This window comes from Schistocerca cancellata, unplaced genomic scaffold (genome assembly GCF_023864275.1).
Source record: "Schistocerca cancellata isolate TAMUIC-IGC-003103 unplaced genomic scaffold, iqSchCanc2.1 HiC_scaffold_812, whole genome shotgun sequence".
NCBI lineage: Eukaryota > Metazoa > Arthropoda > Insecta > Orthoptera > Acrididae > Schistocerca > Schistocerca cancellata.
The window spans coordinates 27,137-92,181 of record NW_026046823.1 but is presented as its reverse complement, the minus strand read 5'-3'; the positions used below and the strand labels follow the sequence as shown (position 1 = coordinate 92,181).

General features: G+C 55.3%; 9 protein-coding genes across 9 annotated transcripts; 8 read left to right on the top strand and 1 right to left on the bottom strand.

The window, feature by feature from the left end:
• The first annotated feature begins 17,991 nt into the window (after positions 1-17,991).
• Positions 17,992-18,528, top strand: LOC126143504 (collagen alpha-1(I) chain-like). The gene has a single exon (XM_049915421.1). The coding sequence runs from the start codon at positions 17,992-17,994 to the stop codon at positions 18,526-18,528; it is 537 nt and encodes a 178-aa protein (XP_049771378.1).
• Positions 18,529-24,231: 5,703 nt separating this feature from the next.
• LOC126143503 (trophinin-like) lies at positions 24,232-25,854 on the top strand. The gene has a single exon (XM_049915420.1). It carries the CDS (start codon positions 24,232-24,234, stop codon positions 25,852-25,854), a length of 1,623 nt encoding a protein of 540 aa, XP_049771377.1.
• Positions 25,855-26,389: 535 nt separating this feature from the next.
• LOC126143502 (trophinin-like) lies at positions 26,390-27,814 on the top strand. The gene has a single exon (XM_049915419.1). The coding sequence runs from the start codon at positions 26,390-26,392 to the stop codon at positions 27,812-27,814; it is 1,425 nt and encodes a 474-aa protein (XP_049771376.1).
• Positions 27,815-30,504: 2,690 nt separating this feature from the next.
• Positions 30,505-31,320, top strand: LOC126143500 (uncharacterized). Its single transcript, XM_049915418.1, has one exon. It carries the CDS (start codon positions 30,505-30,507, stop codon positions 31,318-31,320), a length of 816 nt encoding a protein of 271 aa, XP_049771375.1.
• On the top strand, positions 31,317-32,687 carry LOC126143499 (trophinin-like). The gene has a single exon (XM_049915417.1). The coding sequence runs from the start codon at positions 31,317-31,319 to the stop codon at positions 32,685-32,687; it is 1,371 nt and encodes a 456-aa protein (XP_049771374.1).
• Positions 32,688-32,992: 305 nt separating this feature from the next.
• On the top strand, positions 32,993-33,613 carry LOC126143498 (uncharacterized). The gene has a single exon (XM_049915416.1). The coding sequence runs from the start codon at positions 32,993-32,995 to the stop codon at positions 33,611-33,613; it is 621 nt and encodes a 206-aa protein (XP_049771373.1).
• A 21,184-nt stretch (positions 33,614-54,797) lies between these two features.
• LOC126143497 (uncharacterized) lies at positions 54,798-55,628 on the top strand. Its single transcript, XM_049915415.1, has one exon. The coding sequence runs from the start codon at positions 54,798-54,800 to the stop codon at positions 55,626-55,628; it is 831 nt and encodes a 276-aa protein (XP_049771372.1).
• A 6,829-nt stretch (positions 55,629-62,457) lies between these two features.
• Positions 62,458-63,018, top strand: LOC126143496 (uncharacterized). Its single transcript, XM_049915414.1, has one exon. It carries the CDS (start codon positions 62,458-62,460, stop codon positions 63,016-63,018), a length of 561 nt encoding a protein of 186 aa, XP_049771371.1.
• Positions 63,019-63,966: 948 nt separating this feature from the next.
• Positions 63,967-64,611, bottom strand: LOC126143495 (uncharacterized). Its single transcript, XM_049915413.1, has one exon. The coding sequence runs from the start codon at positions 64,609-64,611 to the stop codon at positions 63,967-63,969; it is 645 nt and encodes a 214-aa protein (XP_049771370.1).
• Positions 64,612-65,045: the final 434 nt, after the last annotated feature.

Genomic DNA, 65,045 nt, shown 5'->3' with positions numbered 1-65,045 from the left:
CCGTGTGGCGACGTAAAAAAATACTTGTTTCCACAGTGGAATGAAAGGAGAGGAGCGGAAAGTGTTTAATTTGTAACTACATAAGGCGAAGACGTAGCTTTTGCGCGAGTTTGTGTAATCCGTGTTTCGTTTCGGTTTGTATTTACGTCTTTGAGTGCGTTTTTGCCTGGGACAGTGAGGTCGTATCTAGTTGAAATTGATATCACGTACTGAGAACGGTAGTCGCCTGGTGGTGTCAAAGTTTTAAAATTGTAAGTGAAGGCACCGAGGAGTTACGGACGTTTATGCAGCGTGTTTTGAAACTCGAAGAGCAGAGACGCGCCGCTCCGCCTGGCCCAGTAAGCGTAGTTTGATTTGATATAGGACCGTGTGGCGACGTAAAAAAATACTTGTTTCCACAGTGGAATGAAAGGAGAGGAGCGGAAAGTGTTTAATTTGTAACTACATAAGGCGAAGACGTAGCTTTTGCGCGAGTTTGTGTAATCCGTGTTTCGTTTCGGTTTGTATTTACGTCTTTGAGTGCGTTTTTGCCTGGGACAGTGAGGTCGTATCTAGTTGAAATTGATATCACGTACTGAGAACGGTAGTCGCCTGGTGGTGTCAAAGTTTTAAAATTGTAAGTGAAGGCACCGAGGAGTTACGGACGTTTATGCAGCGTGTTTTGAAACTCGAAGAGCAGAGACGCGCCGCTCCGCCTGGCCCAGTAAGCGTAGTTTGATTTGATATAGGACCGTGTGGCGACGTAAAAAAATACTTGTTTCCACAGTGGAATGAAAGGAGAGGAGCGGAAAGTGTTTAATTTGTAACTACATAAGGCGAAGACGTAGCTTTTGCGCGAGTTTGTGTAATCCGTGTTTCGTTTCGGTTTGTATTTACGTCTTTGAGTGCGTTTTTGCCTGGGACAGTGAGGTCGTATCTAGTTGAAATTGATATCACGTACTGAGAACGGTAGTCGCCTGGTGGTGTCAAAGTTTTAAAATTGTAAGTGAAGGCACCGAGGAGTTACGGACGTTTATGCAGCGTGTTTTGAAACTCGAAGAGCAGAGACGCGCCGCTCCGCCTGGCCCAGTAAGCGTAGTTTGATTTGATATAGGACCGTGTGGCGACGTAAAAAAATACTTGTTTCCACAGTGGAATGAAAGGAGAGGAGCGGAAAGTGTTTAATTTGTAACTACATAAGGCGAAGACGTAGCTTTTGCGCGAGTTTGTGTAATCCGTGTTTCGTTTCGGTTTGTATTTACGTCTTTGAGTGCGTTTTTGCCTGGGACAGTGAGGTCGTATCTAGTTGAAATTGATATCACGTACTGAGAACGGTAGTCGCCTGGTGGTGTCAAAGTTTTAAAATTGTAAGTGAAGGCACCGAGGAGTTACGGACGTTTATGCAGCGTGTTTTGAAACTCGAAGAGCAGAGACGCGCCGCTCCGCCTGGCCCAGTAAGCGTAGTTTGATTTGATATAGGACCGTGTGGCGACGTAAAAAAATACTTGTTTCCACAGTGGAATGAAAGGAGAGGAGCGGAAAGTGTTTAATTTGTAACTACATAAGGCGAAGACGTAGCTTTTGCGCGAGTTTGTGTAATCCGTGTTTCGTTTCGGTTTGTATTTACGTCTTTGAGTGCGTTTTTGCCTGGGACAGTGAGGTCGTATCTAGTTGAAATTGATATCACGTACTGAGAACGGTAGTCGCCTGGTGGTGTCAAAGTTTTAAAATTGTAAGTGAAGGCACCGAGGAGTTACGGACGTTTATGCAGCGTGTTTTGAAACTCGAAGAGCAGAGACGCGCCGCTCCGCCTGGCCCAGTAAGCGTAGTTTGATTTGATATAGGACCGTGTGGCGACGTAAAAAAATACTTGTTTCCACAGTGGAATGAAAGGAGAGGAGCGGAAAGTGTTTAATTTGTAACTACATAAGGCGAAGACGTAGCTTTTGCGCGAGTTTGTGTAATCCGTGTTTCGTTTCGGTTTGTATTTACGTCTTTGAGTGCGTTTTTGCCTGGGACAGTGAGGTCGTATCTAGTTGAAATTGATATCACGTACTGAGAACGGTAGTCGCCTGGTGGTGTCAAAGTTTTAAAATTGTAAGTGAAGGCACCGAGGAGTTACGGACGTTTATGCAGCGTGTTTTGAAACTCGAAGAGCAGAGACGCGCCGCTCCGCCTGGCCCAGTAAGCGTAGTTTGATTTGATATAGGACCGTGTGGCGACGTAAAAAAATACTTGTTTCCACAGTGGAATGAAAGGAGAGGAGCGGAAAGTGTTTAATTTGTAACTACATAAGGCGAAGACGTAGCTTTTGCGCGAGTTTGTGTAATCCGTGTTTCGTTTCGGTTTGTATTTACGTCTTTGAGTGCGTTTTTGCCTGGGACAGTGAGGTCGTATCTAGTTGAAATTGATATCACGTACTGAGAACGGTAGTCGCCTGGTGGTGTCAAAGTTTTAAAATTGTAAGTGAAGGCACCGAGGAGTTACGGACGTTTATGCAGCGTGTTTTGAAACTCGAAGAGCAGAGACGCGCCGCTCCGCCTGGCCCAGTAAGCGTAGTTTGATTTGATATAGGACCGTGTGGCGACGTAAAAAAATACTTGTTTCCACAGTGGAATGAAAGGAGAGGAGCGGAAAGTGTTTAATTTGTAACTACATAAGGCGAAGACGTAGCTTTTGCGCGAGTTTGTGTAATCCGTGTTTCGTTTCGGTTTGTATTTACGTCTTTGAGTGCGTTTTTGCCTGGGACAGTGAGGTCGTATCTAGTTGAAATTGATATCACGTACTGAGAACGGTAGTCGCCTGGTGGTGTCAAAGTTTTAAAATTGTAAGTGAAGGCACCGAGGAGTTACGGACGTTTATGCAGCGTGTTTTGAAACTCGAAGAGCAGAGACGCGCCGCTCCGCCTGGCCCAGTAAGCGTAGTTTGATTTGATATAGGACCGTGTGGCGACGTAAAAAAATACTTGTTTCCACAGTGGAATGAAAGGAGAGGAGCGGAAAGTGTTTAATTTGTAACTACATAAGGCGAAGACGTAGCTTTTGCGCGAGTTTGTGTAATCCGTGTTTCGTTTCGGTTTGTATTTACGTCTTTGAGTGCGTTTTTGCCTGGGACAGTGAGGTCGTATCTAGTTGAAATTGATATCACGTACTGAGAACGGTAGTCGCCTGGTGGTGTCAAAGTTTTAAAATTGTAAGTGAAGGCACCGAGGAGTTACGGACGTTTATGCAGCGTGTTTTGAAACTCGAAGAGCAGAGACGCGCCGCTCCGCCTGGCCCAGTAAGCGTAGTTTGATTTGATATAGGACCGTGTGGCGACGTAAAAAAATACTTGTTTCCACAGTGGAATGAAAGGAGAGGAGCGGAAAGTGTTTAATTTGTAACTACATAAGGCGAAGACGTAGCTTTTGCGCGAGTTTGTGTAATCCGTGTTTCGTTTCGGTTTGTATTTACGTCTTTGAGTGCGTTTTTGCCTGGGACAGTGAGGTCGTATCTAGTTGAAATTGATATCACGTACTGAGAACGGTAGTCGCCTGGTGGTGTCAAAGTTTTAAAATTGTAAGTGAAGGCACCGAGGAGTTACGGACGTTTATGCAGCGTGTTTTGAAACTCGAAGAGCAGAGACGCGCCGCTCCGCCTGGCCCAGTAAGCGTAGTTTGATTTGATATAGGACCGTGTGGCGACGTAAAAAAATACTTGTTTCCACAGTGGAATGAAAGGAGAGGAGCGGAAAGTGTTTAATTTGTAACTACATAAGGCGAAGACGTAGCTTTTGCGCGAGTTTGTGTAATCCGTGTTTCGTTTCGGTTTGTATTTACGTCTTTGAGTGCGTTTTTGCCTGGGACAGTGAGGTCGTATCTAGTTGAAATTGATATCACGTACTGAGAACGGTAGTCGCCTGGTGGTGTCAAAGTTTTAAAATTGTAAGTGAAGGCACCGAGGAGTTACGGACGTTTATGCAGCGTGTTTTGAAACTCGAAGAGCAGAGACGCGCCGCTCCGCCTGGCCCAGTAAGCGTAGTTTGATTTGATATAGGACCGTGTGGCGACGTAAAAAAATACTTGTTTCCACAGTGGAATGAAAGGAGAGGAGCGGAAAGTGTTTAATTTGTAACTACATAAGGCGAAGACGTAGCTTTTGCGCGAGTTTGTGTAATCCGTGTTTCGTTTCGGTTTGTATTTACGTCTTTGAGTGCGTTTTTGCCTGGGACAGTGAGGTCGTATCTAGTTGAAATTGATATCACGTACTGAGAACGGTAGTCGCCTGGTGGTGTCAAAGTTTTAAAATTGTAAGTGAAGGCACCGAGGAGTTACGGACGTTTATGCAGCGTGTTTTGAAACTCGAAGAGCAGAGACGCGCCGCTCCGCCTGGCCCAGTAAGCGTAGTTTGATTTGATATAGGACCGTGTGGCGACGTAAAAAAATACTTGTTTCCACAGTGGAATGAAAGGAGAGGAGCGGAAAGTGTTTAATTTGTAACTACATAAGGCGAAGACGTAGCTTTTGCGCGAGTTTGTGTAATCCGTGTTTCGTTTCGGTTTGTATTTACGTCTTTGAGTGCGTTTTTGCCTGGGACAGTGAGGTCGTATCTAGTTGAAATTGATATCACGTACTGAGAACGGTAGTCGCCTGGTGGTGTCAAAGTTTTAAAATTGTAAGTGAAGGCACCGAGGAGTTACGGACGTTTATGCAGCGTGTTTTGAAACTCGAAGAGCAGAGACGCGCCGCTCCGCCTGGCCCAGTAAGCGTAGTTTGATTTGATATAGGACCGTGTGGCGACGTAAAAAAATACTTGTTTCCACAGTGGAATGAAAGGAGAGGAGCGGAAAGTGTTTAATTTGTAACTACATAAGGCGAAGACGTAGCTTTTGCGCGAGTTTGTGTAATCCGTGTTTCGTTTCGGTTTGTATTTACGTCTTTGAGTGCGTTTTTGCCTGGGACAGTGAGGTCGTATCTAGTTGAAATTGATATCACGTACTGAGAACGGTAGTCGCCTGGTGGTGTCAAAGTTTTAAAATTGTAAGTGAAGGCACCGAGGAGTTACGGACGTTTATGCAGCGTGTTTTGAAACTCGAAGAGCAGAGACGCGCCGCTCCGCCTGGCCCAGTAAGCGTAGTTTGATTTGATATAGGACCGTGTGGCGACGTAAAAAAATACTTGTTTCCACAGTGGAATGAAAGGAGAGGAGCGGAAAGTGTTTAATTTGTAACTACATAAGGCGAAGACGTAGCTTTTGCGCGAGTTTGTGTAATCCGTGTTTCGTTTCGGTTTGTATTTACGTCTTTGAGTGCGTTTTTGCCTGGGACAGTGAGGTCGTATCTAGTTGAAATTGATATCACGTACTGAGAACGGTAGTCGCCTGGTGGTGTCAAAGTTTTAAAATTGTAAGTGAAGGCACCGAGGAGTTACGGACGTTTATGCAGCGTGTTTTGAAACTCGAAGAGCAGAGACGCGCCGCTCCGCCTGGCCCAGTAAGCGTAGTTTGATTTGATATAGGACCGTGTGGCGACGTAAAAAAATACTTGTTTCCACAGTGGAATGAAAGGAGAGGAGCGGAAAGTGTTTAATTTGTAACTACATAAGGCGAAGACGTAGCTTTTGCGCGAGTTTGTGTAATCCGTGTTTCGTTTCGGTTTGTATTTACGTCTTTGAGTGCGTTTTTGCCTGGGACAGTGAGGTCGTATCTAGTTGAAATTGATATCACGTACTGAGAACGGTAGTCGCCTGGTGGTGTCAAAGTTTTAAAATTGTAAGTGAAGGCACCGAGGAGTTACGGACGTTTATGCAGCGTGTTTTGAAACTCGAAGAGCAGAGACGCGCCGCTCCGCCTGGCCCAGTAAGCGTAGTTTGATTTGATATAGGACCGTGTGGCGACGTAAAAAAATACTTGTTTCCACAGTGGAATGAAAGGAGAGGAGCGGAAAGTGTTTAATTTGTAACTACATAAGGCGAAGACGTAGCTTTTGCGCGAGTTTGTGTAATCCGTGTTTCGTTTCGGTTTGTATTTACGTCTTTGAGTGCGTTTTTGCCTGGGACAGTGAGGTCGTATCTAGTTGAAATTGATATCACGTACTGAGAACGGTAGTCGCCTGGTGGTGTCAAAGTTTTAAAATTGTAAGTGAAGGCACCGAGGAGTTACGGACGTTTATGCAGCGTGTTTTGAAACTCGAAGAGCAGAGACGCGCCGCTCCGCCTGGCCCAGTAAGCGTAGTTTGATTTGATATAGGACCGTGTGGCGACGTAAAAAAATACTTGTTTCCACAGTGGAATGAAAGGAGAGGAGCGGAAAGTGTTTAATTTGTAACTACATAAGGCGAAGACGTAGCTTTTGCGCGAGTTTGTGTAATCCGTGTTTCGTTTCGGTTTGTATTTACGTCTTTGAGTGCGTTTTTGCCTGGGACAGTGAGGTCGTATCTAGTTGAAATTGATATCACGTACTGAGAACGGTAGTCGCCTGGTGGTGTCAAAGTTTTAAAATTGTAAGTGAAGGCACCGAGGAGTTACGGACGTTTATGCAGCGTGTTTTGAAACTCGAAGAGCAGAGACGCGCCGCTCCGCCTGGCCCAGTAAGCGTAGTTTGATTTGATATAGGACCGTGTGGCGACGTAAAAAAATACTTGTTTCCACAGTGGAATGAAAGGAGAGGAGCGGAAAGTGTTTAATTTGTAACTACATAAGGCGAAGACGTAGCTTTTGCGCGAGTTTGTGTAATCCGTGTTTCGTTTCGGTTTGTATTTACGTCTTTGAGTGCGTTTTTGCCTGGGACAGTGAGGTCGTATCTAGTTGAAATTGATATCACGTACTGAGAACGGTAGTCGCCTGGTGGTGTCAAAGTTTTAAAATTGTAAGTGAAGGCACCGAGGAGTTACGGACGTTTATGCAGCGTGTTTTGAAACTCGAAGAGCAGAGACGCGCCGCTCCGCCTGGCCCAGTAAGCGTAGTTTGATTTGATATAGGACCGTGTGGCGACGTAAAAAAATACTTGTTTCCACAGTGGAATGAAAGGAGAGGAGCGGAAAGTGTTTAATTTGTAACTACATAAGGCGAAGACGTAGCTTTTGCGCGAGTTTGTGTAATCCGTGTTTCGTTTCGGTTTGTATTTACGTCTTTGAGTGCGTTTTTGCCTGGGACAGTGAGGTCGTATCTAGTTGAAATTGATATCACGTACTGAGAACGGTAGTCGCCTGGTGGTGTCAAAGTTTTAAAATTGTAAGTGAAGGCACCGAGGAGTTACGGACGTTTATGCAGCGTGTTTTGAAACTCGAAGAGCAGAGACGCGCCGCTCCGCCTGGCCCAGTAAGCGTAGTTTGATTTGATATAGGACCGTGTGGCGACGTAAAAAAATACTTGTTTCCACAGTGGAATGAAAGGAGAGGAGCGGAAAGTGTTTAATTTGTAACTACATAAGGCGAAGACGTAGCTTTTGCGCGAGTTTGTGTAATCCGTGTTTCGTTTCGGTTTGTATTTACGTCTTTGAGTGCGTTTTTGCCTGGGACAGTGAGGTCGTATCTAGTTGAAATTGATATCACGTACTGAGAACGGTAGTCGCCTGGTGGTGTCAAAGTTTTAAAATTGTAAGTGAAGGCACCGAGGAGTTACGGACGTTTATGCAGCGTGTTTTGAAACTCGAAGAGCAGAGACGCGCCGCTCCGCCTGGCCCAGTAAGCGTAGTTTGATTTGATATAGGACCGTGTGGCGACGTAAAAAAATACTTGTTTCCACAGTGGAATGAAAGGAGAGGAGCGGAAAGTGTTTAATTTGTAACTACATAAGGCGAAGACGTAGCTTTTGCGCGAGTTTGTGTAATCCGTGTTTCGTTTCGGTTTGTATTTACGTCTTTGAGTGCGTTTTTGCCTGGGACAGTGAGGTCGTATCTAGTTGAAATTGATATCACGTACTGAGAACGGTAGTCGCCTGGTGGTGTCAAAGTTTTAAAATTGTAAGTGAAGGCACCGAGGAGTTACGGACGTTTATGCAGCGTGTTTTGAAACTCGAAGAGCAGAGACGCGCCGCTCCGCCTGGCCCAGTAAGCGTAGTTTGATTTGATATAGGACCGTGTGGCGACGTAAAAAAATACTTGTTTCCACAGTGGAATGAAAGGAGAGGAGCGGAAAGTGTTTAATTTGTAACTACATAAGGCGAAGACGTAGCTTTTGCGCGAGTTTGTGTAATCCGTGTTTCGTTTCGGTTTGTATTTACGTCTTTGAGTGCGTTTTTGCCTGGGACAGTGAGGTCGTATCTAGTTGAAATTGATATCACGTACTGAGAACGGTAGTCGCCTGGTGGTGTCAAAGTTTTAAAATTGTAAGTGAAGGCACCGAGGAGTTACGGACGTTTATGCAGCGTGTTTTGAAACTCGAAGAGCAGAGACGCGCCGCTCCGCCTGGCCCAGTAAGCGTAGTTTGATTTGATATAGGACCGTGTGGCGACGTAAAAAAATACTTGTTTCCACAGTGGAATGAAAGGAGAGGAGCGGAAAGTGTTTAATTTGTAACTACATAAGGCGAAGACGTAGCTTTTGCGCGAGTTTGTGTAATCCGTGTTTCGTTTCGGTTTGTATTTACGTCTTTGAGTGCGTTTTTGCCTGGGACAGTGAGGTCGTATCTAGTTGAAATTGATATCACGTACTGAGAACGGTAGTCGCCTGGTGGTGTCAAAGTTTTAAAATTGTAAGTGAAGGCACCGAGGAGTTACGGACGTTTATGCAGCGTGTTTTGAAACTCGAAGAGCAGAGACGCGCCGCTCCGCCTGGCCCAGTAAGCGTAGTTTGATTTGATATAGGACCGTGTGGCGACGTAAAAAAATACTTGTTTCCACAGTGGAATGAAAGGAGAGGAGCGGAAAGTGTTTAATTTGTAACTACATAAGGCGAAGACGTAGCTTTTGCGCGAGTTTGTGTAATCCGTGTTTCGTTTCGGTTTGTATTTACGTCTTTGAGTGCGTTTTTGCCTGGGACAGTGAGGTCGTATCTAGTTGAAATTGATATCACGTACTGAGAACGGTAGTCGCCTGGTGGTGTCAAAGTTTTAAAATTGTAAGTGAAGGCACCGAGGAGTTACGGACGTTTATGCAGCGTGTTTTGAAACTCGAAGAGCAGAGACGCGCCGCTCCGCCTGGCCCAGTAAGCGTAGTTTGATTTGATATAGGACCGTGTGGCGACGTAAAAAAATACTTGTTTCCACAGTGGAATGAAAGGAGAGGAGCGGAAAGTGTTTAATTTGTAACTACATAAGGCGAAGACGTAGCTTTTGCGCGAGTTTGTGTAATCCGTGTTTCGTTTCGGTTTGTATTTACGTCTTTGAGTGCGTTTTTGCCTGGGACAGTGAGGTCGTATCTAGTTGAAATTGATATCACGTACTGAGAACGGTAGTCGCCTGGTGGTGTCAAAGTTTTAAAATTGTAAGTGAAGGCACCGAGGAGTTACGGACGTTTATGCAGCGTGTTTTGAAACTCGAAGAGCAGAGACGCGCCGCTCCGCCTGGCCCAGTAAGCGTAGTTTGATTTGATATAGGACCGTGTGGCGACGTAAAAAAATACTTGTTTCCACAGTGGAATGAAAGGAGAGGAGCGGAAAGTGTTTAATTTGTAACTACATAAGGCGAAGACGTAGCTTTTGCGCGAGTTTGTGTAATCCGTGTTTCGTTTCGGTTTGTATTTACGTCTTTGAGTGCGTTTTTGCCTGGGACAGTGAGGTCGTATCTAGTTGAAATTGATATCACGTACTGAGAACGGTAGTCGCCTGGTGGTGTCAAAGTTTTAAAATTGTAAGTGAAGGCACCGAGGAGTTACGGACGTTTATGCAGCGTGTTTTGAAACTCGAAGAGCAGAGACGCGCCGCTCCGCCTGGCCCAGTAAGCGTAGTTTGATTTGATATAGGACCGTGTGGCGACGTAAAAAAATACTTGTTTCCACAGTGGAATGAAAGGAGAGGAGCGGAAAGTGTTTAATTTGTAACTACATAAGGCGAAGACGTAGCTTTTGCGCGAGTTTGTGTAATCCGTGTTTCGTTTCGGTTTGTATTTACGTCTTTGAGTGCGTTTTTGCCTGGGACAGTGAGGTCGTATCTAGTTGAAATTGATATCACGTACTGAGAACGGTAGTCGCCTGGTGGTGTCAAAGTTTTAAAATTGTAAGTGAAGGCACCGAGGAGTTACGGACGTTTATGCAGCGTGTTTTGAAACTCGAAGAGCAGAGACGCGCCGCTCCGCCTGGCCCAGTAAGCGTAGTTTGATTTGATATAGGACCGTGTGGCGACGTAAAAAAATACTTGTTTCCACAGTGGAATGAAAGGAGAGGAGCGGAAAGTGTTTAATTTGTAACTACATAAGGCGAAGACGTAGCTTTTGCGCGAGTTTGTGTAATCCGTGTTTCGTTTCGGTTTGTATTTACGTCTTTGAGTGCGTTTTTGCCTGGGACAGTGAGGTCGTATCTAGTTGAAATTGATATCACGTACTGAGAACGGTAGTCGCCTGGTGGTGTCAAAGTTTTAAAATTGTAAGTGAAGGCACCGAGGAGTTACGGACGTTTATGCAGCGTGTTTTGAAACTCGAAGAGCAGAGACGCGCCGCTCCGCCTGGCCCAGTAAGCGTAGTTTGATTTGATATAGGACCGTGTGGCGACGTAAAAAAATACTTGTTTCCACAGTGGAATGAAAGGAGAGGAGCGGAAAGTGTTTAATTTGTAACTACATAAGGCGAAGACGTAGCTTTTGCGCGAGTTTGTGTAATCCGTGTTTCGTTTCGGTTTGTATTTACGTCTTTGAGTGCGTTTTTGCCTGGGACAGTGAGGTCGTATCTAGTTGAAATTGATATCACGTAGTCGCCTGGTGGTGTCAAAGTTTTAAAATTGTAAGTGAAGGCACCGAGGAGTTACGGACGTTTATGCAGCGTGTTTTGAAACTCGAAGAGCAGAGACGCGCCGCTCCGCCTGGCCCAGTAAGCGTAGTTTGATTTGATATAGGACCGTGTGGCGACGTAAAAAAATACTTGTTTCCACAGTGGAATGAAAGGAGAGGAGCGGAAAGTGTTTAATTTTTAAGATTAAAGATTTTGACGTGTCGTTTGAAGCGTTGACGCAGTAGATATTCCGCGCGCCGCTTAGTGTACGCGGGCCTCTCGCTGTCACTTGTTCGGAGTGGTCGCCTTATAACGGGACGTTGACCAAGCGGAGCGCAGCGGAGTCGCATATCTAGTTGAAATTGATATCACGTACTGAGAACGGTAGTCGCCTGGTGGTGTCAAAGTTTTAAAATTGTAAGTGAAGGCACCGAGGAGTTACGGACGTTTATGCAGCGTGTTTTGAAACTCGAAGAGCAGAGACGCGCCGCTCCGCCTGGCCCAGTAAGCGTAGTTTGATTTGATATAGGACCGTGTGGCGACGTAAAAAAATACTTGTTTCCACAGTGGAATGAAAGGAGAGGAGCGGAAAGTGTTTAATTTGTAACTACATAAGGCGAAGACGTAGCTTTTGCGCGAGTTTGTGTAATCCGTGTTTCGTTTCGGTTTGTATTTACGTCTTTGAGTGCGTTTTTGCCTGGGACAGTGAGGTCGTATCTAGTTGAAATTGATATCACGTACTGAGAACGGTAGTCGCCTGGTGGTGTCAAAGTTTTAAAATTGTAAGTGAAGGCACCGAGGAGTTACGGACGTTTATGCAGCGTGTTTTGAAACTCGAAGAGCAGAGACGCGCCGCTCCGCCTGGCCCAGTAAGCGTAGTTTGATTTGATATAGGACCGTGTGGCGACGTAAAAAAATACTTGTTTCCACAGTGGAATGAAAGGAGAGGAGCGGAAAGTGTTTAATTTTTAAGATTAAAGATTTTGACGTGTCGTTTGAAGCGTTGACGCAGTAGATATTCCGCGCGCCGCTTAGTGTACGCGGGCCTCTCGCTGTCACTTGTTCGGAGTGGTCGCCTTATAACGGGACGTTGACCAAGCGGAGCGCAGCGGAGTCGCATTGCAAAGTCGCTTGCTAAGTCGGGCAGCTGGGAGGGGGACACAATGCGTGCAAGTTGGGAAGCAAGTAAGGAAGCAGTTCGTGCGCTGCCAAGCCATCACACACACCAGCTATCAAGCAGCAATTAACATAGTCGCCGTTAATTGTATTACCAGGCGTGACACACCCGCCTCTGATTGCGTGCATTACAGCGGATTTTTTTCCCCTGGATTTCCTTCTGGACACCCCTTCACTGCTGTAACACAGCACTGCTTGTGGTTTAATTATTATGATGTAATACTCCAATTATTTTAATGCAGCCCAATGGCGACGATTTGTGTGTGTGTGTGTGTGTGTGTGTGTGTGTGTGTGTGTGTGTGTTCTGTAAATTTCTGTTTTGCTTTCTCAGTCGGGAAGCTGGGGTTGCAACAATATTACATTGCAGCCTGCTAACTCAGGAAGTGCAGCCTGAAAGCCAATAGCTGAACATGGATTTTCGCCATGTCGATATGAAAGTGCTGAGTCTGAACAGTCAAAATTTTATGTCGCCTCCGGGCGACTATGAGAGGCTATGTTCATCCCTGGAATAGCACCACGGGATATCGGCCGCGAGCTGCGAATTCCGACGAATGACGGGCCGCATTTTGTACCCCTTAACCCCCTCCCCCACCACACCCCCTATCGGAATACTGGACCGCGCTCTCCGACGCATTCCGTCCTTGGAGTACATTGTGACGGCTGCCCTGTGTCCCACGCTCTTCACACTTTCCTTTTTTTTATTGTTACGGTCTATAGAAATCCCTCCGCGTTTTCGGCAGGCACTTCATCTTTAACACTACGTTATGTGCATGGGCGGCACAAGTGGCAGCGTTCATTTATGCGGCATTAGGCATGTCTAGCAGTTCTGATAAGTCTGTCTCTCATCTACTGTATTACAGTGGATATCTTGCCTTCGATTCTCGTCTGACAACTTGTTAATTGGCGCCACACAGCACAGCTTATGGTACTGATTATTGTAATGCTCCAGTCGTCAGGAATTTCGATGCACCTGTTTCATCTGTACATTCCTGTTGTTGTCTTGACAGACAGCATGACTGATATTAGACACCACACCGACGAGTATCTTTTATTCTAGCCACCATGTGGCTCGACTACCATTCTACACTTTGGTTTCCCCACTTTATTATTCAGTAGCGCCTACTGTAGTGGAAGTTCTTCCTTCTTGCCTCACCTCAGACTTAGTGCTTGTTTTCACCTTTTGAGTCTCCACTTCACTGCCTGTGCAAGGTTTTCGTGTGTTCTTAATTGTAGTAAACATACCATCTACACACTATGTATATATATATTGATATATATTTATATATAATTTTCTCTATCCTCCTCCATTCACTTTACACTTATATTACCTGTTACTTTCGATCCTTCCTTATTTCTCTCCATCGTTTCCTCTTTGCCCAATACATCCTCCCTCTTCTCACCATGGCTTCCTTCTCCTCCTCTCATCCTTCCCCATATTACTATCCTCTTCAACTCTCTCAAATATACTTTCCTCATACACTCCCTCCCTCCCTTCTTTCTACATACTGCTTTTTCTCCTCCCCATCTCTTTTTTTCTGCATTACAGCATGCAAAGCAGTCTATTCAAGTTCTCTGGTTAATACACACATCTCCGCTGCAAAAGCATCTGTTACTGAACTTGCAAGAGATACCTTGCATGGAGGAGTGACTGCTTACGCAAAACTTACTCTGCACATTTGGGATACTGTACATGCAAGAGTTGCAGCACACACTATTCATGTTCTATTAGCGAAAACTGCTGAAAGTGAAATTCTTCCTATTCATATCAGTATATCTGTACATGCAAGTGTCACTGTATGCAGAAAGGTTGCTGCAAATGAAACAGTTACTGAATGTACAATAGTTATGGCATTACAAGGTTAATCACAAGGTCTACTACCCTTGCAAGTTGTGCTGTACTCTCAAGTTGTGCTGTCCTCTTGAGCTGTCTTCTCTAGTTGGGCTATCCTCTCAAGTTGAGCTGTCCTCTCCAGTTGAGCTGTCCTCTCCAGTTGAGCAGTCCTCTCAAGTTGAGCTGTCCTCTCAAGTTGAGCTGTCCTCGCAAACTGTGCTCTCCTCGAAAGCTGTGCTGTCCTCGCAAGCTGTGCTGTCCTCACAAGCTATGATGTCCTCGCAAGCTGTGCTGTCCTCGCAAGCTGTGCTGTCCTCACAACCTGTGCTGTCCTTACAAGCCGTGCTGTCCTCGCAAGCCGTGCCGTCCTCGCAAGCTGTACTGTCCTCGCAAGAAATGCTGTCCTCACAAGCTGTGCTGTCCTCGCAAGCTTTGCTATCCTCGCAAGTTGTGCTGTCCTCTCAAGTAGTGCTGTCCTCTCAAGTTGAGCTGTCCTCTCAAGTTGAGCTATTTTCTCAAGCTGTGCTGTCCTCCCAAGTTGTGCTGTCCTCGCAAGTTGTGCTGTCCTCTCAAGTTGAGCTGTCCTCTCAAGTTGAGCTGTCCTCTCAAGTTGTGTTGTCCTCTCAAGTTGAGCTGTCCTCTCAAGTTGAGCTGTCCTCGCAAGCTGTGCTGTCCTCGCAAGCTGTGCTGTCCTCGCAAGCCGTGCTGTCCTCGCAAGCTGTGCTGTCCTCGCAAGCCGTGCTGTCCTTGCAAGCAGTGCTGTCATCGCAAGCTGTGCTGTACTCGCAAGCCGTGCTGTCCTCGCAAGCTGTGCTGTCCTCACAAGCCGTGCTGTCCTCACAAGCTTTGCTGTCCTCGCAAGCTGTGCTGTCCTCGCAAGTTGTGCTGTCCTCGCAAGCTGTGCTGTCCTCACAAGCTGTGCTGTCCTCGCAAGCTGTGCTGTCATCACAAGCTGTGCTGTCATCGCAAGCTGTGCTGTCATCGCAAGCTGTGCTGTCCTCGCAAGCTGTGCTGTCCTCACAAGCTGTGCTGTCCTCGCAAGCAGTGCTGTCATCGCAAACTGTGCTGTCATCACAAGCTGTGCTGTCATCACAAGCTGTGCTGTCATCGCAAACTGCGCTGTCCTCGCAAGCTGTGCTGTCCTAGCAAGATGTGCTGTCCTTGCAATGTGTGCTGTGCTGTCCTCAAAAAGTATGCTGTGTTCACAAGGTCACATACACTAACTATGTGTTCTGTCATTGTGCGGATTTTAAAAGCATCTGTTACTGAACTTGCAAGAGATACCTTGCATGGGGAAGTGACTGCTTATGCAAAACTTACTATACTGTCCTCAAAAAGTATGCTGCTGCACAAGGTGTGTTGTCCTCGAAAGATGTCCTTTCCTTGCAGGCTGTATTGTCCTCGCAAGCTGTGCTGTCCTCGCAAGCTGTGCTGTCCTCGCAAGCAGTGCTGTCCTCGCAAGCCATACTGTCCTCGCAAGCCGTGCTGTCCTCACAAGCTTTGCTGTCCTCGCAAGCTGTGCTGTCCTCTCAAGTTGAGCTGTCCTCTCAAGTTGTGTTGTCCTCTCAAGTTGAGCTGTCCTCTCAAGTTGAGCTGTCCTCGCAAGCTCTGCTGTCCTCATAAGCTGTGCTGTCCTCGCAAGCCGTGCTGTCCTCGCAAGCTGTGCTGTCCTCGCAAGCTGTGCTGTCCTTGCAAGCAGTGCTGTCATCGCAAGCTGTGCTGTACTCGCAAGCCGTGCTGTCCTCGCAAGCCGTGCTGTCCTCACAAGCCGTGCTGTCCTCACAAGCTTTGCTGTCCTCGCAAGCTGTGCTGTCCTCACAAGTTGTGCTGTCCTCGCAAGCTGTGCTGTCCTCACAAGCTGTGCTCTCCTCGCAAGCTGTGCTGTCATCACAAGCTGTGCTGTCATCGCAAGCTGTGCTGTCATCGCAAGCTGTGCTGTCCTCGCAAGCTGTGCTGTCCTCGCAAGCTGTGCTGTCATCACAAGCTGTGCTGTCATCGCAAACTGTGCTGTCCTCGCAAGCTGTGCTGTCCTAGCAAGATGTGCTGTCCTTGCAATGTGTGCTGTGCTGTCCTCAAAAAGTATGCTGTGTTCACAAGGTCACATACGCTAACTATGTGTTCTGTCATTGTGCAGATTGCAAAAGCATCTGTTACTGAACTTGCAAGAGATACCTTGCATGGGGAAGTGACTGCTTACGCAAAACTTACTATACTGTCCTCAAAAAGTATGCTGCTGCACAAGGTGTGTTGTCCTCGAAAGATGTCCTTTCCTTGCAGGCTGTGCTGTCCTCGCAAGCTGTGCTGTCCTCGCAAGCTGTGCTGTCCTCGCAAGCAGTGCTGTCCTCGCAAGCCGTACTGTCCTCGCAAGCCGTGCTGTCCTCACAAGCTTTGCTGTCCTCGCAAGCTGTGCTGTCCTCTCAAGTTGAGCTGTCCTCTCAAGTTGTGTTGTCCTCTCAAGTTGAGCTGTCCTCTCAAGTTGACCTGTCCTCGCAAGCTGTGCTGTCCTCGCAAGCTGTGCTGTCCTCGCAAGCCGTGCTGTCCTTGCAAGCTGTGCTGTCCTCGCAAGCTGTGCTGTCATCACAAGCTGTGCTGTCCTCGCAAGTTGTTCTGTCCTCGCAAGCTGTGCTGTCCTCACAAGGTGTGCTGTCCTCGCAAGCTGTGCTGTCATCACAAGCTGTGCTGTCATCGCAAGCTGTGCTGTCATCGCAAGCTGTGCTGTCATCGCAAGCTGTGCTGTCCTCGCAAGCTGTGCTGTCCTCGAAAGCTGTGCTGTTCTCGAAAGCTGTGCTGTCCTCGAAGGCTGTGCTGTCCTCGCAAGCCGTGCTGTCCTCGCAAGCCGTGCTGTCCTCGCAAGCCGTGCTGTCCTCGCAAGCCGTGCTGTCCTCACAAGCTTTGCTGTCCTCGCAAGCTGTGCTGTCCTCTCAAGTTGTGCTGTCCTCTCAAGTTGTGCTGTCCTCTCAAGTTGAGCTGTCCTCTCGTTGAGCTGTCCTCTCGAGCTGTCCTCTCAAGTTGAGCTGTCCTCTCAAGTTGAGCTGTCGTCTCAAGTTGAGCTGTCAACTTGAGCTCTCCTCTCAAGTTGAGCTGCCCTCTCAAGTTGAGCTGTCCTCTCAAGTTGAGCTGTCCTCTCAAGTTGCGCTGTCCTCTCAAGTTGAGCTGTCCTCACGAGCTGTGCTGTCCTTGCAAGCTGTGCTGTCCTTGCAAGCTGTGCTGTCCTTGCAAGCTGTGCTGTCATCGCAAGCTGTGCTGTCATCGCAAACTGTGCTGTCCTCGCAAGCTGTGCTGTCCTAGCAAGATGTGCTGTCCTTGCAATGTGTGCTGTGCTGTCCTCAAAAAGTATGCTGTGTTCACAAAGTCACATACACTAACTATGTGTTCTGTCATTGTGCGGATTGCAAAAGCATCTGTTACTGAACTTGCAAGAGATACCTTGCATGGGGAAGTGACTGCTTACGCAAAACTTACTATACTGTCCTCAAAAAGTATGCTGCTGCACAAGGTGTGTTGTCCTCGAAAGATGTCCTTTCCTTGCAGGCTGTTTTGTCCTTGCAAGGGGAGTGGATTCTGTGCAAGGTGCGCGGTGCGCTGTCCTCACTGGTTGTGCTAGTCGTGAAAATTATTGTCCCCCACATGGTGAGCTGTATTGCCAACATGTGCTAACCTCATAATGAGTGCAGCAATCAGAAGGCATGCAGTCATTGGAACACATAATTTTTCAGAAAATATGCCTTCTTCATATATTGTACTATCCCCACACAGTGTACTAACATTACAAGGCGTTCTCTCCTCTTGGGGTGTGCCTCCCTTATAAAATGTCCTCTCATTCCAACATGTGCTCTCCCTTTAAGATGTGCAGACTGCCTAAAGTGAGCTGACCTCTGCATATCTGCCATCTTCTTAATGCTTGATGTACTCAGCAGGTGTGCAATTTTATTGGTGTCTTGTGTTCTGAAGGTGTCTTTGCAGGGCGAACTGTCTTCGCATGGCATGCTAACTTCACAGGTGTGCTGTCTTCACTAGGTGTGCAGTGCTTGCAAGGTGTGATGTCCCTGCATGGTGTGCAATTCTCACATGGTGTGCCATTCTCACATGGTGTGCCATCCTCACATGGTGTGCCATCCTCGAATGGTGTGCCAACCTCGAATGGTGTGCCAACCTCACATGGTGTGCCATCCATGCTTGGTGTGCCATCCTTGCAAGGTGTGCCATCCCCACAAGATGTGCCTTCCTCACAAAGGGTGCCATCCTCACAAGGTGTGCTGGCCTCGCAAGGTGTGCTGTCCTCGCAAGGTGTGCCGTCCTCGCAAGGTGTGCCGTCCTCGCAAGGTGTGCCAACCTTGCAAGGTGTGCTGTCCTCACAAGGTGTGCTGTCCTCACAAGGTGTGCTGTCCTCACAAGGTGTGCTGTCCTCACAAGGTGTGCTGTCCTCACAAGGTGTCCTGTCCTCGCAAGGTGTGCCATCCTCGCAAGCAGTGCTGTCCTCTCAGGGAGTGCCATCCTTGCAAGGAGTGCCAACATTGCTAGCTGTGCTGTACTCACATACAATGCATGACAAGCCCCCCTTGCAGAGCAAGCTAAGCTCACATTGTGTGGTTCTACCATCCCAAGATGTTCTGACCTCACATAATGCGCTGTCCTCAGTAGGGATGCTGCCCTCAAATAAAGTGGTGCCCACACTTCACGTTCTGTCCTTCAATAGAGTCACTTCCTAATAATATGTGCCATCTAAGATCAGTGTAGCCTCTCACAATCTGTACTGTCTTTCGAATGTGTGTTGCCCCTGGTAGATGTGCTTTCCTTTCATGGTGAGCTGTGAGCTGCGCTGACAAGAGCGACTGATATCAGAACGTATGCTCCTCTACCTGTAGCAACATGTCTCTTTCTTAAATTATCTTAATCACAACCTGGGATTATTACATTAAAAGAGCTATCCCACAAGGTGTACTGACTACACGTCATGATGCTTGGACATGGTTTGCAGTCCTTACGTCCACAAAGATCTTCTCACTTATTAGGAGTGACGAAATCAGACTACGCAGTATTAACAGTGTGTGAAGACTTCGCAAGGTGTGCAGCCTTTTTAAGGAGTGCGGCCTTTTTAAGGAGTGCAGCCCTTGCAAAGGGTGAGACTTTCAATGACTGGAGCCTTCACAATAAGTGCAGACTCCACATGGAGTGAGTGCAGCCTCCACATGGAGTGCAGTCTCTGCATGGATTGCACCCTGCACTGGGAGTACACCTTCCACAGGGAGTGAAGCCTCCACACGGAGTACACCCTTCGCACAGAGTGCAGTCTTTGCATGCAGTGCAGCCTTCGCATGGAAGGCAGCCTACACATGGAGTGCAGCCTTCGCATGGAGTGCTGCCTTCGCAAGGAGTGCAGCCTTCGCATGGAGTGCAGCCTTCGCATGATAGTGCAGCCTACGCATGGAGTGCAGCCTTCGCAAGGAGTGCTGCCTTCGCATGGAGTGCTGAATTCGCACGGAGTGCTGCCTTCGCACGGAGTGCTGCCTTTGCATGGAGTGCTGCCTTCCCAAGGAGTGCTGCCGTCGCAAGGAGTGCTGCCTTCACAAGGAGTGCTGCCTTCGTAAGGAGTGCTGCCTTCGCAAGGAGAGCCGCCTTCGCAAGGAGTGCTGCCATCGCAAGGAGTGCTGCCATCGCAAGGAGTGCTGCCTTCGCAAGGAGTGCTGCCTTCGCAAGGAGTGCTGCCTTCGCAAGGAGTGCTGCCTTCGCAAGGAGTGCTGCCTTCGCAAGGTGTGCTGCCTTCGCAAGGAGTGCTGCCTTCGCAAGGAACGCTGCCTTTGCAAGGAGTGCTGCCTTTGCAAGGAGTGCTGCCTTCGCACGGAAAGCATCCTTCGCAAGGAGTGCTGCCTTTGCACGGAGTGCTGCCTTCGCACGGAGTGCAGCCTTCGCACGTATGCTGACTTTGCATGGAGTGCTGCCTTTCTACAGATTGCTGCCTTCGCAAGGAGTGCTGCCTTTGCATGGAGTGCTGCCTAAGCAAGGAGAGCTGTCTTCGCACAGAGTGCGCCTTCTCTCGAAGTGCTGCCTTCACAGGCAGTGCTGCCTTCGCAAGGAGTGCTGCCTCCGCAAGGAGTGCTGCCTTCGCAAGGAGTGCTGCCTTCACACAGAGTGCTGCCTTCGCACGGAGTGCTGGTTCACACAGAGTGCAGCCTTCGCATGGAGTGCTGCCTTCGCAGGGAGTGCTGCCTTCGCAAGGAGTGCTGCCTTTGCATGGAGTGCAGCCGTCACACGTAGTGCTGCCTTCGTACTGAGGCCTGCGTTTGCACTGAGTGCTGCTTTCGCACGGAGTGCTGCCTTTGCATGGAGTGCAGCCTTCGCACATAGTGCTGCCTTCACACGGAGTGCTTCCTTTGACACAGTGCTGCCATCGCAAGGAGGGCTGCCTTCGCAAAGAGTGCTGCCTTCGCAAGGAGTGCTGCCTTTGCACAGAGTGCTGCCTTTGCAGGGAGTGCTGCCTTTGCACAGAGTGCTGCCTCCGCAAGGACTGCTGCCTCCGCAAGGACTGCTGCCTTTGCATGGACTGTTGCCTTTGCATGGACTGTTGCCTTTGCAAGGAGTGCTGCCTTCGCAAGGAGTAATGCCTTCGCTAGGAGTGCTGCCTTCGCAAGGAGTGCTGCCTTCGCAAGGAGTGCTGCCTTCGCTCGGAGTGCTGCCTTCGCAGGGAGTGCTGCCTACGCAGGGGGTGCTGCCTTCGCAAGGAGAGCTGCCTTCGCAAGGAGTGCTGCCTTCGCAAGGAGTGCTGCCTTCCAAGGAGTCCTGCCTTCGCTAGAAGTGCTGCCTTCGCACGGAGGGCTGCCTTCGCAAGGTGTGCTCCCTTCGCAGGGAGTGCTGCCTTCGCAAGGGGTAATGCCTTCGCAAGTACTGATGCCTTCGCAGCGAATACTGCCTTTGCAACGAGTGCTGCGTTCCAATGAGTGCTGCCTTCGCAAGGAGTGCTGCCTTCACATGGAGTGCAGCCTTCGCATGGAGTGCTGCTTTTGCTCAGAGTGCTGCCTTCGCAAAGAGTGCAGCCTTCGCAAGGAGTGCTGCCTTCGCAAGGAGTGCTGCCTTCGCAGGGAGTACTGCCTTTGCAACGAGTGCTGCCTTCCAATGAGTGCTGCCTTCGCTAGGAGTGCTGCCTTCGCTAGGAGTGCTGCCTTCGCAGGGAGTGCTGCCTTCGCAGGGAGTGCTGCCTACGCAGGGAGTGCTGCCATCGCTAGGAGTGCTGCCTTCGCAAGGAGTGCTGCCTTCGCAAGGAGTGCTGCCTTCGCAAGGAGTGCTGCCTTCGCTAGGAGTGCTGCCTTCGCAAGGAGTGCTGCCTTCACAAGGAGTGCTGCCTTCGCACGGAGTGCAGCCTTCGCACGTAGTGCTGCCTTCCCACAGAGTGCTGCCTTTGCACAGAGATCTGCATTCGCAGGGTGTGGTGCCTTCGCAAGAAGTGCTGCCTTCGCAAGGTGTGCTGCCATCGCTAGGAGTGCTGCCTTCAAAAGGAGTGCTGCCTTCGCAAGGAGTGCTGCCTTCGCAAGGTGTGCTGCCATCGCTAGGAGTGCTGCCTTCGCAAGGTGTGCTGCCATCGCTAGGAGTGCTGCCTTCGCAAGGAGGGCTGACTTCGCAGGGAGAGCTGCCTTTGCAGGGAGTGATGCCTTCGCAAGGAGTAGTGCATTCGCAAGGAGTGCTGCCTTCGCAGGGAGTGCTGCATCTGCAAGGAATGCTGCCTTCGCAAGGAGTGCTGCCTTCGCAAGGAGTGCTGCCTTCGCAAGGAGTGCTGCCTTTGCAAGGAGCGCTGCCATCGCAAGGAGTGCTGCCTTCGCTAGGAGTGCTGCCTTCGCAAGGAGGGCTGCCTTCGCAAGGAGGGCTGCCTTCGCAAAGAGGGCTGCCTTCGCAGGGAGTGCTGCCTTCGCAAGGGGTAATGCCTTCGCAAGTAGTTCTGCTTTCGCAGGGAGTACTGCCTTTGCAAGGAGTGCTGCCTTCCAAGGAGTGCTGCCTTCGCAAGGAGTGCTCCCTTGGCAAAGAGTGCTGCCTTCGCAAGGAGTGCTGCCTTCGCAATGAGGGCTGCCTTCGCTAGGAGTGCTGCCTTCGCTAGGAGTGCTGCCTTCGCAAGGAGTGCTGCCTTCGCAAGGAGTGCTGCCTTCGCAAGGAGTGCTGCCTTTGCACAGAGTGCAGCCTTCGCACATAGTGCTGCCTTCACACGGAGTGCTTCCTTTGACAGAGTGTTGCCTTCGCAAGGAGTGCTGCCTTCGCAAGGAGTGCTGCCTTCGCAAGGAGTGCTGCCTTCGCAAGGAGTGTTGCCTTCGCAAGGAGTGCAGCCTTTGCAAGGAGTGCAGCCTTTGCAAGGAGTGCAGCCTTTGCAAGGAGTGCAGCCTTCGCAAGGTGTGCAGCCTTCGCAAGGAGTGCTGCCTTCGCAAGGAGTGCTGCCTTCCCAAGGAGTGCTGCCTTAGGACGGAGTGCTGCCTTCGCTTGGAGTGCTGAATTCGTACGGAGTGCAGCCTTCGCAAGGAGTGCAGCCTTCGCAAGGAGTGCTGCCTTCGCAAGGAGTGCTGCCTTCGCAAGGAGTGCTGCTTTCGCACAGAGTGCAGCCTTCGCACATAGTGCTGACTTCACACAGAGTGCTTCCTTTGACAGAGTGCTGCCTTCGCAAGGAGGGTTGCCTTCGCAGGGAGTGCTGCCTACGCAGGGAGTGCTGCCTTCGCAAGGAGTGCTGCCTTTGTAAGGAGTGCTGCCTTCGCAAGGACTGCTGCCTTCGCAAGGAGTGCTGCCTTCGCACGGAGTGCAGCCTTCGCACATAGTGCTGCCTTCACACGGAGTGGTTCCTTTGACAGAGTGCTGCCTTCGCAAGGAGTGCTGCCTTCGCAAGGAGTGCTGCCTTCGCAAGGAGTGCTGCCTTCGCAAGGTGTGCTGCCTTCGCAAGGAGTGCTGCCTTCGCAAGGAACGCTGCCTTTGCAAGGAGTGCTGCCTTTGCAAGGAGTGCTGCCTTCGCACGGAAAACATCCTTCGCAAGGAGTGCTGCCTTTGCACGGAGTGCTGCCTTTGCACGGAGTGCTGCCTTCGCACGGAGTGCAGCCTTCGCACGTAGTGCTGACTTTGCATGGAGTGCTGCCTTTCTACAGATTGCTGCCTTCGCAAGGAGTGCTGCCTTCGCAAAGAGTGCTGACTTCGCAAGGTATGATGCCTTCGCAAGGAGTGCTGCCTTCGCAAGGAGTGCTGCCTTTGCATGGAGTGCTGCCTAAGCAAGGAGAGCTGTCTTCGCACAGAGTGCGCCTTCTCTCGAAGTGCTGCCTTCACAGGGAGTGCTGCCTTCACAAGGAGTGCTGCCTCCGCAAGGAGTGCTGCCTTCGCAAGGAGTGCTGCCTTCACACAGAGTGCTGCCTTCGCAAGGAGTGCTGCCTTCACACAGAGTGCTGCCTTCGCACGGAGTGCTGGTTCACACAGAGTGCAGCCTTCGCATGGAGTGCTGCCTTCGCAGGGAGTGCTGCCTTCGCAAGGAGTGCTGCCTTTGCATGGAGTGCAGCCATCACACGTAGTGCTGCCTTCGTACTGAGGCCTGCCTTTGCACTGAGTGCTGCTTTCGCACGGAGTGCTGCCTTTGCATGGAGTGCAGCCTTCGCACATAGTGCTGCCTTCACACGGAGTGCTTCCTTTGACACAGTGCTGCCTTCGCAAGGAGGGCTGCCTTCGCAAAGAGTACTGCCTTCGCAAGGAGTGCTGCCTTTGCACAGAGTGCTGCCTTTGCAGGGAGTGCTGCCTTTGCACAGAGTGCTGCCTCCGCAAGGACTGCTGCCTTTGCATGGACTGTTGCCTTTGCATGGACTGTTGCCTTTGCAAGGAGTGCTGCCTTCGCAAGGAGTAATGCCTTCGCTAGGAGTGCTGCCTTCGCAAGGAGTGCTGCCTTCGCAAGTAGTGCTGCCTCCGCTAGGAGTGCTGCCTTCGCTAGGAGTGCTGCCTTCGCTAGGATTGCTGCCTTCGCTCGGAGTGCTGCCTTCGCAGGGAGTGCTGCCTACGCAGGGGGTGCTGCCTTCGGAAGGAGAGCTGCCTTCGCAAGGAGTGCTGCCTTCGCAAGGAGTGCTGCCTTCCAAGGAGTCCTGCCTTCGCTAGAAGTGCTGCCTTCGCACGGAGGGCTGCCTTCGCAAGGTGTGCTCCCTTTGCAGGGAGTGCTGCCTTCGCAAGGGGTAATGCCTTCGCAAGTACTGATGCCTTCGCAGGAAGTACTGCCTTTGCAACGAGTGCTGCCTTCCAATGAGTGCTGCCTTCGCAAGGAGTGCTGCCTTCACATGGAGTGCAGCCTTCGCATGGAGTGCTGCTTTTGCTCAGAGTGCTGGCTTCGCAAAGAGTGCAGCCTTCGCAAGGAGTGCTGACTTCGCAAGGAGTGCTGCCTTCGCAGGGAGTACTGCCTTTGCAACGAGTGCTGCCTTCCAATGAGTGCTGCCTTCGCTAGGAGTGCTGCCTTCGCTAGGAGTGCTGCCTTCGCAGGGAGTGCTGCCTTCGCAGGGAGTGCTGCCTACGCAGGGAGTGCTGCCATCGCTAGGAGTGCTGCCTTCGCAAGGATTGCTGCCTTCGCAAGGAGTGCTGCCTTCGCAAGGATTGCTGCCTTCGCAAGGATTGCTGCCTTCGCAAGGAGTGCTGCCTTCGCAAGGAGTGCTGCCTTCGCTAGGAGTGCTGCCTTCGCAAGGAGTGCTGCCTTCACAAGGAGTGCTGCCTTCGCACGGAGTGCAGCCTTCGCACGTAGTGCTGCCTTCCCACAGAGTGCTGCCTTTGCACAGAGATCTGCATTCGCAGGGTGTGGTGCCTTCGCAAGAAGTGCTGCCTTCGCAATGTGTGCTGCCATCGCTAGGAGTGCTGCCTTCAAAAGGAGTGCTGCCTTCGCAAGGAGTGCTGCCTTCGAAAGGAGTGCTGCCTTCGAAAGGAGTGCTGCCTTCGAAAGGAGTGCTGCCTTCGAAAGGAGTGCTGCCTTCGCAAGGTGTGCTGCCATCGCTAGGAGTGCTGCCTTCGCAAGGAGGGCTGACTTCGCAGGGACAGCTGCCTTTGCAGGGAGTGCTGCCTTCGCAAGGAGTAGTGCATTCTCAAGGAGTGCTGCCTTCGCAGGGAGTGCTGCATCCGCAAGGAATGCTGCCTTCACAAGGAGTGCTGCCTTCGCAAGGAGTGCTGCCTTCGCAAGGAGTGCTGCCTTCGCAAGGAGTGCTGCCTTTGCAAGGAGTGCTGCCATCGCAAGGAGTGCTGCCTTCGCTAGGAGTGCTGCCTTCGCTAGGAGTGCTGCCCTTCTAAGGAGAGCTACCTTCGCAAGGAGTGCTGCCTTCGCTAGGAGTGCTGCTTTCGCAAAGAGGTCTGCCTTCGCAGGGAGTGCTGCCTTTGCAGGGAGTGCTGCCTTCGCAAGGAGTGGTGCCTTCGCAAGGAGTGCTGCCTTCGCAGGGAGTGCTGCATCCGCAAGGAGTGCTGCCTTCGCAAAGTGTGCTGCCTTCACAAGGAGTGCTGCCTTTGCACAGAGTGCTGCCTTCGCAGGGAGTGCTGCCTACGCTGGGAGTGCTGCCTTCGCAAGGAATGCTGCCTTCGCAAGGAGTGCTGCCTTCGCAAGGAGTGCTGCCTTCGCACGGAGTGCTGCCTTCGCACGGAGTGCAGCCTTCGCACGTAGTGCTGCCTTCGCACGGAGTGCTGCCTTTGCACAGAGATCTGCATTCGCAGGGAGTGGTGCCTTCGTAAGAAGTGCTGCCTTCGCAAGGAGTGCTGCCTTCGCTAGGAGTGCTGCCTTCGCAAGGAGTGCTGCCTTCGCAAGGAGTGCTACCTTCGCACGGAGTGCAGCCTTCGCACGTAGTGCTGCCTTCCCACGGAGTGCTGCCTTTGCACAGAGATCTGCATTCGCAGGGTGTGGTGCCTTCGCAAGGAGTGCTGCCTTCGCTAGGAGTGTTGTCTTCGCAAGGAGGGCTGCCTTCGAGAGGAGGGCTGCCTTCGCAGGGAGTGCTGCCTTCTCATGGGGTAATGCATTTTCAAGTTGTGCTGCCTTCTCAGGGAGTACTGCCTTTGCAACGAGTGCTGCCTCCCAATGAGTGCTGCCTTCGCAAGGAGTGCTGCCTTCGCAAGGCGTGCTGCCTTCGCAAGGCGTCCTACCTTCGCAAGGAGTGCTGCCTTCGCAATGAGGGCTGCCTTTGCAGGGAGTGCTGCCTTCGCAAGGGGTGGTGCCTTCGCAAGGAGTCCTGCCTTTGCAAGGAGTGCTGCCTTCGCAAGGAGTGCTGCCTTCGCTAGGAGTGCTGCCCTTCTAAGGAGAGCTGGCTACGCAAGGAGTGCTGCCATCGCTAGGAGTGCTGCTTTCGCAAGGAGGGCTGACTTCGCAGGGAGTGCTGCCTTTGCAGGGAGTGCTGCCTTCGCTAGGAGTGTTGCCTTCTCAAGGAGAGCTGCCTTCGCAAAGAGGGCTGCCTTCGCAGAGAGTGCTGCCTTCGCAAGGGGTAATGCCTTCGCAAGTAGTTCTGCTTTCGCAGGGAGTACTGCCTTTGCAAGGAGTGCTGCCTTCCAAGGAGTGCTGCCTTCGCAAGTAGTCCTCCCTTCGCAAAGAGTGCTGCCTTCGCAAGGAGTGCTGCCTTCGCAATGAGGGCTGCCTTCGCTAGGAGTGCTGCCTTCGCTAGGAGTGCTGCCTTCGCAAGGAGTGCTGCCTTCACAAGGAGTGCTGCCTTCGCACGGAGTGCAGCCTTCGCACGTAGTGCTGCCTTCCCACAGAGTGCTGCCTTTGCACAGAGATCTGCATTCGCAGGGTGTGGTGGCTTCGCAAGAAGTGCTGCCTTCGCAAGGTGTGCTGCCATCGCTAGGAGTGCTGCCTTCAAAAGGAGTGCTGCCTTCGCAAGGAGTGCTGCCTTCGAAAGGAGTGCTGCCTTCGAAAGGAGTGCTGCCTTCGAAAGGAGTGCTGCCTTCGAAAGGAGTGCTGCCTTCGCAAGGTGTGCTGCCATCGCTAGGAGTGCTGCCTTCGCAAGGAGGGCTGACTTCGCAGGGACAGCTGCCTTTGCAGGGAGTGCTGCCTTCGCAAGGAGTAGTGCATTCGCAAGGAGTGTTGCCTTCGCAGGGAGTGCTGCATCCGCAAGGAATGCTGCCTTCACAAGGAGTGCTGCCTTCGCAAGGAGTACTGCCTTCGCAAGGAGTGCTGCCTTCGCAAGGAGTGCTGCCTTTGCAAGGAGTGCTGCCATCGCAAGGAGTGCTGCCTTCGCTAGGAGTGCTGCCTTCGCTAGGAGTGCTGCCCTTATAAGGAGAGCTACCTTCGCAAGGAGTGCTGCCTTCGCTAGGAGTGCTGCTTTCGCAAAGAGGTCTGCCTTCGCAGGGAGTGCTGCCTTTGCAGGGAGTGCTGCCTTCGCAAGGAGTGGTGCCTTCGCAAGGAGTGCTGCCTTCGCAGGGAGTGCTGCATCCGCAAGGAGTGCTGCCTTCGCAAAGTGTGCTGCCTTCGCAAGGAGTGCTGCCTTTGCACAGAGTGCTGCCTTCGCAGGGAGTGCTGCCTACGCTGGGAGTGCTGCCTTCGCAAGGAATGCTGCCTTCGCAAGGAGTGCTGCCTTCGCAAGGAGTGCTGCCTTCGCACGGAGTGCTGCCTTCGCACGGAGTGCAGCCCTCGCACGTAGTGCTGCCTTCGCACGGAGTGCTGCCTTTGCACAGAGATCTGCATTCGCAGGGAGTGGTGCCTTCGTAAGAAGTGCTGCCTTCGCAAGGAGTGCTGCCTTCGCTAGGAGTGCTGCCTTCGCAAGGAGTGCTGCCTTCGCAAGGAGTGCTACCTTCGCACGGAGTGCAGCCTTCGCACGTAGTGCTGCCTTCCCACGGAGTGCTGCCTTTGCACAGAGATCTGCATTCGCAGGGTGTGGTGCCTTCGCAAGGAGTGCTGCCTTCGCTAGGAGTGTTGTCTTCGCAAGGAGGGCTGCCTTCGAGAGGAGGGCTGCCTTCGCAGGGAGTGCTGCCTTCTCATGGGGTAATGCATTTTCAAGTTGTGCTGCCTTCTCAGGGAGTACTGCCTTTGCAACGAGTGCTGCCTCCCAATGAGTGCTGCCTTCGCAAGGAGTGCTGCCTTCGCAAGGCGTGCTGCCTTCGCAAGGCGTCCTACCTTCGCAAGGAGTGCTGCCTTCGCAATGAGGGCTGCCTTTGCAGGGAGTGCTGCCTTCGCAAGGGGTGGTGCCTTCGCAAGGAGTGCTGCCTTTGCAAGGAGTGCTGCCTTCGCAAGGAGTGCTGCCTTCGCTAGGAGTGCTGCCCTTCTAAGGAGAGCTGGCTACGCAAGGAGTGCTGCCATCGCTAGGAGTGCTGCTTTCGCAAGGAGGGCTGACTTCGCAGGGAGTGCTGCCTTTGCAGGGAGTGCTGCCTTCGCTAGGAGTGTTGCCTTCTCAAGGAGAGCTGCCTTCGCAAAGAGGGCTGCCTTCGCAGAGAGTGCTGCCTTCGCAAGGGGTAATGCCTTCGCAAGTAGTTCTGCTTTCGCAGGGAGTACTGCCTTTGCAAGGAGTGCTGCCTTCCAAGGAGGGCTGCCTTCGCAAGTAGTCCTCCCTTCGCAAAGAGTGCTGCCTTCGCAAGGAGTGCTGCCTTCGCAATGAGGGCTGCCTTCGCTAGGAGTGCTGCCTTCGCAAGGAGTGCTGCCTTCGCAAGGAGTGCTGCCTTCGCAAGGAGTGCTGCCTTCGCAAGGAGTGCTGCCTTCGCAAGGAGGGCTGCCTTCGCAAGGAGTGCTGCCTTCCCATGGAGTGCTGCCTTGGGACAGAGTGCTGCCTTCGCTAGGGGTGTAGCCTTCGTACACAGTGCAGCCTTCGCAAGGAGTGCTGCCTTCGCAAGGTGTGCTGCCTTTGCAAGGAGTGCTGCCTTCGCAAGGAGTGCTGCCTTCGCAAGGAGTGCTGCCTTCGCTAGCAGTGTTGCCTACACAAGGAGTGCTGCGTTCAGAAGGAGTGGTGCCTACGCAAGGGGTGCTGCCTTCGCAAGAAGTGCTGCCTTTGCAAGGAGTACTGCCTTCGCTAGGAGTGCTGCCTTCGCAAGGAGTGCTGCCTTCGCAAGGAGGGCTGCCTTCGAGAGGAGGACTGCCTTCGCAGGGAGTGCTGCCTTCGCAAGGGGTAATGCCTTCGCAAGTAGTGCTGCCTTCTCAGGGAGTACTGCCTTTGCAACGAGTGCTGCCTTCCAATGAGTGCTGCCTTCGCACGGAGTGCAGCCTTCGCACGTAGTGCTGCCTTCGCACGGAGTGCTGCCTTTGCACAGAGATCTGCATTCGCAGGGAGTGGTGCCTTCGTAAGAAGTGCTGCCTTCGCAAGGAGTGCTGCCTTCGCTAGGAGTGCTGCCTTCGCAAGGAGTGCTGCCTTCGCAAGGAGTGCTACCTTCGCACGGAGTGCAGCCTTCGCACGTAGTGCTGTCTCCCACGGAGTGCTGCCTTTGCACAGAGATCTGCATTCGCAGGGTGTGGTGCCTTCGCAAGGAGTGCTGCCTTCGCTAGGAGTGTTGTCTTCGCAAGGAGGGCTGCCTTCGAGAGGAGGGCTGCCTTCGCAGGGAGTGCTGCCTTCTCATGGGGTAATGCATTTTCAAGTTGTGCTGCCTTCTTAGGGAGTACTGCCTTTGCAACGAGTGCTGCCTCCCAATGAGTGCTGCCTTCGCAAGGAGTGCTGCCTTCGCAAGGCGTGCTGCCTTCGCAAGGCGTCCTACCTTCGCAAGGAGTGCTGCCTTCGCAATGAGGGCTGCCTTTGCAGGGAGTGCTGCCTTCGCAAGGGGTGGTGCCTTCGCAAGGAGTGCTGCCTTTGCAAGGAGTGCTGCCTTCGCAAGGAGTGCTGCCTTCGCTAGGAGTGCTGCCCTTCTAAGGAGAGCTGGCTACGCAAGGAGTGCTGCCATCGCTAGGAGTGCTGCTTTCGCAAGGAGGGCTGACTTCGCAGGGAGTGCTGCCTTTGCAGGGAGTGCTGCCTTCGCTAGGAGTGTTGCCTTCTCAAGGAGAGCTGCCTTCGCAAAGAGGGCTGCCTTCGCAGAGAGTGCTGCCTTCGCAAGGGGTAATGCCTTCGCAAGTAGTTCTGCTTTCGCAGGGAGTACTGCGTTTGCTAGGAGTGGTGCCTTCCAAGGAGTGCTGCCTTCGCAAATAGTCCTCCCTTCGCAAAGAGTGCTGCCTTCGCAAGGAGTGCTGCCTTCGCAATGAGGGCTGCCTTCGCTAGGAGTGCTGCCTTCGCAAGGAGTGCTGCCTTCGCAAGGAGTGCTGCCTTCGCAAGGAGTGCTGCCTTCGCAAGGAGTGCTGCCTTCGCAAGGAGTGCTGCCTTCGCAAGGAGTGCTGCCTTCGCAAGGAGTGCTGCCTTCCCATGGAGTGCTGCCTTGGGACAGAGTGCTGCCTTCGCTAGGGGTGTTGCCTTCGTACACAGTGCAGCCTTCGCAAGGAGTGCTGCCTTCGCAAGGTGTGCTGCCTTTGCAAGGAGTGCTGCCTTCGCAAGGAGTGCTGCCTTCGCAAGGAGTGCTGCCTTCGCTAGCAGTGTTGCCTACACAAGGAGTGCTGCGTTCAGAAGGAGTGGTGCCTCCGCAAGGGGTGCTGCCTTCGCAAGAAGTGCTGCCTTTGCAAGGAGTACTGCCTTCGCAAGGAGTGCTGCCTTCGCAAGGAGTGCTGCCTTCGCAAGGAGGGCTGCCTTCGAGAGGAGGACTGCCTTCGCAGGGAGTGCTGCCTTCGCAAGGGGTAATGCCTTCGCAAGTAGTGCTGCCTTCTCAGGGAGTACTGCCTTTGCAACGAGTGCTGCCTTCCAATGAGTGCTGCCTTCGCAAGGAGTGCTGCTTTCGCAAAGAGTGTTGCCTTCGCAGGGAGTGCTGCATCCGCAACGAGTGCTGCCTTCGCAAGGTGTGCTGCCTTCGCAAGGAGTGCTGCCTTTGCAAGGAGCGCTGCCATCACAAGGAGTGCTGCCTTCGCTAGGAGTGCTGCCTTCGCAAGGAGGGCTGCCTTCGCAAAGAGGGAGTACTGCCTTTGCAACGAGTGCTGCCTTCCAATGAGTGCTGCCTTTGCAAGGATTGCTGCCTTCGCAAGGAGTGCTGCCTTCGCAAGGAGTGCTGCCTTTGCAAGGATTCCTGCCTTCGCAAGGAGTGCTGCATTCGCTAGGAGTGCTGCCTTTGCTAGGAGTGCTGCCATCGCTAGGAGTGCTGCCTTCGCAGGGAGAGCTGCCTTCACAAGGAGTGCTGCCTCCACAAGGAGTGCTGCCTTCGCAAGGAGTTCTGCCTTCGCAAGGAGTGCAGCCTTCGCACGTAGTGCTGCCTTCCCACAGAGTGCTGCCTTTGCACAGAGATCTGCATTCGCAGGGTGTGTAGCCTTCGCAAGGTGTGCTGCCTTCGGTAGGAGTGCTGCCTTCAAAAGGAGTGCTGCCTTCGCAAGGAGTACTGCCTTCGAAAGGAGTGCTGCCTTCGCAAGGAGTGCTGCCTTCGCTAGGAGTGTTGTCTTCACAAGGAGGGCTGCCTCCGAAAGGAGGGCTGCCTTCGCAGGGAGTGCTGCCTTCGCAAGGGGTAATGCATTTTCAAGTACTGTTGCCTTCTCAGGGAGTACTGCCTTTGCAACGAGTGCTGCCTCCCAATGAGTGCTGCCATCACAAGGAGTGCTGCCTTCGCAAGGAGTGCTGCCTTCCCAAGGAGTGCTGCCTTCGCAAGGAGTGCTCCCTTCGCAATGAGGGCTGCCTTTGCAGGGAGTGCTGCCTTCGCAAGGGCTGGTGCCTTTGCAAGGAGTGCTGCCTTTGCAAGGAGTGCTGCTTTCGCAAGGAGTGCTGCCTTCGCTTGGAGTGCTGCCCTTCTAAGGAGAGCTGGCTTCGCAAGGAGTTTTGCCATCGCTAGGAGTGCTGCTTTCGCAAGGAGGGCTGACTTCGCAGGGAGTGCTGCCTTTGCAGGAAGTGCTGCCTTCGCAAGGAGTTGTGCCTTCACAAGGAGTGCTGCCTTCGCAGGGAGTGCTGCATCCGCAAGGAGTGCTGCCTTCGCAAGGAGTGCTGCCTTCGCAAGGAGTGCTGCCTTCGCAAGGGGTGCTGCCTTTGCAAGGAGCGCTGCCATCGCAAGGACTGTTGCCTTCGCTAGGAGTGCTGCCTTCGCAAGGAGGGCTGCCTTCGCAAAGAGGGCTGCCTTCGCAGGGAGTGCTGCCTTCGCAAGGGGTAATGCCTTCGCAAGTAGTTCTGCATTCGCAAGTAGTGCTGCCTTCGCAAAGAGTGCTGCCTTCGCAAGGAGTGCTGCCTTCGCAATGAGGGCTGCCTTCGCAATGAGGGCTGCCTTCGCAAGGAGTGCTGCCTTCGCAAGGAGTGCTGCCTTTGCAAGGAGTGCTGCCTTCGCAAGGAGTGCTGTCTTCCCAAGGAGTGCTGCCTTCGCGAGGAGTGCTGCCTTCGCAGGGAGTGCTGCCTTCGCAAGGAGTGCTGCCTTCGCAAGGAGTGCTGCCTTCCCAAGGAGTGCTGCCTTGGGACAGAGTGCCGCCTTCGCTAGGAGTGTTGCATTCGTACACAGTGCAGCCTTCGCAAGGAGTGCTGCCTTCGCAAGGTGTGCTGCCTTTGCAAGGAGTACTGCCTTCGCAAGGAGTGTTGCCTTCGCAAGGAGTGCTGCCTGCGCTAGCAGTGTTGCCTTCGCAAGGAGTGCTGCGTTCAGAATGAGTGGTGCCTCCGCAAGGGGTGATGCCTTCGCAAGGAGTGCTGCCTTTGCAAGGAGTACTGCCTTCGCAAGGAGGGCTGCCTTTGCAAGGAGTTCTGCCTTCGCTAGGAGTGTTGCCCTCGCAAAGAGGGCTGCCTTCGCAAGGAGGGCTGCCTTCGCAGGGAGTACTGCCTTCGCTAGGAGTGATGTCTTCGCAAGGAGGGCTGCCTTCGAGAGGAAGGCTGCCTTCGCAGGGAGTGCTGCCTTTGCAAGGGGTAATGCCTTCGCAAGTAGTGCTGCCTTCTCAGGCAGTACTGCCTTTGCAACGAGTGCTGCCTTCCAATAAGTGCTGCCTTCCCAAGGAGTGCTGCTTTCGCAAGGAGGGCTGCCTTCGCAGAGAGTGCTGCCTTTGCAGGGAGTACTGCCTTCGAGAGGAGTGGTGTCTTCGCAAGGAGTGCTGCCTTCGCAGGGAGTACTGCATCCGCAAGGAGTGCTGCCTTCGCAAGGTGTGCTGCCTTCGCAAGGAGTGCTGCCTTTCCAAGGAGCGCTGCCATCGCAAGGAGTGCTGCCTTCGCTAGGAGTGCTGCCTTCGCAAGGAAGGCTGCCTTCGCAAAGGGGGAGTACTGCCTTTGCAACGAGTGCTGCCTTCCAATGAGTGCTGCCTTTGCAAGGAGTGCTGCCTTCGCAAGGAGTGCTGCCTTCGCAACGGGGGCTGCCTTTGTAGAGAGTGCTGTCTTCGTAAGGGGTTTTGCCTTCGCCAGTAGTGCTGCCTTTGCAAGGAGTGCTGCCTTTGCAAGGAGTGCTGCCTTTGCAAGGAGTGCAGCCTTCGCAAGGAGTGCTGCCTTCGCAAGGAGTGCTGCCTTCGCAAGGAGTGCTGCCTTTGCACAGAGTGCTGCCTTTGCAGGGAGTACTGCCTTTGCACAGAGTGCTGCCTCCGCAAGGAGAGCTGCCTTTGCATGGACTGTTGCCTTCGCAAGGAGTGCTGCCTTTGCAAGGATTGCTGCCTTCGCAAGGAGTGCTGCCTTCGCTAGGAGTGCCGCCTTCGCTAGGAGTGCTGCCTTCGCAAGGAGGTCTGCTTTCGCACGGAGTGCAGCCTTCGCACATAGTGCTGCCTTCACACAGAGTGCTTCCTTTGACAGAGTGCTGCCTTCGCAAGGAGGGCTGCCTTCGCAGGGAGTGCTGCCTACGCAGGGAGTGCTGCCTTCGCAAGGAGTGCTGCCATCGCAAGGAGTGCTGCCTTGCAGGGAGTGCTGCCTTCGCAAGGAGTGCTAACTTCACACGGAGTGCAGCCTTCGCCCAGATAGCTGACTTCACACGGAGTGCAGCCTACGCACAGTGTGCTGCCTTCCAATGAGTGCTGCCTTCGCAAGGAGTGCTGCCTTCGCAAGGAGTGCTGCCTTCGCAAGGAGTGCTGCCTTCGCAATGAGGGCTGCCTTTGCAGCGAGTGCTGGCTTCGCAAGGGGTGGTGCCTTCGCAAGGAGTGTTGCCTCTGCAAGGAGTGCTGCCTTCGTAAGGAGATATGCCTTCGCAAGGAGTGCTTCCTTCGCTAGGTGTGCTGCCCTTCTAAGGAGAGCTGCCTTCGCAAGGAGTGCTGCCATCACTAGGAGTGCTGCTTCGCAAGGAGGGCTGCCTTCGCAGGGAGTGCTGCCTTTGCAGGCAGTGCTGCCTTTGCAAGGAATGCCGCCTTCGTACGGAGTGCAGCATTCGCACGTAGTGCTGTCTTCGCACGGAGTGCTGCCCTTGCACAGAGATCTGCATTCGCAGGGAGTGGTGCCTTCGCAAGAAGTGTTGCCTTCGCAAGGAGTGCTGCCTTCGCAAGGAGTGCTGCCTTCACAAGGAGTGCAGCCTTCGCACGGAGTGCAGCCTTCGCACGTAGTGCTGCCTACCCACGGAGTGCTGCCTTTGCACAGAGATCTGCATTCGCAGGGTGTGGTGCCTTCGCAAGAAGTGCAGCCTTCGCAAGGTGTGCTGCCTTCGCTAGGAGTGCTGCCTTCAAAAGGAGTGCTGCCTTTGCAAGGAGTACTGTCTTCGAAAGGAGTGCTGCTTTCGCAAGGAGTGCTGCCTTCGCTAGGAGTGTTGTCATCGCAAGGAGGGCTGCCTTCCTGAGGAGGGCTGCCTTCGCAGGGAGTGCTGTCTTCGCAAGGGGTAATGCATTCGCAAGTAGTGCTGCCTTCTCAGGGAGTACTGCCTATGCAACGAGTGCTGCCTCCCAATGAGTGCTGCCTTCGCAAGGAGTGCTGCCTTCGCAAGGAGTGCTGCCTTCGCAAGGAGTGCTGCCTTCGCAATGAGGGCTGCCATTGCAGGGAGTGCTGCCTTCGCAAGGGAAGGTGTCTTCGCAAGGAGTGCTGCCCTTCTAAGGAGAGCTGGCTTCGCAAGGAGTGCTGCCATCGCTAGGAGTGCTGCTTTCGCAAGGAGGGCTGACTTCGCAGGGAGTGCTGCCTTTGCAGGGAGTGGTGCCTTCGCAAGGAGTGGTGCCTTCGCAGGGAGTGCTGCCTTCGCAGGAAGTGATGCATCCGCAAGGAGTGCTGCCATCGCAAGGAGTGCTGCCTCTGCAAGGAGTGCTGTCTTTGCAAGGAGCGCTGCCATCGCAAGGAGTGCTTCCTTCGCTGGGAGTGCTGCCTTTGCACAGATTGCTGCCTTCGAACGGAGTGCAGCCTACACACAGAGTGTTGCCTTCGCAAGGAGTGCTGCGTTCGAAAGGAGTGCTGCCTTCGCAAGGAGTGCTACCTTCACAAGGAGTGTTGCCTTCGCAAGTAGTACTGCCTTCGCAAGAAGTGCTGCCTTCGCAATGAGTGCTGCCTTCCAAGGAGTGCTATCTTCGCTAGAGGTGCTGCCTTTGCACGGAGGTCTGCCTTCGCAAGGAGGGCTCCCTTCGCAGGGAGTGCTGCCTTCGCAAGGGGTAATGCCTTCGCAAGTACTACTGCCTTCGCAGGGAGTACTGCCTTTGCAACGAGTGCTGCCTTCCAATGAGTGCTGCCTTTGCAAGGAGTGCTGCCTTCGCAAGGAGTGCTGCCTTCGCAAGGAGTGCTGCCTTCGCAACGAGGGCTGCCTTTGTAGGGAGTGCTGTCTTCGCAAGGGGTTTTGCCTTCGCCAGGAGTGCTGCCTTCGCAAGGAGATATGCCTTCGCAAGGAGTGCTGCCTCCGCAAGGAGTGCTGCCTTCGCACAAAGGGCTGCTTCGCAAGGAGGGCTCCCTTCGCAGGGAGTGCTGCCTTCGCAAGGGGTAATGCCTTCGCAAGTACTGCTGCCTTCGCAGGGAGTACTGCCTTTGCAACGAGTGCTGCTTTCCAATGAGTGCTGCCTTTGCAAGGAGTGCTGCCTTCGCACGGAGTGCAGCCTTCGCATGGAGTGCTGCTTTTGCTCAGAGTGCTGCTTTTGCAAGGAGTGCTGCCTCCGCAAGGAGTGCTGCCTCCGCAAGGAGTGCTGCCTTCGCAAGGGTGCTGCCTTCACAAGGAGTGCTGCCTTTCCAAGGAGCGCTGCCTTCGCAGGAAGTGCTGCTTTCCAAGAAGTACTGCCTTCATAAGGAGTGCTGCCTTCACAAGGAGTGCTGCCTTTGCATGGAGTGTTGCCTTCACAAGGAGTGCTGCCTTCGCAAGGAGTGCTCCCTTCGCAAGGAGTGCTCCCTTCGCAAGGAGAGCTGCCTTCGCACGGAGTGCTGCCTTTGCACAGAGTGCTGCCTTTGCAAGGAGTGCTGCCTTCGCACAGAGTTCTGATTCGCAGGGAGTGCTGCTTCCGCAAGGATTGCTGCCTTCGCTAGGAGTGCTGCCTTCGCTAGGAGTGCTGCCTTTGCAGGGAGTGCTGCCTTCGCTAGGAGTGCTGCCTTCGCTAGGATTGTTGCCTTTGCTAGGAGTGCTGCCTTCGCTAGAAATGCTGCCTTCGCACGTAGTGCTGCATTCGCACGGAGTGTTGCCTTTGTACAGATTGCTGCCTTCGCAAGGAGTGCTGCCTTCGCAAGGAGTGCTGCCTTCGCAAGGAGTGCTGCCTTCGCAAGGAGTGCTGCCCTCGCAAGGAGTGCTGCCTTCGCAAGGAGTGCTGCCTTCACTAGGAGTGCTGCCTTCGCAGGGGGTGCTGTCTTGGTAAGGGGTGGTGCCATCGCAAGGAAGGATGCCATCGCAAGGAGGGATGCCTTCGCAGGGAGTGCTGCCTTCGCAAGGGGTGGTGCCTTCGCAAGTAGTGCTGATTTTGCAGGGAGTACTGCCTTTGCAAGGAGTGCTGCATTGCAAGGAGTGTTGCCTTCGCAAGGAGTGTTGCCTTCGCAAGGAGTGCTGCCTTCGCAGGGAGTGCTGCCTTCGCAAGGAGTGCTGCCTTCGCAAGGAGTGCTGCCTTTGCAAGGAGTGCTGCCTTCGCAAGGAGTGCTGCCTTCGCAAGGACTGCTGCCTTCGCTAGGAGTGCAGCCTTCGCAAGGAGTGCAGCATTTGCAAGGAGTGCTGCCTTCGCAAGGAGTGCTGCCTTCGCATGGAGGGCTACCTTCACAGGGAGTGCTGCCTCTGCAAGGAGTGCTGCCTTCGCACGCACGTAGTGCTGCCATCGCACAGACTGCTAATTTTGCACAGAGTGCTTCCTTCGCACAGAGTGCAGCCTTCGCACGGAGTGCAGCCTTCGCAAGGAGTGCTGCCTTCGCAAGGAGTGCTGAGTGCTGCCTTCGCAAGGTGTGCTGCCTTCGCAAGGAGTGCTCCCTTTCGCAGGGAGTGTTCCCTTTGCACAGAGTGCTGCCTTCACAAGGAATGCTGCCTTCGCTATGAGTGCTGCCTTCGCTAGGAGTGCTGCCTTTGCAGGGAGTGCTGCCTTCGCAAGGGGTGTTGACTTTGCGCAGAGTGCTGCATTCGCTAGGTGTGCTGAATTCGCTAGGTGTGCTGCCTTCGCACGTAGTGCTGCCTTCGCACGTAGTGCTGCCATCGCACGGAGTGCTGCTTTTACACGGAGTGCTGCCTTTGCACAGAGTGCTGCTTCGCAAGGAGTGCTCCCTTCGCAGGAGTGCTCCCTTCGCAAAGAGGGCTGCCTTCCCAAGGAGGGCTGACATCGCAGGGAGTGCTGCCTTCGCAAGGGGTGGTGCCTTCGCAAGTAGTGCTGCCTTCGCAGGGAGTACTGCCTTTCCAAGGAGGGCTGCCTTCCAGGGAGTGCTGCTTTCAAAAGGAGTGATGCCTTCGCAAGGAGTGCTGCCTTCGCAAGGAGTGCTGCCTTCGCAAGGAGTGCTGCCTTCGCAAGGACTGCTGCCTTCGCAAGGAGTGCTGCCTTCGCAAGGAGGGCTGCCTTCGCAAGGAGGGCTGCCTTCGCAGGGAGTGCTGCCTTTGCCGGGAGTGCTGCTTTCGCAAGGAGTGGTGCCTACGCACGTAGTGCTGCCTTCGCACAGACTGCTAATTTTGCACAGAGTGCTGCCTTCGCACAGAGTGTAGCGTTCGCACGTAGTACTGCCTTTGCACAGACTGCTGCCTTAGCAATGAGTGCTGCCTTCACAAGGAGTGCTGCCTTCGCAAGGAGTGCTGCCTTCCAAGAAGTGGTGCCTTCGCAAGGAGTGCTGCCTTCACAAGGAGCGCTGCCTTTGCACGGAGTGTTGCCTTCACAAGGAGAGCTGCCTTCGCAGGGAGTACTGCATTCGCAAAGAGTGCTGTCTTCACACGGAGTGCTGCCTTTGCACAGAGTGCTCCCTTCGCAAGGAGTGCTGCCTTCGCAGGGAGTGCTGCCTTTGCAGGGAGTGCTGCCTTCGCAAGGAGTGGTGCCTACGCACGTAGTGCAGCCTTCGCAGAGACTGCTAATTTTGCACAGAGTCCTGCCTTCGCACGGAGTGCAGCCTTTGCATGTTGTGCTGCCTTTGCACAGAGTGCTGCCTTCGCAAGGAGTGCTGCCTTCGCAAGGAGTGCTGCCTTCGCAAGGAGTGCTGCCTTTGCAAGGAGTGCTGCCTTCGCAAGGAGTGCTACTTTCCAAGAAGTGCTGACTTCGCAAGGAGTGCTGCCTTCACAAGGAGTGCTGCCTTTGCACGGAGTGTTGCCTTCACAAGGAGTGCTCCCTTCGCAAGGAGTGCTCCCTTCGCAAGGAGTGCTCCCTTCGCAAGGAGTGCTCCCTTCGCAAGGAGTGCTCCCTTCGCAAGGATTGCTGCCTTCGCAAGGAGTGCTGCCTTTGCACAGAGTGCTGCCTTCGCAAGGAGTGCTGCCTTTGCAAGGAGTGCTGCCTTCGCACAGAGTTCTTATTCGCAGGGAGTGCTGCTTCCCCAAGGAGTGCTGCCTTCGCTAGGAGTGCTGCCCTTGCAGGGAGTGCTGCCTTAGAAAGAAATGCTGCCTTCGCTAGATGTGCTGCCTTCGCTAGGATTGTTGCCTTCGCTAGAAATGCTGCCTTCGCACGTAGTGCTGCCTTCGCACGGAGTGTTGCCTTTGTACAGATTGCTGCCTTCGCAAGGAGTGCTGCCTTCGCAAGGAGTGCTGCCTTCGCAAGGAGTGCTGCCTTCGCAAGGAGTGCTGCCTTCGCAAGGAGTGCTGCCTTCGCAAGGAGTGCTGCCTTCGCAAGGAGTGCTGCCTTCGCAAGGAGTGCTGCCTTCGCAAGGAGTGCTGCCCTCGCAAGGAGTGCTGCCTTCGCTAGGAGTGCTGCCTTCACTAGCAGTGCTGGCTTCGCAGGGGGTGCTGCCTTCGCAAGGGGTGGTGCGTCGCAAGGAGGGATGCCTTTGCAAGGAGGGCTGCCTTCGCAGGGAGTGCTGCCTTCGCAAGGGGTGGTGCCTTCGAAAGTAGTGGTGCTTTTGCAGGGAGTACTGCCTTTGCAAGGAGTTGTGCCTTGCAAGGAGAGCTTCCTTCGCAAGGAGTGCTGCCTTCGCAAGGAGTGCTGCTTTCGCAAGGAGTCCTGCCTTTGCAAGGAGTGCTACCTTCGCAAGGACTGCTGCGTTCGCAAGGAGTGCTGTCTTCGCACGGAGTGCTGCCTTTGCACAGAGTGCTCCCTTCGCAAGGAGTGCTGCCTTCGAACAGAGTGTTGCCTCGCAAGGAGTGCTGCTTCCGCAAGGAGTGCTGCCTTTGCTAGGAGTGCTGCCTCCGCAGGGAGTGCTGCCATCGCTAGGAGTGCTGCCTTCGCTAGGATTGGTGCCTTCGCTAGGAGTGCTGCCTTCGCTAGGAGTGCTGCCTTCGCAAGGAGTGCTGCCCTCGCAAGGAGTGCTGCCTTCGCTAGGAGTGCTGCCTTCACTAGCAGTGCTGGCTTCGCAGGGGGTGCTGCCTTCGCAAGGGGTGGTGTGTCGCAAGGAGGGATGCCTTTGCAAGGAGGGCTGCCTTCGCAGGGAGTGCTGCCTTCGCAAAGAGTGGTGCCTACGGACGTAGTGCAGCCTTCGCACAGACTGCTAATTTTGCACAGAGTGCTGCCTTCGCACGGAGTGCAGCCTTTGCATGTTGTGCTGCCTTTGCACAGAGTGCTGCCTTCGCAAGGGTGCTGCCTTCACAAGGAGTGCTGCCTTTGCAAGGAGTGCTGCCTCCGCAAGGAGTGCTGCCTTCGCAAGGAGTGCTGCCTTCGCAAGGAGTGCTCCCTTCGCAAGGAGTGCTCCCTTCGCAAGGAGAGCTGCCTACGCACGGAGTGCTGCCTTTGCACAGAGTGCTGCCTTTGCACAGAGTGCTGCCTTTGCAAGGAGTGCTGCCTTCGCACAGAGTTCTGATTCGCACGGAGTGCTGCTTCCGCAAGGAGTGCTGCCTTTGCTAGGAGTGCTGCCTTTGCAGGGAGTGCTGCCTTCACTAGGAGTGCTGCCTTCGCTAGGATTGTTGCCTTCGCTAGGAGTGCTGCCTTCGCTAGAAATGCTGTTTTCGCACGTAGTGCTGCCTTCGCACGGAGTGTTGCCTTTGTACAGATTGCTGCCTTCGCAAGGAGTGCTGCCTTCGCAAGGAGTGCTGCCTTCGCTAGGAGTGCTGCCTTTGCACAGAGTGCAGCCTTAGCAAGGAGTGCTGCCTTCGCAAGGAGTGCTGCCCTCACAAGGAGTGCTGCCTTCGCAAGCAGTGCTGCCTTCGCGAGGAGTGCTGCCTTCGCAAGGAGTGCTGCCTTCGCTAGGAGTGCTGCCTTCGCAAGGAGGGCTGCCATCGCAAGGAGGGCTGCCTTCGCAGGGAGTGCTGCCTTCGCAAGGTGTAATTCCTTCGCAAGTAGTGCTGCTTTCGCAGGGAGTACTGCCTTCGCAAGGAGTGCTGCCTTCCAAGAAGTGCTGTCTTCGCAAGGAGTGCTGTCTTCGTAAGGAATGCTGCCTTCGCAAGGAGTGCTGCCTTCGCAATGAGGGCTGCCTTCGCAGGCAGTGCTGCCTTCGCAAGGGCTGGTGCCTTTGCAAGGGGTGCTGCTTCGCAGGCAGTGATGCCTTTGCACAGAGTGCTGCCTTCGCAAGCAGTGCTGCCTTCGCAAGCAGTGCTGCCTTCGCAAGGTGTGCTGCCTTCGCAAGGAGTGCTGCCTTCGCAAGCAGTGCTGCCTTCGCAAGCAGTGCTGCCTTCGCAAGGTGTGCTGCCTTCGCAAGGAGTGCTGCCTTCACAAGGAGTGCTGCCTTCACAAGGAGTGCTGCCTTTGCAAGGAGTGCTACCTTCGCTAGGAGTGCTGCCTTCGCAAGGAGGGCTGCCATCGCAAGGAGGGCTGCCTTCGCAGGGAGTGCTGCCTTCGCAAGGTGTAATGCCTTCGCAAGTAGTGCTGCTTTCGCAGGGAGTACTGCCTTCGTAAGGAGTGCTGCCTTCCAAGAAGTGCTGCCTTCGCAAGGAGTGCTGCCTTCGCAGGGAGTACTGCTTTTGCAAGGAGAGCTGCCTCCCAGGGAGTGCTGCTTTCGCAAGGAGTGATGCCTTCCCAAGGAGTGCTGCCTTTGCAAGGACTGCTGCCGTCGCAAGGAGTGCTGCCTTCGCAAGGAGGGCTGCCTTCGCAAGGAGGGCTGCCTTCGCAGGGAGTGCTGTCTTTGCCGGGAGTGCTGCTTTCGCAAGGAGTAGTGCCTATGCACGTAGTGCTGCCTTCGCACAGACTGCTAATTTTGCACAGAGTGCTGCCTTCGCACAGAGTGTAGCTTTCGCACGTAGCGCTGCCTTTGCACAGACTGCTGCCTTCGCAATGAGTGCTGCCTTCACAAGGAGTGCTGCCTTCACAAGGAGTGCTGCCTTCACAAGGAGTGCTGCCTTCGCAAGGAGTGCTGCCTTCCAAGAAGTGCTGCCTTCGCAAGAAGTGCTGCCTTCACAAGAAGTGCTGCCTTTGCACGGAGTGTTGCCTCCAAAAGGAGTGCTGCCTTCGCAAGGAGTGCTGCGTTCGCAAGGAGTGCTGTCTTCGCACGGAGTGCTGCCTTTGCACAGAGTGCTCCCTTCGCAAGGAGTGCTGCCTTCGCACAGAGTGCTGCCTCGCAAGGAGTACTGCTTCCGCAAGGAGTGCTGCCTTTGCTAGGAGTGCTGCCTTTGCTAGGAGTGCTGCCTTTGCTAAGAGTGCTGCCTTCGCTAGGATTGGTGCCTTCGCTAGGAGTACTGCCTTCGCTAGGAGTGCTGCATTCACAGGGAGTGCTGCCTTCGCAAGGGGTGGTGCCTTCGCACGGAATGCTGCCTTCGCTAGAAATGCTGCCTTCGCATGTAGTGCTGCCTTCGCTAGGAGTGCTGCCTTCGCTGGGAGTGCTGCCTTTGCAGGGAATGCTGCCTTCGCAAAGAGTGGTGCCTACGGACGTTGTGCAGCCTTCGCACAGACTGCTAATTTTGCACAGAGTGCTGCCTTCGCACGGAGTGCAGCCTTTGCATGCTGTGCTGCCTTTGCACAGAGTGCTGCCTTCGCAAGGGTGCTGCCTTCACAAGGAGTGCTGCCTTTCCAAGGAGTGCTGCCTTCGCAAGGAGTGCTGCTTTCCATGAAGTGCTGCCTTCGTAAGGAGTGCTGCCTTCACAAGGAGTGCTGCCTTTGCATGGAGTGTTGCCTTCACAAGGAGTGCTGTCTTCGCAAGGAGTGCTCCCTTCGCAAGGAGTGCTCCCTTCGCAAGGAGTGCTCCCTTCGCAAGGAGAGCTGCCTTCGCCCGGAGTGCTGCCAAGCACAGAGTGCTGCCTTTGCAAGGAGTGCTGCCTTCGCACAGAGTTCTGATTCGCAGGGAGTGCTGCTTCCGCAAGGAGTGCTGCCTTCGCTAGGAGTGCTGCCTTTGCAGGGAGTGCTGCCTTCGCTAGGAGTGCTGCCTTCGCTAGGATTGTTGCCTTCGCTAGGGGTGCTTCCTTCGCTAGAAATGCTGCCTTCGCACGTAGTGCTGCCTTCGCACGGAGTGTTGCCTTTGTACAGATTGCTGCCTTCGCAAGGAGTGCTGCCTTCGCAAGGAGTGCTGCCTTCGCAAGGAGTGCTGCCTTCGCAAGGAGTGCTGCCCTCGCAAGGAGTGCTGCCTTCGCTAGGAGTGCTGCCTTCACTAGAAGTGCTGCCTTCGCAGGGGGTGCTGTCTTGGTAAGGGGTGGTGCCTTCGCAAGGAAGGATGCCTTCGCAAGGAGGGATGCCTTCGCAGGGAGTGCTGCCTTCGCAAGGGGTGGTGCCTTCGCAAGTAGTGCTGCTTTTGCAGGGAGTACTGCCTTTGCAAGGAGTGCTGCATTGCAAGGAGTGTTGCCTTTGCAAGGAGTGTTGCCTTCGCAAGGAGTGCTGCCTTCGCAGGGAGTGCTGCCTTCGCAAGGAGTGCTGCCTTCGCAAGGAGTGCTGCCTTCGCAAGGAGTGCTGCCTTCGCAAGGACTGCTGCCTTAGCTAGGAGTGCTGCCTTTGCACAGAGTGCAGCCTTCGCAAGGAGTGCTGCCTTCGCAAGGAGTGCTGCCTTCGCAAGGAGTGCTGTCTTCGCAAGGAGGGCTACCTTCACAGGGAGTACTGCCTCTGCAAGGAGTGCTGCCTTCGCACGCACGTAGTGCTGCCATCGCACAGACTGCTAATTTTGCACAGAGTGCTTCCTTCGCACAGAGTGCAGCCTTCGCACGGAGTGCAGCCTTCGCAAGGAGTGCTGCCTTCGCAAGGAGTGCTGCCTTCGCAAGGAGTGCTCCCTTCGCAAGGAGTGCTCCCTTCGCAAGGAGAGCTGCCTACGCACGGAGTGCTGCCTTTGCACAGAGTGCTGCCTTTGCACAGAGTGCTGCCTTTGCAAGGAGTGCTGCCTTCGCACAGAGTTCTGATTCGCACGGAGTGCTGCTTCCGCAAGGAGTGCTGCCTTTGCTAGGAGTGCTGCCTTTGCAGGGAGTGCTGCCTTCACTAGGAGTGCTGCCTTCGCTAGGATTGTTGCCTTCGCTAGGAGTGCTGCCTTCGCTAGAAATGCTGTTTTCGCACGTAGTGCTGCCTTCGCACGGAGTGTTGCCTTTGTACAGATTGCTGCCTTCGCAAGGGGTGCTGCCTTCGCAAGGAGTGCTGCCTTCGCTAGGAGTGCTGCCTTTGCACAGAGTGCAGCCTTAGCAAGGAGTGCTGCCTTCGCAAGGAGTGCTGCCCTCACAAGGAGTGCTGCCTTCGCAAGCAGTGCTGCCTTCGCGAGGAGTGCTGCCTTCGCAAGGAGTGCTGCCTTCGCTAGGAGTGCTGCCTTCGCAAGGAGGGCTGCCATCGCAAGGAGGGCTGCCTTCGCAGGGAGTGCTGCCTTCGCAAGGTGTAATTCCTTCGCAAGTAGTGCTGCTTTCGCAGGGAGTACTGCCTTCGCAAGGAGTGCTGCCTTCCAAGAAGTGCTGCCTTCGCAAGGAGTGCTGTCTTCGTAAGGAATGCTGCCTTCGCAAGGAGTGCTGCCTTCGCAATGAGGGCTGCCTTCGCAGGCAGTGCTGCCTTCGCAAGGGCTGGTGCCTTTGCAAGGGGTGCTGCTTCGCAGGCAGTGATGCCTTTGCACAGAGTGCTGCCTTCGCAAGCAGTGCTGCCTTCGCAAGCAGTGCTGCCTTCGCAAGGTGTGCTGCCTTCGCAAGGAGTGCTGCCTTCGCAAGCAGTGCTGCCTTCGCAAGCAGTGCTGCCTTCGCAAGGTGTGCTGCCTTCGCAAGGAGTGCTGCCTTCACAAGGAGTGCTGCCTTCACAAGGAGTGCTGCCTTTGCAAGGAGTGCTACCTTCGCTAGGAGTGCTGCCTTCGCAAGGAGGGCTGCCATCGCAAGGAGGGCTGCCTTCGCAGGGAGTGCTGCCTTCGCAAGGTGTAATGCCTTCGCAAGTAGTGCTGCTTTCGCAGGGAGTACTGCCTTCGTAAGGAGTGCTGCCTTCCAAGAAGTGCTGCCTTCGCAAGGAGTGCTGCCTTCGCAGGGAGTACTGCTTTTGCAAGGAGAGCTGCCTCCCAGGGAGTGCTGCTTTCGCAAGGAGTGATGCCTTCCCAAGGAGTGCTGCCTTCGCAAGGACTGCTGCCGTCGCAAGGAGTGCTGCCTTCGCAAGGAGGGCTGCCTTCGCAAGGAGGGCTGCCTTCGCAGGGAGTGCTGTCTTTGCCGGGAGTGCTGCTTTCGCAAGGAGTAGTGCCTATGCACGTAGTGCTGCCTTCGCACAGACTGCTAATTTTGCACAGAGTGCTGCCTTCGCACAGAGTGTAGCTTTCGCACGTAGCGCTGCCTTTGCACAGACTGCTGCCTTCGCAATGAGTGCTGCCTTCACAAGGAGTGCTGCCTTCACAAGGAGTGCTGCCTTCACAAGGAGTGCTGCCTTCGCAAGGAGTGCTGCCTTCCAAGAAGTGCTGCCTTCGCAAGGAGTGCTGCCTTCACAAGAAGTGCTGCCTTTGCACGGAGTGTTGCCTCCAAAAGGAGTGCTGCCTTCGCAAGGAGTGCTGCGTTCGCAAGGAGTGCTGTCTTCGCACGGAGTGCTGCCTTTGCACAGAGTGCTCCCTTCGCAAGGAGTGCTGCCTTCGCACAGAGTGCTGCCTCGCAAGGAGTACTGCTTCCGCAAGGAGTGCTGCCTTTGCTAGGAGTGCTGCCTTTGCTAGGAGTGCTGCCTTTGCTAAGAGTGCTGCCTTCGCTAGGATTGGTGCCTTCGCTAGGAGTACTGCCTTCGCTAGGAGTGCTGCATTCACAGGGAGTGCTGCTTTCGCAAGGGGTGGTGCCTTCGCACGGAATGCTGCCTTCGCTAGAAATGCTGCCTTCGCATGTAGTGCTGCCTTCGCTAGGAGTGCTGCCTTCGCTGGGAGTGCTGCCTTTGCAGGGAATGCTGCCTTCGCAAAGAGTGGTGCCTACGGACGTTGTGCAGCCTTCGCACAGACTGCTAATTTTGCACAGAGTGCTGCCTTCGCACGGAGTGCAGCCTTTGCATGCTGTGCTGCCTTTGCACAGAGTGCTGCCTTCGCAAGGGTGCTGCCTTCACAAGGAGTGCTGCCTTTCCAAGGAGTGCTGCCTTCGCAAGGAGTGCTGCTTTCCATGAAGTGCTGCCTTCGTAAGGAGTGCTGCCTTCACAAGGAGTGCTGCCTTTGCATGGAGTGTTGCCTTCACAAGGAGTGCTGTCTTCGCAAGGAGTGCTCCCTTCGCAAGGAGTGCTCCCTTCGCAAGGAGTGCTCCCTTCGCAAGGAGAGCTGCCTTCGCCCGGAGTGCTGCCAAGCAGAGTGCTGCCTTTGCAAGGAGTGCTGCCTTCGCACAGAGTTCTGATTCGCAGGGAGTGCTGCTTCCGCAAGGAGTGCTGCCTTCGCTAGGAGTGCTGCCTTTGCAGGGAGTGCTGCCTTCGCTAGGAGTGCTGCCTTCGCTAGGATTGTTGCCTTCGCTAGGGGTGCTTCCTTCGCTAGAAATGCTGCCTTCGCACGTAGTGCTGCCTTCGCACGGAGTGTTGCCTTTGTACAGATTGCTGCCTTCGCAAGGAGTGCTGCCTTCGCAAGGAGTGCTGCCTTCGCAAGGAGTGCTGCCTTCGCAAGGAGTGCTGCCCTCGCAAGGAGTGCTGCCTTCGCTAGGAGTGCTGCCTTCACTAGAAGTGCTGCCTTCGCAGGGGGTGCTGTCTTGGTAAGGGGTGGTGCCTTCGCAAGGAAGGATGCCTTCGCAAGGAGGGATGCCTTCGCAGGGAGTGCTGCCTTCGCAAGGGGTGGTGCCTTCGCAAGTAGTGCTGCTTTTGCAGGGAGTACTGCCTTTGCAAGGAGTGCTGCATTGCAAGGAGTGTTGCCTTCGCAAGGAGTGTTGCCTTCGCAAGGAGTGCTGCCTTCGCAGGGAGTGCTGCCATCGCAAGGAGTGCTGCCTTCGCAAGGAGTGCTGCCTTCGCAAGGAGTGCTGCCTTCGCAAGGACTGCTGCCTTAGCTAGGAGTGCTGCCTTTGCACAGAGTGCAGCCTTCGCAAGGAGTGCTGCCTTCGCAAGGAGTGCTGCCTTCGCAAGGAGTGCTGTCTTCGCAAGGAGGGCTACCTTCACAGGGAGTACTGCCTCTGCAAGGAGTGCTGCCTTCGCACGCACGTAGTGCTGCCATCGCACAGACTGCTAATTTTGCACAGAGTGCTTCCTTCGCACAGAGTGCAGCCTTCGCACGGAGTGCAGCCTTCGCAAGGAGTGCTGCCTTTGCAAGGATTGCTGCCTTTGCACGGAGTGCTGCCTTCACAAGGAGTGCTGCCTTCACAAGGAGTGCTGCCTTCACAAGGAGTGCTGCCTTCGCAAGGAGTGCTGCCTTCGCAAGGAGTGCTGCCTTCGCAAGGAGTGCTGCCTTCGCAAGGAGTGCTGCCTTCGCAAGGAGTGCTCCCTTTCGCACGGAGTGTTCCCTTTGCACAGAGTGCTGCCTTCACAAGGAATGCTGCCTTCGCTATGAGTGCTGCCTTCGCTAGGAGTGCTGCCTTTGCAGGGAGTGCTGCCTTCGCAAGGGGTGTTGACTTTGTGCAGAGTGCTGCATTCGCTAGGTGTGCTGCATTCGCTAGGTGTGCTGCCTTCGCACGTAGTGCTGCCTTCGCACGTAGTGCTGCCATCGCACGAAGTGCTGCTTTTACACGGAGTGCTGCCTTTGCACAGAGTGCTGCCTTCGCAAGGAGTGCTGCCTTCGCACGGAGTGCTGCCTTCGCAAGGAGTGCTGCCTTCGCAGGAGTGCTCCCTTCGCAAAGAGGGCTGCCTTCCCAAGGAGGGCTGCCATCGCAGGGAGTGCTGCCTTCGCAAGGGGTGGTGCATTCGCAAGTAGTGCTGCCTTCGCAGGGAGTACTGCCTTTGCAAGGAGTGCTGCCTTCCAGGGAGTGCTGCTTTCGAAAGGAGTGATGCCTTCGCAAGGAGTCCTGCCTTCGCAAGGACTGCTGCCTCCGCAAGGAGTGCTGCCTTCGCAAGGAGGGCTGCCTTCGCAAGGAGGGCTGCCCTCGCAGGGAGTGCTGCCTTTGCCGGGAGTGCTGCTTTCGCAAGGAGTGGTGCCTACGCACGTAGTGCTGCCTTCGCACAGACTGCTAATTTTGCGCAGAGTGCTGCCTTTGCACAGAGTGTACCTTTCGCACGTAGTGCTGCCTTTGCACAGACTGCTGCCTTCGCAATGAGTGCTGCCTTCACAAGGAGTGCTGCCTTCGCAAGGAGTGCTGCCTTCCAAGAAGTGCTGCCTTCGCAAAAAGTGCTGCCTTCACAAGGAGCGCTGCCTTTGCACGGAGTGTTGCCTTCACAAGGAGAGCTGCCTTCGCAAGGAGTACTGCGTTCGCAAAGAGTGCTGTCTTCACACGAAGTGCTGCCTTTGCACAGAGTGCTCCCATCGCAAGGAGTGCTGCCTTCGCAGGGAGTGCTGCCTTTGCAGGGAATGCTGCCTTCGCAAAGAGTGGTGCCTACGGACGTAGTGCAGCCTTCGCACAGACTGCTAATTTTGCACAGAGTGCTGCCTTCGCACGGAGTGCAGCCTTTGCATGTTGTGCTGCCTTTGCACAGAGTGCTGCCTTCGCAAGGGTGCTGCCTTCACAAGGTGTGCTGCCTTTGCAAGGAGTGCTGCCTTTGCAAGGAGTGCTGCCTCCGCAAGGAGTGCTGCCTTCGCAAGGAATGCTGTCTTCGCAAGGAGTGCTGCCTTCGCAAGGAGTGCTCCCTTCGCAAGGAGTGCTCCCTTCGCAAGGAGAGCTGCCTACGCATGGAGTGCTGCCTTTGCACAGAGTGCTGCCTTTGCACAGAGTGCTGCCTTTGCAAGGAGTGCCGCCTTCGCACTGAGTTCTGATTCGCACGGAGTGCTGCTTCCGCAAGGAGTGCTGCCTTCGCTAGGAGTGCTGCCTTTGCAGGGAGTGCTGCCTTCACTAGGAGTGCTCCCTTCGCTAGGATTGTTGCCTTCGCTAGGAGTGCTGCCTTCGCTAGAAATGCTGCCTTCGCACGTAGTGCTGCCTTCGCACGTAGTGTTGCCTTTGTACAGATTGCTGCCTTCGCAAGGAGTGCTGCCTTCGCTAGGAGTGCTGCCTTTGCACAGAGTGCAGCCTTAGCAAGGAGTGCTGCCTTTGCAAGGAGTGCTGCCCTCGCAAGGAGTGCTGCCTTCGCAAGCACTGCTGCCTTCGCGAGGAGTGCTGCCTTCGCAAGGAGTGCTGCCTTCGCTAGGAGTGCTGCCTTCGCAAGGAGGGCTGCCATCGCAAGGAGGGCTGCCTTCGCAGGGAGTGCTGCCTTCGCAAGGTGTAATGCCTTCGCAAGTAGTGCTGCTTTCGCAGGGAGTACTGCCTTCGCAAGGAGTGCTGCCTTCCAAGAAGTGCTGCCTTCGCAAGGAGTGCTGCCTTCGTAAGGAATGCTGCCTTCGCAAGGAGTGCTGCCTTCGCAATGAGGGCTGCCTTCGCAGGCAGTGCTGCCTTCGCAAGGGCTGGTGCCTTTGCAAGGGGTGCTGCTTCGCAGGCAGTGATGCCTTTGCACAGAGTGCTGCCTTCGCAAGCAGTGCTGCCTTCGCAAGCAGTGCTGCCTTCGCAAGGTGTGCTGCCTTCGCAAGGAGTGCTGCCTTCGCAAGCAGTGCTGCCTTCGCAAGCAGTGCTGCCTTCGCAAGGTGTGCTGCCTTCGCAAGGAGTGCTGCCTTCACAAGGAGTGCTGCCTTCACAAGGAGTGCTGCCTTTGCAAGGAGTGCTACCTTCGCTAGGAGTGCTGCCTTCGCAAGGAGGGCTGCCATCGCAAGGAGGGCTGCCTTCGCAGGGAGTGCTGCCTTCGCAAGGTGTAATGCCTTCCCAAGTAGTGCTGCTTTCGCAGGGAGTACTGCCTTCGTAAGGAGTGCTGCCTTCCAAGAGGTGCTGCCTTCGCAAGGAGTGCTGCCTTCGCAGGGAGTACTGCCTTTGCAAGGAGAGCTGCCTCCCAGGGAGTGCTGCTTTCGCAAGGAGTGATGCCTTCGCAAGGAGTGCTGCCTTCGCAAGGACTGCTGCCGTCGCAAGGAGTGCTGCCTTCGCAAGGAGGGCTGCCTTCGCCAGGAGGGCTGCCTTCGCAGGGAGTGCTGTCTTTGCCGGGAGTGCTGCTTTCGCAAGGAGTTGTGCCTATGCACGTAGTGCTGCCTTCGCACAGACTGCTAATTTTGCACAGAGTGCTGCCTTCGCACAGAGTGTAGCTTTCGCACGTAGCGCTGCCTTTGCACAGACTGCTGCCTTCGCAATGAGTGCTGCCTTCACAAGGAGTGCTGCCTTCACAAGGAGTGCTGCCTTCACAAGGAGTGCTGCCTTCGCAAGGAGTGCTGCCTTCCAAGAAGTGCTGCCTTCGCAAGGAGTGCTGCCTTCACAAGAAGTGCTGCCTTTGCACGGAGTGTTGCCTTCAAAAGGAGTGCTGCCTTCGCAAGGAGTGCTGCGTTCGCAAGGAGTGCTGTCTTCGCACGGAGTGCTGCCTTTGCACAGAGTGCTCCCTTCGCAAGGAGTGCTGCCTTCGCACAGAGTGCTGCCTCGCAAGGAGTACTGCTTCCGCAAGGAGTGCTGCCTTTGCTAGGAGTGCTGCATTTGCTAGGAGTGCTGCCTTCGCTAGGAGTGCTGCCTTCGCTAGGATTGGTGCCTTCGCTAGGAGTACTGCCTTCGCTAGGAGTGCTGCATTCACAGGGAGTGCTGCCTTCGCAAGGAGTGGTGCCTTCGCACGGAATGCTGCCTTCGCTAGAAATGCTGCCTTCGCATGTAGTGCTGCCTTCGCTAGGAGTGCTGCCTTCGCTGGGAGTGCTGCCTTTGCAGGGAGTGCTGCCTTCGCAAAGAGTGGTGCCTACGGACGTTGTGCAGCCTTCGCACAGACTGCTAATTTTGCACAGAGTGCTGCCTTCGCACGGAGTGCAGCCATTGCATGTTGTGCTGCCTTTGCACAGAGTGCTGCCTTCGCAAGGGTGCTGCCTTCACAAGGAGTGCTGCCTTTCCAAGGAGTGCTGCCTTCGCAAGGAGTGCTGCTTTCCATGAAGTGCTGCCTTCGTAAGGAGTGCTGCCTTCACAAGGAGTGCTGCCTTTGCATGGAGTGTTGCCTTCACAAGGAGTGCTGTCTTCGCAAGGAGTGCTCCCTTCGCAAGGAGTGCTCCCTTCGCAAGGAGAGCTGCCTTCGCACGGAGTGCTGCCAAGCACAGAGTGCTGTTTTTGCAAGGAGTGCTGCCTTCGCACAGAGTTCTGATTCGCAGGGAGTGCTGCTTCCGCAAGGAGTGCTGCCTTCGCTAGGAGTGCTGCCTTTGCAGGGAGTGCTGCCTTCGCTAGGAGTGCTGCCTTCGCTAGGATTGTTGCCTTCGCTAGGGGTGCTGCCTTCGCTAGAAATGCTGCCTTCGCACGTAGTGCTGCCTTCGCACGGAGTGTTGCCTTTGTACAGATTGCTGCCTTCGCAAGGAGTGCTGCCTTCGCAAGGAGTGCTGCCTTGGCAAGGAGTGCTGCCTTCGCAAGGAGTGCTGCCCTCGCAAGGAGTGCTGCCTTCGCTAGGAGTGCTGCCTTCACTAGGAGTGCTGCCTTCGCAGGGGGTGCTGTCTTGGTAAGGGGTGGTGCCTTCGCAAGGAAGGATGCCTTCGCAAGGAGGGATGCCTTCGCAGGGAGTGCTGCCTTCGCAAGGGGTGGTGCCTTCGCAAGTAGTGCTGCTTTTGCAGGGAGTACTGCCTTTGCAAGGAGTGCTGCATTGCAAGGAGTGTTATCTTCGCAAGGAGTGTTGCCTTCGCAAGGAGTGCTGCCTTCGCAGGGAGTGCTGCCTTCGCAAGGAGTGCTGCCTTCGCAAGGAGTGCTGCCTTCGCAAGGAGTGTTGCCTTCGCAAGGAGTGCTGCCTTCGCAGGGACTGCTGCCTTCGCTAGGAGTGCTGCCTTTGCACAGAGTGCAGCCTTCGCAAGGAGTGCTGCCTTCGCAAGGAGTGCTGCCTTCGCAAGGAGTGCTGTCTTCGCAAGGGGGGCTACCTTCACAGGGAGTACTGCCTCTGCAAGGAGTGCTGCCTTCGCACGCACGTAGTGCTGCCATCGCACAGACTGCTAATTTTGCACAGAGTGCTTCCTTCGCACAGAGTGCAGCCTTCGCACGGAGTGCAGCCTTCGCAAGGAGTGCTGCCTTTGCAAGGATTGCTGCCTTTGCACGGAGTGCTGCCTTCACAAGGAGTGCTGCCTTCACAAGGAGTGCTGCCTTCGCAAGGAGTGCTGCCTTCGCAAGGAGTGCTGCCTTCGCAAGGAGTGCTGCCTTCGCAAGGAGTGCTGCTTTCGCAAGGAGTGCTCCCTTTCGCACGGAGTGTTCCCTTTGCACAGAGTGCTGCCTTCACAAGGAATGCTGCCTTCGCTATGAGTGCTGCCTTCGCTAGGAGTGCTGCCTTTGCAGGGAGTGCTGCCTTCGCAAGGGGTGTTGACTTTCTGCAGAGTGCTGCATTCGCTAGGTGTGCTGCATTCGCTAGGTGTGCTGCCTTCACACGTAGTGCTGCCTTCGCACGTAGTGCTGCCATCGCACGAAGTGCTGCTTTTACACGGAGTGCTGCCTTTGCACAGAGTGCTGCGTTCGCAAGGAGTGCTGCCTTCGCACGGAGTGCTGCCTTCGCAAGGAGTGCTGCCTTCGCAGGAGTGCTCCCTTCGCAAAGAGGGCTGCCTTCCCAAGGAGGGCTGCCATCGCAGGGAGTGCTGCCTTCGCAAGGGGTGGTGCCTTCGCAAGTAGTGCTGCCTTCGCAGGGAGTACTGCCTTTGCAAGGAGGGCTGCCTTCCAGGGAGTGCTGCTTTCGAAAGGAGTGATGCCTTCGCAAGGAGTGCTGCCTTCGCAAGGACTGCTGCCTCCGCAAGGAGTGCTGCCTTCGCAAGGAGGGCTGCTTTCGCAAGGAGGGCTGCCTTCGCAGGGAGTGCTGCCTTTGCCGGGAGTGCTGCTTTCGCAAGGAGTGGTGCCTACGCACGTAGTGCTGCCTTCGCACAGACTGCTAATTTTGCGCAGAGTGCTGCCTTTGCACAGAGTTCAGCTTTCGCACGTAGTGCTGCCTTTGCACAGACTGCTGCCTTCGCAATGAGTGCTGCCTTCACAAGGAGTGCTGCCTTCGCAAGGAGTGCTGCCTTCCAAGAAGTGGTGCCTTCGCAAAGAGTGCTGCCTTCACAAGGAGCGCTGTCTTTGCACGGAGTGTTGCCTTCACAAGGAGAGCTGCCTTCGCAAGGAGTACTGCGTTCGCAAAGAGTGCTGTCTTCACACGGAGTGCTGCGTTTGCACAGAGTGCTCCCTTCGCAAGGAGTGCTGCCTTCGCAGGGAGTGCTGCCTTTGCAGGGAGTGCTGCCTTCGCAAGGAGTGGTTCCTATGCACGTAGTGCAGCCTTCGCAGAGACTGCTAATTTTGCACAGAGTGCTGCCTTCGCACGAATTGCAGCCTCTGCATGTTGTGCTGCCTTTGCACAGAGTGCTGCCTTCGCAAGGAGTGCTGCCTTCGCAAGGAGTGCTGCCTTTGCAAGGAGTGCTGCCTTCGCAAGGAGTGCTGCTTTCCAAGAAGTGCTGCCTTCGCAAGGAGTACTGCCTTCACAAGGAGTGCTGCCTTTGCACGGAGTGTTGCCTTCACAAGGAGTGCTCCCTTCTCAAGGATTGCTCCCTTCGCAAGGAGTGCTCCCTTCGCAAGGAGTGCTCCCTTCGCAAGGAGTGCTCCCTTCGCAAGGAGTGCTGCCTTCGCAAGGAGTGCTGCCTTCGCAAGGAGTGCTGCCTTTGCACAGAGTGCTGCCTTCGCAAGGAGTGCTGCCTTTGCACAGAGTGCTGCCTTCGCAAGGAGTGCTGCCTTTGCAAGGAGTGCTGCCTTCACACAGAGTTCTTATTCGCAGGGAGTGCTGCTTCCCCAAGGAGTGCTGCCTTCGCTAGGAGTGCTGCCCTTGCAGGGAGTGCTGCTTTTGAAAGAAATGCTGCCTTCGCTAGATGTGCTGCCTTCGCTAGGATTGTTGCCTTCGCTAGAAATGCTGCCTTCGCACGTAGTGCTGCCTTCGCAAGGAGTGTTGCCTTTGTACAGATTGCTGCCTTCGCAAGGAGTGCTGCCTTCGCAAGGAGTGCTGCCTTCGCAGGGAGTGCTGCCTTCGAAAGGAGTGCTGCCTTCGCAAGGAGTGCTGCCTTCGCAAGGAGTGCTGCCTTCGCAAGGAGTGCTGCCCTCGCAAGGAGTGCTGCCTTCGCTAGGAGTGCTGCCTTCACTAGCAGTGCTGCCTTCGCAGTGGGTGCTGCCTTCGCAAGGGGTGGTGCGTCGCAAGGAGGGATGCCTTTGCAAGGAGGGCTGCCTTCGCAGGGAGTGCTGCCTTCGCAGGGGTGGTGCCTTCGCAAGTAGTGGTGCTTTTGCAGGGAGTACTGCCTTTGCAAGGAGTTGTGCCTTGCAAGGAGAGCTTCCTTCGCAAGGAGTGCTGCCTTCGCAAGGAGTGCTGCATTCGCAAGGAGTCCTGCCTTCGCAAGGAGTGCTACCTTCGCAAGGACTGCTGCCTTCGCTAGGAGTGCTGCCTTTGCACAGAGTTCTGCCTTCGCAAGGAGTGCTGCCTTCGCGTGGAATACTGCCTTCGCAAGGACTGCTGCCTTCGCAAGGAGTGCTGCCTTCGCAAGGAGGACAACCTTCACAGGGAGTGCTGCCTTCGCAAGGAGTGCTGCCTTCGCAAGGAGTGCTGCCTTCACAAGGAGTGCTGCCTTCGCAAGGAGTGCTGCCTTCGCAAGGAGTGTTGCCTTCGCAAGGAGTGCTGCCTTTGCATGGAGTGCTGCCTTCTCAAGGAGTGCTGCCTTCGCAAGGAGTGCTGCCTTCGCAAGGAGTGCTGCCTTCGCAAGGAGTGCTGCCTTCGCAAGGAGTGCTCCCTTTCGCACGGAGTGCTGCCTTTGCACAGAGTGCTGCCTTCGCAAGGAGTGCTGCCTTTGCACAGTGTACTGCCTTCGCAAGGAGTGCAGCTTTCGCTCGGAGTGCAGCCTTCGCTAGGATTGCTGCCTTCGCAGGGAGTGCTGCCTTCGCTAGGATTGCTGCCTTCGCACAGAGTGCTGCCTTCGCAAGGAGTGCTGCCTTCGCAAGGAGTGCTGCCTTCGCAAGGAGTGCTGCCTTCGCAACGAGTGCTGCCTTCGCTAGGAGTGCTGCCTTCGCTAGGGGTGCTGCCTTCGCTACGAGTGCTGACTTCGCTAGGAGTGCTGCCTTTGCTAGGAGTGCTGCCTTTGCATGGAGTGCTGGCTTCGCACGGAGTGCAGCCTTCGCACGGAGTGCTGCCTTTGCTTAGAGTACTTGCTTCGCAAGGAGTGCTGCCTTTGCAAGGAGTGCTGCCTTCGCATGGAGTGCTGCCCTTCCAAGGAGTGCTGCCTTGGCACGGAGTGCAGCTTTCGCTACGAGTGCTGACTTCGCAATGAGTGCTGCCTTCGCAAGGGGTGGTGCCTACGCACGGAGTGCTGCCTTTGCTCAGAATGCTGCGTTTGCACAGAGTGCTGCCTTCGCAAGGAGTGGTGCCTTCGCAAGGAGTGCTGCCTTAGCACAGAGTGCTTCCTTTGCAAGGAGTGCTGCCTTCGCACAGAGTGCAGCCTTCGCAGTGAGTGCTGCCTGCGTAGTGAGTGCATCCTTCGCTAGTAGTGCTGCCTTCGCAAGGAAAGCTGCCTTTGCACAGAGTGCTGCCTTCACAAGGTATGGTGCCTCCGCACAGAGTGCTGCCTTCACACTGAGTGCAGCCTTCGCACAGAGTGCTGCCTTCGCAAGGAGTGCTGCCTTCGCAAGGAGTGCTGCCTTTGCACAGAGTTCTGCCTTCGCAAGGAGTGCTGCCTTCGCGCGGAATAGTGCCTTCGCAAGGACTGCTGCCTTCGCAAGGAGTGCTGCCTTCGCAAGGAGGACAACCTTCACAGGGAGTGCTGCCTTCGCAAGGAGTGCTGCCTTCGCAAGGAGTGCTGCCTTCGCAAGGAGTGCTGCCTTCGCAAGGAGTGCGGCCTTCGCAAGGAGTGTTGCCTTTGCAAGGAGTGCTGCCTTTGCATGGAGTGCTGCCTTCTCAAGGAGTGCTGCCTTCGCAAGGAGTGCTGCCTTCGCAAGGAGTGCTGCCTTCGCAAGGAGTGCTGCCTTCGCAAGGAGTGCTCCCTTTCGCATGGAGTGCTGCCTTTGCACAGAGTGCTGCCTTCGCAAGGAGTGCTGCCTTTGCACAGTGTACTGCCTTCGCAAGGAGTGCAGCTTTCGCTCGGAGTGCAGCCTTCGCTAGGATTGCTGCCTTCGCAGAGAGTGCTGCCTTCGCTAGGATTGCTGCCTTTGCACAGAGTGCTGCCTTCGCAAGGAGTGCTGCCTTCGCAAGGAGTGCTGCCTTCGCAATGAGTGCTGCCTTCGCAAGGGGTGGTGCCTACGCACGGAGTGCTGCCTTTGCTCAGAATGCTGCGTTTGCACAGAGTGCTGCCTTCGCAAGGAGTGGTGCCTTCGCAAGGAGTGCTGCCTTAGCACAGAGTGCTTCCTTTGCAAGGAGTGCTGCCTTCGCACGGAGTGCAGCCTTCGCAGTGAGTGCTGCCTGCGTAGTGAGTGCATCCTTCGCTAGTAGTGCTGCCTTCGCAAGGAAAGCTGCCTTTGCACAGAGTGCTGCCTTCACAAGGTATGGTGCCTCCGCACAGAGTGCTGCCTTCACACTGAGTGCAGCCTTCGCACAGAGTGCTGCCTTCGCAAGGAGTGCTGCCTTCGCAAGGAGTGCTGCCTTTGCACAGAGTGCTGCCTTCGCAACGAGTGCCGCCTTCGCAAGGAATGCTGCATTCGCAAGGAGTGCTCCCTTCACACGGAGTGCTGCCTTTGCACTGAGTCCTGCCATGGCAAGGAGTGCTGCCTTTGCACAGAGTGCTGCCTTCACACGGAGTGCTGCCTTTGCACAGACTGCTGTCTTCGTAAGGAGCGCCGCCTTCGCACGGAGTGCTGCCTTCACTAGGAGTGCTGCCTTACCTGGGAGTGCTGCCTTGGCTAGGAGTGCTGCCTTCGCAAGGAGTGCTGCCTTCGCTAGGAGTGCTGCCTTCGCAAGCAGTGCTGCCTTCGCAAGGAGTGCTGCCTTTACAAGGAGTGCTGCCTTCGCTAGGAGTGCTGCCTTCACAAGGAGGGCTGCCTTCACAAGGAGGGCTGCCTTCGCAGATAGTGCTGCCTTTGCAAGGGGTATTGCCTTCGCAAGTAGTACTGCTTTCGCACGGAGTACTGCCTTTGCAAGGAGTGCTGCCTTCCAAGGAGTGCTCCCTTCGCAAGGAGTGCTGGCTTCATAAGGAGTGCTGCCTTCGCAAGGAGTGCTGCGTTCACTAGGAGTGCTGCCTTCACAGGGAGTGCCGCCTTCGCAAGGGATGGTGCCTACACACGGGGTGCTGCCTTTGCAAGGAGTGTTCCTTCGCAAGGAGTGCTGCCTTCCCAAGGAGTGCTGCCTTCGCAAGGAGTGCTGCCTTCACAAGGAGTGCTGCCTTCGCAAGGAAGACTACCTTCGCAGGGAGTGCTGCCTTTCCAGGGAGTGCTGCCTTCGCAAGGAGTGGTGCCTACAAACGTAGTGCTGCCTTCGCACAGAGTGCTAATTTTGCACAGAGTTTTGCCTTCGCACGGAGTGCCGCCTTCGCACGTAGTGCTGTCCTTACACAGAGTGCTAACTTCGCAAGGAGTGCTGCCTTCTCAAGGACTAATGCCTACGCAAGGAGTACTGCCGTCGAAGGAGTGTTCCCTTCACAAGGAGTGCTGCCTTTGCGCGGAGTGCTGCCTTTGCACAGAGTGCTGCCTTCGCAAGGAGGGCTGCCTTCGCAGTGATTGCTGCCTTCACAGGGAGTGCTGCCTTCACAAGGAGTGGTGCCTTCGCAAGGAGTGCTGCGTTCGCTAGGAGAGCTGCCTTCACAGGGAGTGCTGCCTTCGCAAGGGATGGTGCCTACGCACGGAGTGCTGCCTTCGCACGGAGTGCTTCCTTCACAAGGAATGCTGCCTTCGCTATGAGTGCTGCCTTCGCTAGGAGTGCTGCCTATGCAGGGAGTGCTGCCTTCGCAAGGGGTGGTGCCTTTGCGCAGAGTGCTGCCTTCGCTAGGTGTGCTGCCTTCGCTAGGTGTGCTGCCTTCGCACGGAGTGCTGCCTTCGCACGGAGTGCTTCCTTCACAAGGAATGCTGCCTTCGCTATGAGTGCTGCCTTTGCACGGAGTGCTGCCTTTGCACAGAGTGCTGCCTTCGCAAGGAGTGCTGCCTTCCCATGGAGTGCTGCCTTCGAAATGAGTGCTGCCATCGCAGGAGTGCTCCCTTCGCAAAGAGGGCTGCCTTCGCAAGGATTGCTGCCGTCACAGGGAGTGCTGCCTTCGCAAGGGGTGGTGCCTTCGCAAGTAGTGCTGCCTTCGCAAGTAGTGCTGCCTTCGCAGGGAGTACTGCCTTTGCTAGGAGAGCTGCCGTCCAGGGAGTGCTGCTTTCGCAAATAGTGCTGCCTTCGCAAGGAGTGCTGCCTTCGCAAGGAGGGCTGCCTTCGCAAGGAGGGCTGGCTTCGCAGGGAGTGCTGCCTTTGCTGGGAGTGCTGCCTTTGCAAGGAGAGGTGACTACCCACGTAGTGCTGCCTTCGCACAGACTGCTAATATTGCACAGAGTGCTGCCTTTGCACGGAGTGTAGCTTTCGCACGTAGTGCTGCCTTTCCAAAGAGTGCTGCCTTCGCAAGTAGTGCTGCCTTTGCAAGGAATGCTGCCTTTGCAAGGAGTGCTGCCTTCCAAGAAGTGCTGCGTTTGCAAGGAGTGCTGCCTTCACAAGGTGTGTTGCCTTTGCATGGAGTGTTGCCTTCACAAGGAGTGCTGCCTTCGCAAGCAGTGCAGCCTTTGCATGTTGTGCTGCCTTTGCACAGAGTGCTGCCTTCGCAAGGAGTGCTGCCTTCGCAAGGAGTGCTGCCTTCGCAAGGAGTGCTGCCTTTGCAAGGAGTGCTGCCTTCGCAAGGAGTGCTGCTTTCCAATAAGTGCTGCCTTCGCAAGGAGTGCTGCCGTCGCAAGGAGTGCTGCCTTAGCAAGGAGTGCTCCCTTCGCAAGGAGTGCTCCTTTCGCAAGGAGTGCTGCCTTCGCACGGAGTGCTGCCTTTGCACAGAGTGCTGCCTTTGCACAGAGTGCTGCCTTTGCACAGAGTGCTGCCTTTGCAAGGAGTGCTGCCTTTGCAAGGAGTGCTGCCTTTGCACAGAGTTCTGATTCGCAGGGAGTGCTGCTTCCCCAAGGAGTGCTGCCTTCACTAGGAGTGCTGCCTTTGCAGGGAGTGCTGCATTTGCAAGAAGTGCTGCCTTCGCTAGAAGTGCTGCCTTCGCTAGGATTGTTGCCTACGCTAGAAATGCTGCCTTCGCACGTAGTGCTGCCTTCGCACGGAGTGTTGCCTTTGTACAGATTGCTGCCTTCGCAAGGAGTGCTGCCTTTGCAAGGAGTGCTGCCTTCGCAAGGAGTGCTGCCTTCGCAAGGAGTGCTGCCTTCGCAACGAGTGCTGCCCTCGCAAGGAGTACTGCCTTCGCTAGGAGTGCTGCCTTCACTAGCAGTGCTGCCTTCGCAGGGGGTGCTGCCTTCGCAAGGGGTGGTGCTTTGCAAGGAGGGATGCCTTCGCAAGGAGGGCTGCCTTCGCAGGGAGTGCTGCCTTCGCAAGGGGTGGTGCCTTCGCAAGTAGTGCTGCTTTTGCAGGGAGTACTGCCTTTGCAAGGAGTGCTCCCTTGCAAGGAGAGCTTCCTTCGCAAGGAGTGCTGCCTTCGCAAGGAGTGCTGCCTTCGCAAGGAGTGCTGCCTTCGCAAGGAGTGCTGCCTTCGCAAGGAGTGCTACCTTCGCAAGGACTGCTGCCTTCGCTAGGAGTGCTGCCTTTGCACAGAGTTCTGCCTTCGCAAGGAGTGCTGCCTTCGCCCGGAGTGCTGCCTTCGCAAGGACTGCTGCCTTCGCAAGGAGTGCTGCCTTCGCAAGGAGAGCTACCTTCACAGGGAGTGCTGCCTTCGCAAGGAGTGCTGCCTTCGCAAGGAGTGTTGCCTTCGCAAGGAGTGCTGCCTTTGCATGGAGTGCTGCCTTCACAAGGAGTGCTGCCTTCGCAAGGAGTGCTGCCTTCGCAAGGAGTGCTGCCTTCGCAAGGAGTGCTGCCTTCGCAAGGAGTGCTGCCTTCGCAAGGAGTGCTCCCTTTCGCACGGAGTGCTGCCTTTGCACAGAGTGCTGCCTTCGCAAGGAGTGCTGCCTTTGCACAGTGTACTGCCTTCGCAAGGAGTGCAGCTTCCGCACGGTGTGCAGCCTTCGCTAGGATTGCTGCCTTCACAGGGAGTGCTGCCTTCGCTAGGATTGCTGCCTTCGCAAGGAGTGCTGCCTTCCCAACGAGTGCTGCCTTCGCTAGGATTGCTGCCTTCGCTAGGAGTGCTGCCTTTGCTAGGAGTGCTGCCTTTGCTAGGAGTGCTGCCTTTGCACGGAGTGCTGGCTTCGCTAGGAGTGCTGCCTTCTCTAGGAGTGCTGCCTTTGCTAGGAGTGCTGCCTTTGCACGGAGTGCTGGCTTCGCACGGAGTGCTGCCTTTGCAAGGAGTGCTGCCTTCGCAAGGAGTGCTGCCTTCACAAGGAGTGCTGCCTTTGCGCAGTGTACTGCCTTCGCAAGGACTGCAGCTTTCGCACGGTGTGCAGCCTTCGCTAGTATTGCTGCCTTCACAGGGAGTGCTGCCTTCGCTAGGATTGCTGCCTTCGCAAGGAGTGCTGCCTTCACAACGAGTGCTGCCTTCGCTAGTAGTGCTGCCTTCGCTAGGAGTGCTGCCTTCACTAGGAGTGCTGCCTTTGCACGGAGTGCTGGCTTCGCTAGGAGTGCTGCCTTCGCTAGGAGTGCTGCCTTTGCTAGGAGTGCTGCCTTTGAACGGAGTGCTGGCTTCGCACGGAGTGCTGCCTTCGCAAGGAGTGCTGCCTTCGCAAGGAGTGCTGCCTTCGCAAGGAGTGCTGCCTTCACAAGGAGTGCTGCCTTCGCAAGCAGTGCAGCCTTTGCATGTTGTGCTGCCTTTGCACAGAGTGCTGCCTTCGCAAGGAGTACTGCCTTCGCAAGGAGTGCTGCCTTTGCAAGGAGTGCTGCCTTCGCAAGGAGTGCTGCTTTCCAAGAAGTGCTGCCTTCGCAAGGAGTGCTGCCTTCGCAAGGAGTGCTGCCTTAGCAAGGAGTGCTCCCTTCGCAAGGAGTGCTCCTTTCGCAAGGAGTGCTGCCTTCGCACGGAGTGCTGCCTTTGCACAGAGTGCTGCCTCTGCACAGAGTGCTGCCTTTGCAAGGAGTGCTGCCTTTGCAAGGAGTGCTGCCTTCGCACAGAGTTCTGATTTGCAGGGATTGCTGCTTCACCAAGGAGTGCTGCCTTCGCTAGGAGTGCTGCCTTCGCAAGGAGTGCTGCCTTCGCAAGAAGTGCTGCCTTCGCAAGGAGTGCTACCTTCGCAAGGACTGCTGCCTTCGCTAGGAGTGCTGCCTTTGCACAGAGTTCTGCCTTCGCAAGGATTGCTGCCTTCGCCCGGAGTGCTGCCTTCGCAAGGAGGGCTGCCTTCGCAGGGAGTGCTGCCTTCGCAAGGGGTGGTGCCATCACAAGTAGTGCTGCTTTTGCAGGGAGTACTGCCTTTGCAAGGAGTGCTCCCTTGCAAGGAGAGCCTCCTTCGCAAGGAGTGCTGCCTTCGCAAGGAGTGCTGCCTTCGCTAGGAGTGCTGCCTTCGCAAGAAGTGCTGCCTTCGCAAGGAGTGCTACCTTCGCAAGGACTGCTGCCTTCGCTAGGAGTGCTGCCTTTGCACAGAGTTCTGCCTTCGCAAGGAGTGCTGCCTTCGCCCGGAGTGCTGCCTTCGCAAGGACTGCTGCCTTCGCAAGGACTGCTGCCTTCGCAAGGAGTGCTGCCTTCGCAAGGAGGGCTACCTTCACAGGGAGTGCTGCCTTCACAAGGAGTGCTGCCTTCGCAAGGAGTGTTGCCTTCGCAAGGAGTGCTGCCTTTGCATGGAGTGCTGCCTTCGCAAGGAGTGCTGCCTTCGAAAGGAGTGCTGCCTTCGCAAGGAGTGCTGCCTTCGCAAGGAGTGCTGCCTTCGCAAGGAGTGCTCCCTTTCGCACGGAGTGCTGCCTTTGCACAGAGTGCTGCCTTCGCAAGGAGTGCTGCCTTCGCCCGGAGTGCTGCCTTCGCAAGGACTGCTGCCTTCGCAAGGACTGCTGCCTTCGCAAGGAGTGCTGCCTTCGCAATGAGGGCTACCTTCACAGGGAGAGCTGCCTTCGCAAGGAGTGCTGCCTTCGCAAGGAGTGTTGCCTTCGCAAGGAGTGCTGCCTTTGCATGGAGTGCTGAGTTCGCAAGGAGTGCTACCTTCGCAAGGACTGCTGCCTTCGCTAGGAGTGCTGCTTTTGCACAGAGTTCTGCCTTCGCAAGGAGTGCTGCCTTCGCCCGGAGTGCTGCCTTCGCAAGGACTGCTGCATTCGCAAGGAGTGCTGCCTTCGCAAGGAGGGCTACCTTCACAGGGAGTGCTGCCTTCGCAAGGAGTGCTGCCTTCGCAAGGAGTGTTGCCTTCGCAAGGAGTGCTGCCTTTGCATGGAATGCTGCCTTCTCAAGGAGTGCTGCCTTCGCAACGAGTGCTGCCTTCGCATGGAGTGCTGCCTTCGCAAGGAGTGCTGCCTTCGCAAGGAGTGCGCCCTTTCGCACGGAGTGCTGCCTTTGCACAGAGTGCTGCCTTCGCAAGGAGTGCTGCCTTTGCACAGTGTACTGCCTTCGCAAGGAGTGCAGCTTTCGCACGGTGTGCAGCCTTCGCTAGGATTGCTGCCTTCACAGGGAGTGCTGCCTTCGCTAGGATTGCTGCCTTCGCAAGGAGTGCTGCCTTCACAACGAGTGCTGCCTTCGCTAGGAGTTCTGCCTTCGCTAGGAGTGCTGCCTTTGCTAGGAGTGCTGCCTTTGCACGGAGTGCTGGCTTCGCTAGGAGTGCTGCCTTAGCTAGGAGTGCTGCCTTTGCTAGGAGTGCTCCCTTTCGCACGGAGTGCTGCCTTTGCACAGAGTGCTGCCTTCGCAAGGAGTGCTGCCTTCGCCCGGAGTGCTGCCTTCGCAAGGACTGCTGCCTTCGCAAGGACTGCTGCCTTCGCAAGGAGTGCTGCCTTCGCAATGAGGGCTACCTTCACAGGGAGAGCTGCCTTCGCAAGGAGTGCTGCCTTCGCAAGGAGTGTTGCCTTCGCAAGGAGTGCTGCCTTTGCATGGAGTGCTGAGTTCGCAAGGAGTGCTACCTTCGCAAGGACTGCTGCCTTCGCTAGGAGTGCTGCTTTTGCACAGAGTTCTGCCTTCGCAAGGAGTGCTGCCTTCGCCCGGAGTGCTGCCTTCGCAAGGACTGCTGCCTTCGCAAGGAGTGCTGCCTTCGCAAGGAGGGCTACCTTCACAGGGAGTGCTGCCTTCGCAAGGAGTGCTGCCTTCGCAAGGAGTGTTGCCTTCGCAAGGAGTGCTGCCTTTGCATGGAATGCTGCCTTCTCAAGGAGTGCTGCCTTCGCAACGAGTGCTGCCTTCGCATGGAGTGCTGCCTTCGCAAGGAGTGCTGCCTTCGCAAGGAGTGCGCCCTTTCGCACGGAGTGCTGCCTTTGCACAGAGTGCTGCCTTCGCAAGGAGTGCTGCCTTTGCACAGTGTACTGCCTTCGCAAGGAGTGCAGCTTTCGCACGGTGTGCAGCCTTCGCTAGGATTGCTGCCTTCACAGGGAGTGCTGCCTTCGCTAGGATTGCTGCCTTCGCAAGGAGTGCTGCCTTCACAACGAGTGCTGCCTTCGCTAGGAGTTCTGCCTTCGCTAGGAGTGCTGCCTTTGCTAGGAGTGCTGCCTTTGCACGGAGTGCTGGCTTCGCTAGGAGTGCTGCCTTAGCTAGGAGTGCTGCCTTTGCTAGGAGTGCTGCCTTTGCACGGAGTGCTGGCTTCGCACGGAGTGCTGCCTTCGCAAGGAGTGCTGCCTTCGCAAGGAGTGCTGCCTTCACAAGAAGTGCTGCATTCGCAAGCAGTGCAGCCTTTGCATGTTGTGCTGCCTTTGCACAGAGTGCTGCCTGCGCAAGGAGTGCTGCCTTCGCAAGGAGTGCTGCCTTTGCAAGGAGTGCTGCATTCGCAAGGAGTGCTGGTTTCCAAGAAGTGCTGCCTTCGCAACGAGTGCTGCCTTCGCAAGGAGTGCTGCCTTAGCAAGGAGTGCTCCCTTCGCAAGAAGTGCTCCTTTCACAAGGAGTGCTGCTTTCGCACGGAGTGCTGCCTTTGCACAGAGTGCTGCCTTTGCACTGAGTGCTGCCTTTGCAAGGAGTGCTGCCTTTGCAAGAAGTGCTGCCTTCGCACAGAGTTCTGACTCGCAGGGATTGCTGCTTCCCCAAGGAGTGCTGCCTTCGCTAGGAGTGCTGCCTTTGCAGGGAGTGCTGCATTTGCAAGAAGTGCTGCCTTCGCTAGAAGTGCTGCCTTCGCTAGGATTGTTGCCTACGCTAGAAATGCTGCCTTCGCACGGTGTGTTGCCTTTGTACAGATTGCTGCCATCGCAAGGAGTGCTGCCTTCGCAAGGAGTGCTGCCTTCGCAAGGAGTGCTCCCTTCGCAAGGAGTGCTGCCTTCGCAAGGAGTGCTGCCCTCGCAATGAGTACTGCCTTCGCTAGGAGTGCTGCCTTCACTAGCAGTGCTGCCTTCGCAGGGGGTGCTGCCTTCGCAAGGAGTGGTGCTTTGCAAGGAGGGATGCCTTCGCAAGGAGTGCTGCATTCACAAGGAGTGCTGCCTCCGCAAGGAGTGCTGCTTTCGCAAGGAGTGGTGCCTTCGCAAGGAGTGTTGCCTTCGCAAGGAGTGCTGCATTCACAAGGAGTGCTGCCTTCGCAAGGAGTGCTGCATTCACAAGGAGTGCTGCCTCCGCAAGGAGTGCTGCTTTCGCAAGGAGTGCTGCCTTAGCTAGGAGTGCTGTCCTCACAAGGAGGGCTGCCTTCGCAAGGAGAGCTGCCTTCGCAGGGAGTGCTGCCTTCACATAGGGTAATGCCTTCGCAGGGAGTGCTGCCTTCGCAAGGGGTGGTGCCTTCGCAAGGAGTGTTGCCTTCGCAAGGAGTGCTGCATTCACAAGGAGTGCTGCCTCCGCAAGGAGTGCTGCTTTCGCAAGGAGTGCTGCCTTCGCAAGGAGTGCTGCCTTCGCAATGAGGGCTGCCTTTGCATGGAGTGGTGCCTTCGCAAGGAGTGCTGCCTTCGCAGGGAGTGCTGCATCCGCAAGGAGTGCTGCCTTCGCAAGGAGTACTGCCTTTGCAAGGAGTGCTGCATTTGCAAGGAGCGCTGCCATCGCAAGGAGTGCTGCCTTCGCTAGGAATTGCTGCCTTCGCAAGGAGGGCTGCCTTCGCAAAGAGGGCTGCCTTCGCAGGGAGTGCTGCCTTCGCAAGGGGTAATGCCTTCGCAAGTAGTTCTTCTTTCGCAGGGAGTACTGCCTTTGCAAGGAGTGCTGCCTTCCAAGGAGTGCTGCCTTCGCAAGGTGTGCTCCCTTCGCAAAGAGTGCTGTCTTCGCAAGGAGTGCTGCCTTCGCAATGAGGGCTGCCTTCGCTAGGAGTGCTGCCCTCACAAGGAGGACTGCCTTCGCAAGGAGGGCTGCCTTCGCAGGGAGTGCTGCCTTCACAAGGGGTAATGCGTTCGCAGGGAGTGCTGCCTTCGCAAGGGGTGGTGCCTTCGCAAGGAGTGTTGCCTTCGCAAGGAGTGCTGCATTCACAAGGAGTTCTGCCTCCG

What these genes read in the sequence shown, in the direction of transcription:
- LOC126143497 (XM_049915415.1), top strand. Translation starts at nt 54,798, where the DNA reads ATGAGTGCTGCCTTCGCAAGGGGTGGTGCCTACGCACGGAGTGCTGCC.
- LOC126143495 (XM_049915413.1), bottom strand. Translation starts at nt 64,611, where the DNA reads ATGGCAGCGCTCCTTGCAAATGCAGCACTCCTTGCAAAGGCAGTACTC.
- LOC126143503 (XM_049915420.1), top strand. Translation starts at nt 24,232, where the DNA reads ATGAGTGCTGCCTTCGCTAGGAGTGCTGCCTTCGCTAGGAGTGCTGCC.
- LOC126143496 (XM_049915414.1), top strand. Translation starts at nt 62,458, where the DNA reads ATGAGGGCTACCTTCACAGGGAGAGCTGCCTTCGCAAGGAGTGCTGCC.
- LOC126143500 (XM_049915418.1), top strand. Translation starts at nt 30,505, where the DNA reads ATGAGTGCTGCCTTCGCAAGGAGTGCTGCTTTCGCAAAGAGTGTTGCC.
- LOC126143504 (XM_049915421.1), top strand. Translation starts at nt 17,992, where the DNA reads ATGCTTGGTGTGCCATCCTTGCAAGGTGTGCCATCCCCACAAGATGTG.
- LOC126143499 (XM_049915417.1), top strand. Translation starts at nt 31,317, where the DNA reads ATGAGTGCTGCCATCACAAGGAGTGCTGCCTTCGCAAGGAGTGCTGCC.
- LOC126143498 (XM_049915416.1), top strand. Translation starts at nt 32,993, where the DNA reads ATGAGTGCTGCCTTTGCAAGGAGTGCTGCCTTCGCAAGGAGTGCTGCC.
- LOC126143502 (XM_049915419.1), top strand. Translation starts at nt 26,390, where the DNA reads ATGAGGGCTGCCTTCGCTAGGAGTGCTGCCTTCGCTAGGAGTGCTGCC.